At 45.1% G+C, this 65,662-nt stretch overlaps 3 protein-coding genes and 1 long non-coding RNA gene across 31 annotated transcripts in view; 2 read left to right on the top strand and 2 right to left on the bottom strand.

The window, feature by feature from the left end:
• Positions 1–14,355, bottom strand: part of nfasca (neurofascin homolog (chicken) a) — an 80,447-nt gene extending 66,092 nt beyond the window's left edge. For all 23 annotated transcript variants that reach the window (XR_006152435.1, XR_006152434.1, XR_006152436.1 and 20 more), the window contains exon 1: positions 14,118–14,355. The gene's annotated coding sequence lies outside the window, so the exon portion shown is untranslated. The remainder of the gene's footprint in view (positions 1–14,117) is intronic.
• Positions 14,356–23,002: 8,647 nt separating this feature from the next.
• pik3c2b (phosphatidylinositol-4-phosphate 3-kinase, catalytic subunit type 2 beta) lies at positions 23,003–58,845 on the top strand. 6 transcript variants are annotated; one of them, XM_031568160.2, is made up of 33 exons: positions 23,003–23,087; positions 29,079–29,947; positions 30,329–30,429; positions 30,593–30,753; positions 32,075–32,195; positions 34,590–34,701; positions 35,264–35,343; positions 35,527–35,590; positions 35,844–35,990; positions 36,927–36,960; positions 37,918–38,113; positions 40,108–40,230; positions 41,466–41,633; positions 42,320–42,434; positions 45,673–45,815; positions 47,717–47,905; positions 48,215–48,308; positions 48,412–48,506; positions 48,911–49,091; positions 49,520–49,627; positions 49,884–49,976; positions 50,283–50,412; positions 50,718–50,854; positions 51,161–51,330; positions 51,573–51,729; positions 51,841–51,950; positions 52,306–52,507; positions 52,712–52,836; positions 53,353–53,470; positions 54,834–54,921; positions 55,475–55,581; positions 55,740–55,868; positions 56,291–58,845. In XM_031568160.2, the coding sequence occupies exons 2-33, from the start codon at positions 29,186–29,188 to the stop codon at positions 56,480–56,482; spliced, it is 4,752 nt and encodes a 1,583-aa protein (XP_031424020.1). In that variant the 5' UTR covers positions 23,003–23,087; positions 29,079–29,185; the 3' UTR covers positions 56,483–58,845. The 6 variants fall into 6 exon arrangements, with proteins under 6 accessions (XP_031424020.1, XP_031424019.1, XP_031424018.1 ...); XM_031568159.2 differs by lacking the exon at positions 23,003–23,087 and adding an exon at positions 23,118–23,139; XM_031568158.2 differs by lacking the exon at positions 23,003–23,087 and adding an exon at positions 23,487–23,701.
• LOC122132921 lies at positions 32,409–33,122 on the bottom strand. The gene is made up of 2 exons (XR_006152433.1): positions 32,890–33,122; positions 32,409–32,790 (listed from the first exon to the last, which is right to left on the bottom strand). It is a non-coding gene; the product is annotated as an uncharacterized LOC122132921 (long non-coding RNA).
• A 720-nt stretch (positions 58,846–59,565) lies between the features above and the next one.
• On the top strand, positions 59,566–64,329 carry LOC105895911 (protein phosphatase 1 regulatory subunit 15B). Its single transcript, XM_012822604.3, has 2 exons — positions 59,566–62,450; positions 63,126–64,329. The coding sequence occupies exons 1-2, from the start codon at positions 60,549–60,551 to the stop codon at positions 63,312–63,314; spliced, it is 2,091 nt and encodes a 696-aa protein (XP_012678058.2). The 5' UTR covers positions 59,566–60,548; the 3' UTR covers positions 63,315–64,329.
• Positions 64,330–65,662: the final 1,333 nt, after the last annotated feature.

Raw genomic sequence — 65,662 nt, 5'->3', positions numbered from 1 at the left:
GGTTTGTCAGATTGGCTGGAAAAGACTCCAGGTGGCCGCTTCCCGCCATCTTTCTCACGCCTTCGTGTGGACGTCTCAGTTCAGCTTTGCCCCAGGCTAGAACATGTCTCTGTCCCACAGGGAAGGTCATGTTTCTCCCACTGTCATCCATAGTATTCCCCCGTTTACAATACGACCGACAACGCAGCACTTCTTCTGCCATTGCACTTGTAGGCTAATCTATTTGGTTTTTGAGAAGAAAATATGGCATTGCTTTTCTATAGTAGTAGGTGCATAGAATACTTATAACACTTTAGATCAACCCTCTATTTTAAAAGTGAACAACTCTCTTTGTCTCTAAGTCTTCTTCTCCTCTCCCTCCCTCGCTCCCTCCCTCCATCCCTCTCTCTCTCCATCACCAGGAGTCTGGAAACAAACACATTTAACATCCAGGGTTAAACCATACGTCACCTATATTAAACATTCATGACAGTTTGAGAGGGGAGATCCCTGCTCTCTCTGCTCTCTGCTCTCTGCTCTCCTGCGCTGACCTCTGGGGCTTTGTGTTGTGGAGAGGAGGAGGAGGAGGAGGAGGAGGGCAAAGTCAGTCAGATGTACCCTGCAGCTGCCGGACACACCCAAACAGACACAGCAGATCATGTCCTCAGAGCGGTGACTGGACACACCCAAATGGGCTCAGCACATCTTGTCCTCGGAGCAGTGGCTGGACATGCAAAAAAAAACACACTGCAGGTCCCTCTCCACTGCGCTGACTCATCCTTCCCACCTCCGCTCTCTCCTAATTCACGCTACTCAACTCAGTCAGTAGAGGTAGAACTCATTGACACGGCACAAACTGTAACGAACAGCTAGTATGATTTGCCAATATAAAGTGTTACTAGATATGGTGAGATATGCAATGTTATCCTCTGTATATACTCTTATAGGTGAGAGAACAACATAGAGGGGTGGTTCAAATCCATAGCACAGTCAGTCAGGTCACCTCACATCCAACATTTGAGCTCTCCCATAGAACAGGTGTTTAGAGGACAATAGAAGGAAGGAAGATAGCAGGAGACTCTTTCATTTTTAGAGCACAGCTCAAAGTCTGCCAGGTTCATAGCAGAGGGAGGGAGAGAGAGCGGGAGAGGGAGAGGGAGCGGGAGAGGGAGCGGGAGGGAGTCGTGGCAGGGTTCAGATGAGAACATTGCAGGAACACTTTTAGGTATTCCGGGTAATTGAATTGACTGTTCAGGAGCAGCACGATCAAGCTCAGCGAGAAAAGACATCGATATGAAACTAGGCAACGATTCTGCCCAGTAACAACATCAGTGTGATTAGAGTGTGTGTGTGTGTTGTGTGTTTATGTGTGTAAGTGTATTATAAGCCTATTTATTAGAAAATAAAAGTTGTTTGTAGCTAACTGCCAGGTCAAACTGTTCCTTTTCTCTCGTTTAGGACACTGAGTGAGGTTTTCAAATGTGTAGACTCACCCAGTGCACTAAGTCTCATTGATTAATAGCCTGTTTTTCTAGTGACCCAAGCACTAATCTAATGTTCTCTTGCGTCTACATTTTGAGTCAATACCATCAGTTCACACTCTTAGCTTAGCTTTATTTTCTTTCCAAACATGGCTGGACGTTTGTACATCTTACTGCATGCTATTGGGCAATATAATATGGAAGCAAAATGTCCAGTTCATCGCTTGGTTTTGCCTGTTGTCTTGATCTACTTGTACACCTTTCTTCCGAGAAAGAGTCTCCACAAGCCACAAATTTAATTTTCCCAGAAAAGTATAACAACTTTCCTCTGCCTTTGCCTCATCTCCCTTAATTCACTTTATCTATCTATCTCTCTCCCTCCCTCTTTCTCTCTCTCTCTCTCTCTCTCTCTCTCTCTCTCTCTCTCTCTCTCTCTTTCTCTCTCTCTCTCAGATAGAGAGAGAATGGGAGAAAGAGCAGCTGATTCAGACAAATGTAAAGCAGTCTATGATTGTGGTGAAGCCAGCGTTGCTGGGGATACACTGACATTAAGTGACATAATCCCATCTCCAGTCCCCGGTCCAGTCCTGAGGGCTGGATTGTGTCAAGTGACAGATCCTGGGCCTGTGGCATGTTCTGTGACAGAGATCTGGACGACCAGTCGCCAGTCACCACATAAGCCAGTTAGCCTGTCCCCCTTAGGAGTGTTGGCTGGGCCCATACTAGCCCTGTCAGTGGGGTGGGAGAACCTGCAGGGCTGTTATGTCTGTTAAGGATAATAAGTGCATCTTGGCTTCTGCTCCAAATTAAAACAAAGCCCCACCAAAAAAAAGTCTGTGCAGTAGTTTTGACTACAATGACCGCAACGTAAGCCAAACATAATCCACACACATGCACATATGCACATACAAACAGACACACACACTCGCTCTCTCTCTCTCACACACACACACACACACACACACACACACACACACACACACACACACACACACACACACACACACACACACACACACACACACACACACACAAATGCAGACAGACTTCATCTGTCAGTCACGGCCTGAATGGAAGTTGCCGGAGACAGGACGGCGTGAGGGTAAGCGGAAGTCAGATGGCCCCTTGGTCAAGACACGCGGTGTGTGTTAAAGCTCCAGGCTCACGTCTGTCTTGACTGGAGTCTGACTCCACACACACACAGCCCGTGGCCTACTTTACCCCCCTCAGACACCAGAGTGTGGGGTTAACAAAAGCACTTGCCCTGCTTGTCAGTCAAACATGCTGTCACGTACAGGCCTTTCTCCACACAGGACACCCCCTGCCCTCCTCCCGATCTCCTCCTTTTCTTAAGACGTACCCCCAATCAACAGGAGGTGTTGTCGTTTGTCAGTTAATAGCTACTCCCCCCCCCTCGGTCCCCACTCGCAGACTGGCCTGGGCACCCCAGGAGTGCCTTGATCTCCTGCCAGTAAGCACACACTCACACACACACAAACACCGACACAGACACACACACACACACACACACACGGCAACGTCTTCAGGACACAATAGGCAGAGCAGCTGGACAGCACGGCCCTGTGCTTGCGGTTGGCCTGCATGCTTAATTGGGAGCCTCAGACCAGCCATCTGGAGCCCCCCCCCACATCTGCCTCCAATCAATGACCAGAGAAGAGAAAGGACCAGTGGACTATCCAAACTATCCTTCATATCTCAACACCTCCACATTCAATCATATCCAACCTGCTAAAGGTCACTCTTCACAATAATTTGTTTGCGACGGCGAGGATGGCAGGATGAGCCATTATCAAGAGTCATCAATTAATGACGGCGGTCGGTGATGTGAGGGTTACGCCATTGTGGTAATATGACCTTATGGTTGACCCCCCATGGGACCCAGCAGAACACTTGTTCTGCCAGAGAACATTAACGGTAATTTGCGGTGCCACTGTGGGTTTCAGTCATGCTAAAACACTTGTAATGACATGTTGGGCCAATAATGTTTACCCCACCCTTCTGTATAGCCTCTATGGTCCTTCTCAACTATCCTACAGGCCTGCTAACAGACCTCTCTGATAGCCCCTAGATATGCATGAACTTCTGATAACCAGCATTTACATCCATTCATAGTAAGTCAGTACAGTACCACAGTAAAATAACATGAAGTTGTACATAAAAAAAAATAACTGCTCTCCTCATGACTGAGTTCAGGAAGGCTAAGAGGTGCTTTTGCCTAAGAAAGTGATATTTGATATCACTATAATTTGAGAAGAAAAGACAGCGTCATGCCTGGATAGATGGGTTAGCCCTTCTGTCAAAGCATTGTGTATGGTGGTAGATCATTATTTCTTTTTCTTTTCTTTTCTTTTCTGTGTTTCATTAAGACCAAATGGCCATCCAGCTGGTAGGCAGTGAACATGGAGAGACTGGGTAAATGAGCGCAGCGATGTGGGGGAGATATAGCGATAGAGAGGCCTGGATCCAGAAAGAAAAGGACCTTGTAGATGAATCTATTTTTCATACTGCCGGAGGAGTAACAACCCCCCAGCTCATTCATCTCATTCACGTCACAAAAGGATTACTGTTCAGGACCATGGGCCTGGCCTGGCTAGTGTTGGGTTACCGATGCTAATTGCCTTCGAATCAGACAGAACCCGAGGACCTGCCAGTATGCAGAGGTAGGCGGTGAGAGTGGGCTGGTGGGTGAGCTGGAAAAGGGGTAATGAGTGTGGGGTATGTCGGGGAGTGGTGGTGGTGGTGGTGGGAGGGGGTGGCTCGGGGGGGGGGGGGGGGGGGGGGGGGGGCTACAGTGGGGTGGTTGACATGACCTACATGTACCAGCCATGGAGACCTCCAGGGCTGTGTCTATTTTTATCTTATACCAGAACATGTCTGTGAAAATCACTTCAGTCAGGCATCCTCCACGTCAAAATTGGGCTTTTACACACCGTTACAAACCACGTGGTGAGAAAATTCACGCACAGATCCACGACACTGGAAACAGCATTTAAACAAAGGGAGCTTCACCAGAGACATATGCCACCCCCACCCCCAGCACCAGCACCAGCACCAGCACCAGCACCAGCACCAGCTGAAGAGATGTTTATCCCCGAGAACTCCACGACTGACAGGAATGTTGTTTAATTTCTAAACATGTGTGCACACTTAAAGCACATTAGTGTGCTCACCGAAAAATTACCCTGTCTGTTCGCAGAGCAGGGACTCCATTAGTGGGATACATTTAGTGATGAATTTAGTATGACTGAACAAAAGCCACTCTCACAAAGAGCCATCAGAACTCTTATCTTCCTCATGGGGAGGATGCATTCTCTCCTGTCACAACTGTCTACTATAGTGTTTCACTGCAGTCCTGCATATTGTTGTATAGATGTCTGATAGATATAGATCATTTACGTACGCGTTCATTTGTAAGTTGTGTATATCTATATATATATATATATTTAATACATATATATATATATATATATGTGTGTGTGTGTGTGTGTGTGTGTGTGTGTGTGTGTGTGTGTATGTGTGTGTGTGTGTGTGTGTGTGTGTGTGTGTGTGTGTGTGTGTGTGTGTGTGTGTGTGTGTGTGTGTGGGAGTGTGTGTGTGTGTGTGTATTTGCAAAGCTAGAGACATCTCGCTGTTGCTGTGTGGAACTGCAGTGCTGTTGCTATCACAGTGAAAAGAGCAGGTTGAAACTGTGTCCTGGAAACATCAGCTCAGTAGAGCATGCAGATTTTAACCTTTGAGGTTATGACTTTATAAAAGGGATGGCCAATCTCATGTTCAAATCAACGTATTAAGCACCATGTGATCTGTCTATTTGATTAATATTCAAGTAGACAAATGCCTTTAAGCCCAGCCATGCCATTTAAGTGAAAAAACAAAAGGCCACATACAAAGCCTTGCAATTATTCAGAAGGTGGATGGACAGACAACACACTCAGCACTGACTTCCTGACCTTTCTGAAAAGATTGGGCGGTCATTGGTCATTACCGTTCAGGACGAGACTGTCTCCTGAATTAGCCAGTGGCCCGGAACAATGCCCTTATGAAAGCGCTATAAAATGACACAGGCCATGGCCACGCCGTTTAGGGTCTCAATAACAGGGAGCACTTGATGATAGCTTCGGTTTAAAGTACCTGCCATGTCCACCCTACAAAAATGAAGAATGGCAAACACAGGCTGATTCCCTCTGAGCCGTCCAGCAAAGTGTTAGTGTGTTGATGTGTGTGTGTGTGTGTGTGTGTGTGTGTGTGTGTGTTAATGGGCAGGAAAAACAGATTGAATATTCAGAGGGAATCTTCCGGAGTGTGAAGAGCAATGCCGTCTGCATGCCCACACTCTGTGGGTCTCTCTGCATCAGCTGTAATCCACGCCTTTACCCAGCAGACACATTTTCTCACATTTATATTTACACATAGCATTTATTAAAGTGCCCGCTGTGAGCCAAAAATGGCCCCATACTATATATAGAACAAGATGTGAATTTCTCATTAGCCTGCAAAGACACAGCTCAAGTGCTTAAATGCAGTTACTTCCTTAATCCTCAAGCAGAAGAGGCTGCAGTCCGAGCTCATCGCATCGGTGTGTTTAATTTATTCACAACTCTTCATTAGGTTGTGTGCGGAAGGGAAATCTCCACAGGCTGGTTTTATCTGGCTGATTTGCCTTTGTGTGAAAATGTCTCCCTCTGACAGTGAGGAGAAAGTGAGTGAGAGTGAGCGAGTAAGTTTTCCTACACACACACACACACACACACAGAGAGAGACACACACATGGCACAGATGGGAGCCTGGTTAATTTGCCTGGTTTCATCCCTAAAAAGAGAAGGGGAGTTACATGTGGGACAGGAGCTCCGGCGCAAGGCAAGGCAAGGCAAGGCAAGCCTGCGCATCTGTGCCGTCTGCTGGAGATCCTGTGAGATGAGGAAGGCCCCTTGGGGCTGTCAACACATCGCCATGCCAACGCACCTACCCCTTATCCGCCTCATCTGGTGGTTAAGGAAAACCACTGAAAAAAGGAAAAATAACATTCCTGGTCACTCCTTTAACCAGCCGTGCGGATCCCTCCCTCTCCTCTCCTCTCCTCTCCTCTCCTCTCCTCTCCTCTCCTGTCCTCTCCTCCCATCCCATCCCCCTGCTCATTTTTCCTCCTTTTCTTGCCCCACTTTTAGCAGAACAATGGGGACAATCACGTATCCCCCCTGAGGGGTGGCAGAGGGCGAGTTTAAATATCAAAAGCTCACAATGGACACCACGCCGGCGCCCAGGAGAAGGTCCTTTCACCCAGGCCTCCACTGTCCATCTGCTGGCAATGGAGAGAGACTGATGGAGAGGGGGAGACTGAGAGAGAGAGAGAGAGAGAGAGAGAGAGAGAGGGGGAATGAGTGTGTGTGTGTGTGTGTGTGTGTGTGTGTGTGTGTGTGTGTGTGTGTGTGTGTGTGTGTGTGTGTGTATGTGTGTGAGAGAGTAGTGCAGTAGTGCAGTAGTGCTGCAGACAGTGACCATATTTAGTTCCTCTTTCACTTCGTTTATCATGATTCATGCTTGTCAGCTATGTGTCATACACACACTCACACACACACACACTCACTCACACACACACACACACACACACACACACACACACACACACACACACACACACGCACAAACACAGACACACGCACACAAGCACACTCTCACACACACACACACACACACACACACAAACACACACACACGTCCACAGCCCATCATCATTCTTCCTTCTAACTGCTCCGCTTGAAGTCCTGCTAGAAGGAGTACCCATTTGTTTTCATGTTGTCCTTGTGATTCATCCAATGTGAGGGCCAAGAGGCACAACTGATGCCCGTGGGGACAAACACACAGTGATTGCATGGCAGAGTGTGTACTGTGCTGTTGACTCCTGTATGTGGCAGATGCTGAAAGAGCTGCTCATATACGCTTCGGCCAGGGGAGTTAGATGTGCATCTGTGCCTCGCGAACTCACAACTGACCCCAAACATACAGAAGCTCCTAGGTTAATGTTCAGTCGAAACGCAGGCCAGGGGTCAAATCTGTTATATGTTGTCCCTCGTGGCACCAACAAGAGCAGCGCTCCAGATTTTCTTGTATGCAAATACAATGACAATAAGGGCTTTCAACATTTGCCCCTTCCCTTTTTTTGTCACTTTGGAACAATTTTTTTTTATGTAAAAAACATTTTCATTCAACTAACACGAGCAAAGTTGAAATAAGTGCACCATCCCCTGGTCACACTTTATGGTAAGAGCACAGAATTGGATTGTGCCTGAAAGGGTCAATACTTGCTCAGCAGTGCACCACCTGTTAGCCAGATGAATAATCAATTGGGTCACTGCTGCTAGGAGATAGCACTTCGCTCACTTCACTTCCACAAAGCAGAGGCTTCACTCCACCACACACATCTTCCCATCACACCATCACACACTAACACACACACACACACACACACCACACACTGGCTCACAGCTACACACCATGCCACACAAACACCCTGCATCCTGAATCTAGCACACTTGGAATTAATGATAAGATGTCAGTGGGAGACTGTGACACACCTGTGAGCCCCTGACGCGCCTAATCCCATCAGTTCCCATTAACGCTGTGTTATCTGGTCTGCGGCCATTGGCCATTGAGCAGGTTTACACATCATCGGTGGGGTGGAGGTGAGGAGGTGAGGAGGTGTGGGGATGTGAGGTGGAGGGATCGATTCTCACGGGCCGGCATTGCGGCTCCATTACCAACTCCCCCGGGAGCAGACGCCCGCCTCTCCTGTCGCCTTTAATCAACTGTTTCTTTGGGACAGGTGCCTCGACCTTTGACCTACATGCAGGTTCCAGGAAGGATCGTATTTAGCTGGCTGCTACCTGAAGTATGGAGCCCTTCAGGGGCTGGTCTGGGACCTGCTGCTACAAACTTCATCTCCATCCTGACCACTGGCTGCATAGTAAAGAAACTGACAGTAGAACGGTTACCTTATGTGCAGGAACTCTAGGAGAGGGCTGGGGGCTGGGAGAGATGTAATCAACACAGCTCCACCTAGGTAGAGTGACAATGAGGCCTATCAGGTGGATGCAGCACTGCTAATTCTGTCATGCTGGCTAACAGGGTTGGCTATGGGAAAAGCGTAGCAAGCGGGCAGCGGAAGCTATTGATAGTTTCTAATTACTGTAAGAGAAGGACCATTATTTCTGTGATTAGACAGATAGATAGATAGATAGATACAGTACATACATACATACATATCCATATATTCTGTAAAGTATGTTCCATGTAGTGTCTGCATATATTTATCAAATAACATTGTCTGCATTACAAAAAATATCAGCTGTCTTACAGTAGAATATCAGTGCAAAACAATAACCACACAACCTGATCACCTCTAGAATATCACGTCCAAACACCATGGCAACTTTCACACAAACACAGGTGCACAATACAGCTATGGAGACGTTTCAAACCTAATCCCTGGCACAGAAACGTTAAACTGTGTGTCTGTGTGGAAATGACCTTAAGTGTTGACTTTGTTTACCTTGCAGCATTTTGCCGGACTATGTGTCAGCAGCAATCATGTCATGCATTTTGCACCCCACATAGCCTGGTCCTGAGCTTTGTCACGCTATCAGCACAGAAGACCGGACAACATTTTATTTAAGAGGCTGGTGTTACTTTGCTCAAAGCATCTTGGTTTCTATGAACTTCCTTTGCCTATTTTCTGTTCTATCACACAATATTTTTCTTGTCTTTTTGTCCTTCAGAAGAGTTGAAATAACTAAAAGATAAAAATATTGGCACGCAAGTTGGACAGATTTCATATTTTTTCATGTGTACTGGATAAAGTTAACCATGGTGTGGACGTGAGCACAGGGACCCAAATGAAGGCGTCTGTCACTGGATTCCCACTCAGTACTGGCAACAAATCAAAGGGACTAGCCAATTGAAACCTATTAATAATTAACCAGAAGGATTAACAGCAGGGATCATTTCTTCTTCAAATGGCCCTTTTACAAGTAACACATGCTAGCTGAGCTTTAAGACTCATTCAGTTTGGGTTGTAAATTGTGTTGATAGCCTTAGGGCTAAATGGAGTATTCATCTACCACTGACCCTAACTTTGAGCCATAGCCTGAGGATTCAACAGAACCTTCATTGGGAGCAGCTGGTCTTCATCGTAAAAAGAACATACTGATAAATGATGGGTGATTTGTGACATCTATTTCATGGCTGGAGATGTCTTGCCTGCTGTCCTACACAAGGTTTTTATTGTCCAATGAAATTCAAAGATGCAATATCTTTTTCACATGGCAAAGTGTGCTTTGCCTTATATCTATGGTAAACAGGTTACATTCACCAAGTCTAGGATGCTTTCCCTCTACAAACTCAAGAAGGGCACAACTGATTGGAAACTGGTGCCAAATTTAAACATAATATCATTGAAATATCAAAATAACAAAAATGTATGAGTTACTGCAGTCACTGAGTTATCTAGACTGCAGAAGTAAAAATCTACAAGTGTAATATAATATGCCCATATAAACTTCCCATGTGCTAAAGACTCAGATAACAGGTGTCACAGATACTGAACACACATGAACTGAATCAAACACATGCCAATTATCTCTGCGTAAAAGATTCAAAGTCACAAATCAGCTTTAAAAAAAAACAAAGCTGGTTAAAATGTTGAAATGGTTCTGTTGGAAACAGGGTCTGGTCTAATCTCTGGAGGCTGCAGTTATCCCTTATGTGTATGCATGAGCTGATGTGTCCTACATGTGCCCTTCTCAACATAGAGAAAAAAAAAGACAGAGAAAGAGAGGGAGAGAGAGGGAGAGAGAGAGAGAGAGAGATGGAGGGAGAGAGAGAGAGAGGGAGAGGGAGAGAGAAAGAGAGAGAGAGTGATGGAGAGAGAGAGAGAGAGAGAGAGAGAGAGAGAGAGAGTGTGTGATAGAGGGAGAAAGCCCAACAGATGGTTCTCCTTGCCCCTTTCTCTCCCCTGTCCAGTGTGAAGTACTCCTGCAGCCCACAGAATTCAAATCCAAATGAGAGGAATGTAGAGACACAGGACTCAGTGATGAATAAGCCCACAATAAGCCACGCTTATTCACTCTCTGTTAGCCGTAAGCTTTCGTATCTAGAGGTACTGAAGTGTGGGTAATAGGGAATAGAGTGTGTCTAATAACATAAAGTCAGTTTGACCTTTCCCTTCATGAGAAATGTTTGTGCATAACCAAGTATGAAGTGGTCTTTATTAAGCCAGTGTTACAATGTATCAGAATGTTCCTTCGGTGTCCTGAAGGGAATGATTTGAGAGGGTACTTCCAAATTTCCCGGTCTTGTTTTCCTTCTTATTTCTCAGAATTATTTTGCAATTGCTTTTGTTGTGATTGTGTTTTGTGTGTAGTCAGCAATGTGCTGACACAAACCCCCCCCCAAAACCATTTCTCCAGTACACCCTCATCCTGAAACAATAAACCAGGGACAACTATCCCTCCATCTTCCTAGATAACCCACTCCTGTCTCTCAGTCTGCCTTCCAACTCTGCCCCCCTCTGCAAACCAGACAACTCACCCACAGCAAGGGTCAGAGGTGGAGGAGACTGGGAAGGGCTTCAAGGCAGAAGCCCAGTTTTGCTCCTGCATCTTGAAGATGGGTAAGAGCACCCCCACCGGCTCGCTTATTTGGCACCTGTCCAGCAACATGCCCTCCAGATAACCAACTACCCCCCCACCCCCCAACCCCCCACCGTTCATCAACTTCAGCCCCCTTCAGGAGCAAAGCTGTTGTTTCAGGTCTAAAAATAAAGATGCTGTGGAAAAACCTAAAGGCCTCTGGAGCAGAGTGGTGTGCACTGAACTGCACCACAGGTAACCTGAGAAGGGAGAGGAAGGGCAGGGCTGAGATCAGATGAGATGAAGACATGGAAAGACTGCTGGAAGGGATGCATATATGTGGGGAGGGCCGTCTGTGTTTGCTCTCTTCCTGAAAATGTGTCTAATTGAAAATTAGACGAGCTGTACACCTCACACAGTGAACACTATACACTGAACGTGCTGATCGGGCTACGGCACAGTTGAAGTTCAACGCCACACCTGAAAGACTAGTCCTGGAGGCCTGGCTCTCTCAGAGCCCAGCTGGTCAGGGGAGAAGACAGCAGGTGCCACTAATGCTATTTTAATTGAACCTTACTCTATGCATTCACAGGGCCAATATACCACAACACTGTCGTGCCCACACAGCTATGTGCAGCAGTATAATACCACAGATAATTTGCCAAATTGGGGATTACATAATAATCCACCATATGGTTTAAAATATCGGAGCAATAGATTGAAATGGCAAACAAAAAGTAAGGCATTTTCATGCAGCAAGGATATTTTCAGAACCCTGTCTTTCCACTCTTGGTATCCTCAATCATGGATGAAACATTTTTTTTAGAAGTAGACTTTACACGGAGAGGATCAATAAACACATCAAACTACCACAAGGATATGACATTGTTCAAGAAAACTGCAACCCCTTTACATTAAATAAGATCATATAATTTGGTCCAAAAGAACCTTGACAAAAGGGCTTTCTGTCATTTTTACTACTAAGGGGTTCTACATAGTTACTTCAACATCATCAATAGAACAGGCATTCTGCTCCAGGATGCTGCGAAATATCAGCACCTGGTGGTGAATGTAGGAAACTACAGCTAACTGTCAGATGCTCAAACTGCTGTGCTTTCTCTTATGGCAGATATGGATAAAATGCATACCAATGTATATTTATTCATAACTTCAATTATACGTGGGTAGCAGTTTGGGTTGGGTGGTGATGTTTTCTGGTTACTCATAAAGCAAAACAATAGCTGCCATTTTGTTGTTTGATATTAAGGAAATGTTTACAGTACCTGGAGTAACCGCAATCCACCAAATTCTCATCTACACAAATTGTATCTGAATGAAAACAATTGTGTGGACTTATCAGTTACTGATATCTGACACCACTCTTTAAGTTTCAGGTTACTCCACAGCCAGCTGATACTGACCATTAACATAGGCATACACAATCATATCATTTGGGGACCATAGGTGTATAATGGGGGCGCTGACATGTGGGCCTTTAACAAAGTACAGGGTCCTCTTTGCCCCAGACACAGACAAAGTCCACAAAGGCAGCTCGCCATAGGTGATGTGCTGGCCATGGCTGCCTAGCATGTTTAATTCATGATGGAAAAATTATCAAGGCTGCTGCAGGCCTTTAGATTCTCCATGTTCTGGGATCCCCCTGAGCAGCAGACATTTACCATAAATGGAACATTGTCCCGAGACGGTTATACATAAACGTGAATACTGATGAAAGTGACAGAGCAGAACTGGAGTATGATGTCATGGTAACTGTCGTCACTGTTGTTAAATGTCATGGTAATTGTATTCTAACTGTTGTTACGTCCAGAGATTTATGTTTACCTGGGTCTATTTGACCCCTGTAGAGATAATTATGTTCAGATAACAACCTGGTCAGAAGGCATTGAAAGCCATTTTAAATGCTCTTCTTTTGTAAGAGGCTCTATGGGACAAAGTCTGGTACAATTTAGAGAATATAAGGAGTTGTTATGAACCTCAGTGGGTCTAGAGTGGATCTCAGTTTAATCAAAATCAGAAATAACCATTGGTTTAGTCGGTAGACATACCATGCCAAGCAAAAAGTATCTGTTTGATGGAGAAAATGCATGGGCCAAATGGAGATATAGGCTTTTATTGGTCTTTAACACTTGCCTGTCTAATGCTAAAATGTAGAGTTTAACTACGTTAGTGGTAGCCATTGCTATGCCTTTCAGTGTGTAATGCAGATCAAATCAACATCCTGGATCAAACTCAGCAAGGCCTTGTAGCCTACAGCAGCTCATCCTCGGGACAAGAAGTCACGGCATGCGGCTATGCTCACGTCTGTCTTTAGCATGCCACAATTAGTTTGTCATCATTTATCTGTTTGTCGCAATCACAATCCTAGGCTCCACAACTATGTGTGCTTGTTTTGGTTGAGCATCAGGCGGACACGCCTGGGTGGAGACCTGTTAAAGTAGCCCCAATGCTCACAAACATGCTGACGAAATATCAGAAGGTCTCTTACGACAACGGTTACCACGAAACACTTGCCGATAGCACGCCGCGGAGTATCTCCAACCTGCATTTCCACCGGCCCTAAAATCAAGCGGGTTGACAGCTATTTTTCCTCGACCGCTTCCCAATTGTTTAATTGGTTGTTCACTTGTCATAATACAGTTGGGTGTATGTGTAATAACTGAGAGGCAACTTGGGTGTGTTTCTGCAATATAATGGCTGTCTAAGTCATTTGCGCAGAGCAGCAAAATACACCGCATCACCCGGCGATGCGCAGAGGACTCAAGGGCTCGCCAGTGTGAATCAGCTCTCTCGGCTGTGACACGGGATTATGCGAGTTCTTTGCAATCATCCCGTTCCGTTCGAATTGAAGCAACTGCAGCCCATCACCGTTACATCTCGCCATTTAAAACTAAACATGAATCCTAATGCCAGGCAAAACGAAAACAGACGCGAGCAGCATATGCCTACAGAGATAACATAAGATGGCCCAGTAGAATGACATTTTGTACCTTACCTGAGACTCCGCTGGTATGACCGCGAGTGCTTCTGTGTGTTCCTGCGGCTTGTTTTTGCTAACTCAGCAACGTCAACAGCAGTTTGTAGTCGTGATGCGGTACAGCAGGTATTGTCATGCATTCGCTTCTTACGGCCTCTCCTTCGTTCTCTAAAGCTCAGCTGTGCGCGCACCCGGCCCCTGCGCACGCTCCCCTGTCAGACTGATAGAAAGTAGAATGCGCGTGCCCCCGCCCACAACTGGCCAGGTGTTCCGAAGAGAACACGTGCACAGCTGCAGCAACGTGATAACGTAAGGAAACCATTTTACATCATGACGCAGGATTATTCAAGTAGTCAGATAAGTTTAGCCCGTGTCTCTCGAGGTTTTGTCGAATCAAATTTGAAGGAGGACTACACAATACATTGCCGTTTTATATTAATCGGGATTAGGCCCAACTGTTGTGATTTGGTAGACATGAATTGTTGAAATGATAAGTTTCCAGTTACAGCTCGTGTAAAATGAATCGTCATTTCGTTAAAAAAAAATGTGTTTGTTTGCTTTTTGCAGAATAAATTTGAACTCATCAGAGGTGTAATCGTTGAACATTAACGACGTTAGAGATATTAACATCTTATACTAAACAGATTCTGCTAAGCGTGATTGTTAAATAGAAGTTTGAATAGAAATGAGTGCTGCTGGTATTAGATCACTCTAATATGAAAGTCTACCAAAAATGGAAGTAAACAAAACATTGGCAATGGTATCATATCGTATGTTCCAGTATTATGGGCTATATACTACTATAGCTTTTTTTTTGCCATAGTTGGGCAGGTTAATCACAGGGGAGATGTGTCATTCTCAAATATTTTTTTGTTCATTAGAAAAGTGGCCTAATTATGTACATATATAATTTGCACAAACACATGTAAAACCTAGAAATACTGGACATGCAAAGAGAGACAGACAGAGACAGAGAAGGCACAGATTCAAATGTCCATGCTAGTGTTGTAACAATCATGGAGTTGTCTGCGGTGGTATCTGTTCAGGAGCGCATTGCCTATCACAATGTCCCCCTGTCAGCAAACACAGTTCCCCTTTGACAGCAGAAGGGATCTGCATTACCACATTCTCACAATAACCCACTGGCACGGGGACACTGTGACACAGATCCCCAGGAGACAACACAGTTTTCCCCTGATCTCTCTTCCCAGTATGCACAGACCACTCACAAATCTCTTCTAAATCACATTAATCATAGACTAAAGCACAGCGCCCGGCTTATAAGCAATGGTCTCAGACCTCACACAGGTCAAATCTGATACTTGCTGTAAACAGATATTTGTTTGGACTGGACCTTTGATATATCTGTCATAAATGATATTTATCTCTGCTGTCTCCCTCTGTCTTTATATTCCAGTTGAGCTCACAATGCCTGTATGTAACTGATATCTTTCTCCTAGGTTAGGCTGGAAGGAGTATTGACTGACCTGATCAAAGTCAAGATGCTTTTCTTTTGATGTAATTTATCATTCTTCTCTGTAATTTCATTCACAAAAGTTTAATTAGTTTCTCCACTATGTGGTATCTTGTGCTACTAAAGATGTTTGATGTACAGTATGTTTGACTCATTTTCCCAGAATGCATGTAACATGTCAATTCCTGTTGATAGTTGGATGAATGACTGGATGCCCGCATGAGGTCAAGTTTAGCCAGTATTAAGCTACTAGGTAAAGACGACACAAGCTGAAATATTTTCTCATGCTCTATAAAGAACTACAAGCTGTATATCCCTCTTAGTCCACAAGCAGGCAAAAGTGGTATGTTAAGTTTTGTTTGGTTATTATTTTAATAACATTTAAGATTGTTCTTGTGTGTATGAACGTATGATTGATTGCTGTATGTCTTTTATTTCTGTATAGTTCTACGGTGTATTGGTGTCTGTTTGACAGCGCAATAAAGAACATCAGTGTTAAAGAACCTGGACCTTGGATGTGTGACTAAGGGCGGCATATTCTCTGTTTAAATTGCCACCACTACATATACATTTTAAAGTTGTGTGGGTGTGTATGACCTTTGTTAGTGAGAATCATGGAGAAAGAAATCACAGATAGGACAGAGCAACACACTCTCATGGGAACCTATAACTATTGGCATAATAATAATAATAATAATAATAGTTATGGTGTGGGGCTAATCAGAAAGGGTTGAAATTACAGCAATCCATTTAGTAGGCTACATACTGTGTGAATGAAGTTTGAATACCAAGTTTTGCTAGACATACTAGGCATTTCACTGTAGGATGCACAAACATTAGGTCAATGTTCTTTAAATTATGAAAATATCATATATTTCAACTTTTTAACAAAACAAAATGTCAACATTTTGTCCATCAGCCCATATCTGTGGTCTCTGTCTATACTTTTAGTCTGTCTTGTAAGCTTTGTGAAGATTTAATTGGATTCAGAGTAAATTGCTTCAAAGCTTTCACCCACACATTGTGCATACATAGAAGATTAGGAATATTCTTGCCAAGGTATAGTGATAAAAAATATTTTTTGTGGAAGAAATGCTTGTTAGAGGTGTAAACCATTCCCATTTTTATGACACATCAGAGAGAGAAAGAAAGAAAGAAAGAGAGATGAGTCTTTAAAAGAAAGGAATTTGAGATCTTCCACTACCAAGGATTTAAAGCTGCCTTACATGATTATGGTGCCAAGCTTGAGGGGCAGGAGGGTGGGGATTGCCACATGGGGGGCATGATTTGGTGGAGCTTAAATCTCCAAAAGCTTTTCTCCACTGGAGAGCATTGACATTTCATTAATTTGATATCCTGCAGAACAATAAAAGAAGCTTCTAAACTCATTCCTTAATTCCAGGAATGGAGTGTATAAAGACTCCATGCATATGGAAATATCTGGGTGAAATTTAAATCATGAAGGAATCAGACAAAAACGAAAAGAAGAGTAATTATGTTGGATGCAGGCTTCACTCTCTCTGACAGATTGTATTAAAGAGGATTCAAAAACATGGGGCTTAGATTTTCCTTTAGGGATGGTTAAATAGAAGGTGTGTCTTTTCAGCTCTAAGCTGTTTGCCAATACAGCATTAGACTGTTGGTAAACTATGGCTGTATTAACATTTGTCCAGATTCTGAGGTCAAAAGAGCTCATGAGCCCCTATATGGATATAAAGACAATAGTACAGGTGGACATGAGGTATGCTGTCAGTAGCTGTCCAGAAGACGTACACACACCACTCATCTCCAAATTAAAGTCTCTTTTCAAAGAGAGCACCAATCTTCACAGCATTGCTTAAAGCAGCAGTAAAACTAGTGAGGTAGCTACCTAAAAGAGTCCCTCCATGATTTTTGCAATCTTGCATTTTAACAAATTCACGCAAATTCAAAGACTTTCGTGCGATTGCAATTGTGGGTTGCAATTTCCTCTTATTAGTGTAAGATTTCCACAAAAAATGAAATTTCTGCATTATTTGGAATTGCTTTTATTTAACTCAAAATCAACTAAATTTCAACCACATTGTTTTAGAATTCCTGCAGCAAACTCAGTCATTTCTGGCCACAACAAACCCTAACAAGACCCTGGTGGAATCACTACAAGGCATTGGAAAACTTTGCACCAACAGAGACCAGGGGGGTATTCCACATACGTGGTTTAGTGACAAACCTGGATAAGTTAACAAGTGGTAAACCTCATAATAAAAGAACCCCCATTGGTTCATTCTCCTAGCAAAACAATGTCAGAGGGCTCTTCTATTAGGAGGTTTACCACTTACTCTGAGTTAACTTATCCAGGTTTTTCACTAAACCACGTACGTGGAATACCCCCCAGGTTAGTCAAAAACACTAGCTAAAAACACATACACACACACAACATTGCTAGCTAAGTAGCTAATAATAGTGTGACGCAATAGCCTGTAGGCTACTTATTTTGCATTATTTATGTCATCGTGGAGGTAGGCAGTGCAACAACGCAACCATACGACATTGAAAGATAATAAACTTAGATTATGATTTTGCCAGCACTCAGTCATGCCACATGAGCCAGGGAAAGTGCACACACGGCATAGCGAAACAGGCTACAGATAAAACACAGTAGCCTGTGTGACACAGACAATGACAAAAATCATTAGCAGGTAGACTATTACATTACAAGGTACTACAATAATGATGTTTGAATATAAAGAAAATCATTTCAACATTTGAGCTAACTCTGTATCTCATTCTCTTTTTAAAAAGTGTAGGCCTAACTGTTAGTGTGTCTAGCCTTGTACATTTGTATGTGCTATGATTAATGTATTTCTAGTGAGTTTTTGAGGGTTAAGCCATAGCCATAGCATACCTTAAAACTTAGCATTCAGATAGTAGATCATTTTTTGTATTTTGTAATCTGGATAACTTTCCCCCCAGATAGTGGCCATAGTGACAGTGATAGTCATAGTGGCCAAGTATAACTAGTCTGGTGCTCGTTACATCAACAAATAAGGTTAGCCTACAATGTTAGCGGTCTGGCGGTTTGCGTAAACAGGGTGGCCTGGGATGGAGCCAAATTCATGACCTGAATTATTGTTTCAGTCCGCCACTGACAGTGAGTGCACCCGATACTGTCGATTTGCATCATTTGTTTGCTTGTTTTCCTTTATAGAATAGCAGAGGTATGTGATGATAAACAATAAGCTAAACATCAAATGAAAAGGTATTGTCTTCACAATTGCATTACTGTACACTGTAGTGTACACATGAGAAATACATCTCTTGAAGTGGGAGACAAAATCATGAGTGGCACAAGGCTAAGAAGGAGTAGTGTGTACATCTATACTGGATTACAGAATTGTCTCTGTGCCCTTTAACCTCAATATACCATGTCAGTTTTTAGAGATATATAGGTGCATCTAAAAAAATTGAATATCGTGGAAAAGTTCATTTTTTTCCGTAATTTAATTCAAAAAGTGGCACCTTCATATATTTTAGAATCATTACATATAAAGTGCCATGTTTCAAGCCTTTTTTGTTTTAATCTTGATGATTACGGCTTACAGCTCATGGAAATCAAAAATCCAGTATCTCAAAATATTAGAATAAAGACAAATGTCAACTTGAGATGAGCGCTAATCAGCTAATGAACTCAAAATACCTGCAAAGGTTTCCTGAGCCTTCAATGTCTCAGTCTGGTTCAGTAAACACAACCACAATCACGGGGAAGACTGCTGACTTGACAGTTGTCCAGAAGACACTCATTGACACCCTCCATGAGGAGGGTAAGCCACAGAAAGTCATTGCTGAAAGGGCTGGTTGTTCGCAGAGTGTTGTATCAAAGCATATTCATGTAAAGTTGACTGGAAGGGAAACGTGTGGTAGGAAAAGGTGCCCAAGCAAAGGGGATAACCGCAGCCTTGAGAGGATTGTCAGGCAAAGCCTATTCAAGAGCTTCACAAGGAGTGGACTGAGGCTGGAGTCAGTGCATCAAGAGCCACCACACACAGACGTGTCCAGGAAATGGACTACAAGTGTCTTATTCCTATAGTGTCAAGCCACTCCTGAACCAGTGACAACGTCAGAAGCATCTTACCTGAGCGAAGAAGGAAAAGAACTGGAAAGCTGCTCAGTGGAAATTATGCATTTCATTTGGAAATCAAGGTCCCAGATTCTGGAGGAAGAGTGGAGAGGCACAGAATCCAAGTTGCTTGAAGTCCAGTGGGAAGTTTCCACAGTCAGTGATAATTTGGGGTGCCATGTCATCTGTTGGTGTTGGTCCACTGTGTTATATCAAGTCCAGAGTCAATGCCGCTGTCTACCAGGAGATTTTAAAGCACTTCATGCACAAAATACGGCATCAATGTGGCGTGACAGGGAGACAATCAGCCTGTGGCACTGCTGAGGTGTTATGGAAGCCCAGGTTGCTTTGATAGCGGCCTTCAGCTCGGCTGTATTGTTTGGTCTGGTGGATCTCAGTTTCCTACAATACGTCATAAATTCTGTATGGAGTTCAGGTCAGGCCAGTTGGCTGGCCAATCAAACCAGGTACCAGTCGTTTTGGCACTGTGGGCAGGTGCCAAGTCCTGCTGGAAAAGGAAATCAGCATCTCCATAAAGCTTGTAAGTAGGCGGAAGAATCTATGACGTATTGTCTAGAGCAGAGGTCTTCAACCGGGGGTCCGTGACCCCCAGGGGGTCCGTGGAGGTACTGCAGGGGGTCCGCCAAATTATTTCATCTGAAGCATTTTTTCCCTCTTCCAAAAATTTAAAACGTCCAATAGGCTACATAAACATAACGTAAAAATTGCTTTCTATTCGTTAAAAATAATACATAGGCTACCCATTAGTCTTCACGCGATCATTTGATCACCATGGCAACATATGCACTTTTGCTGGTGCCAAAACACCTGGTGCCAAAACACGTTACCTGCTTTAATCGTTTTGTAATTTCTCGGAACAAAAGCTCCACGTCAGACACCACTGATGGCGGTTCAGATGACCTACATTCAGAGGATGCCAACACCCCTTCCACGAACAGCCAAAAGCCAAACGGGAGAACACACATAAATATTCAGAGAATTATCTGAAGTTTGCCTTCACCTACAAAGAGACCGATGGTGACGAATTACCAGTGTAACCACTACGTGGTTTGCCCTCCCGTGCTATCAAAGGAAACTATGAAACCATCAAAGCTGCAACGACACTTAAAGACAACCCATGCTCACTTGAAATAATTTTTAATTACCTGTTTAAAATCTTTTTTTTGGGGGCCAGCAGACATTGATGAGACAATCAGCCAAAGTGTGCGAGCTAACTTTAAAAGCCTCTTATTGTTGCATTACGTGTCGCTCACACCAAACAGCCATACATAATTGCGGAAAGTTTAATATTGCCAGCAGCTATATGTGCAAAACAATGTTTGGGAAGGATGAGTACGTAAAAAAACTGAAAAGCATCCCAATGCTATTGATGAATTGGCAGCTGATGTGAGGGCACTACTAGTCGCAAAACTCCCAAAGGCAGATTATTTTGCACTATAATTAGTTGAATCCACCGATGTGTCAAACGACGCTCAGCTTTTAGCTTTTTTGTGATTTGTCGACCAAAATGAGATGCAGGAGGAATATCTATTCTGTAAGCAGCTCTGGACGTAAAACAAGTTCAGAGATTTTCAAAGTGATAGAACTATTTTTTCCGTGAACATGACATACCCTGGCCAAAATGTGTCGCGATGTGCACAGGCGGTGCAAGAGCCATGTATGACGCACTGCATGCTTCATAGGGAGAATCTTGTTGCCAAAGACATGAGTGATGAATTCTCAAACGTCAGATCTCTCACTAGGTATGAGATATTTCATCCATACTTAAGCTTCTCAAGCTACTCAATTCTTTATCCCTCCCTAATTGAATATAGAGTGATGGCTAACTGTAAGGGAGAAAAAATGTCAATAATAAACAGAATAAATTGAAACGAGTTGTGTGTCACAGATGATTTGCAATTATGTTCAAACAAGTGTAGGGGAGTGTGAGTGTGTGTGTGTGTGTCTGTGTGTGTGTGTGTGTGTGTGTGTGTGTGACTGACACTTAGTTCCAAATAAAATATATGAATATCAGGCCCAAATTTGGGGCGGCGGGGGTGGGGGTCCCTGCTCAGTGTCTCTCTCAGCCAAGGGGTCCTTGGGCTGAAAAAGGTTGAAGACCCCTGGTCTAGAGGAAACTGAGATCCACCAGACCAAACAGTTTGTTTGTTGATTTTCTTGTGTTGCTCTAAGAAATGTATTGAAACAAATTTACATTTATTAATTTGGCAGAAGCTTTTATCCAAAGCAATTTACAAGTGAAGTATAATAATCAAGCTAGGCGACCCAATGAGAGTAAGTGTCACCAAACTAGTTCTAGTCAGCCTTAGGAAGGAAGGAAGGTGATCTCGGAAGAGATGAGTCTTCAAGAGATTCTAGTCCGCTTATAGTTTATGGCAAAATGTGTTAACAGATAGGGCATCACATAACATTTCCTAACTATACATTTCCAATGTATATAAACACTTTCACAATTATTACATAGAGGTCAGGGTTATACACACAGTTAGGTCAGACAGACCTCCCGTATATAATTGCTCTGTATTTAGGTGCTATGGATGGAACATCATGTGCACTCTGAGCCATGGGGCAACAACAATCTATTTTGTGGGTGCACGTCTAAAGATTGTACAATACTGCTCTCTAGTGGTGAAACGTATTAATAACACACTGGGGTGCTCTCTAGTGGAGGCAGGTGTAAACGCAATAGGATGCTTTACACAAACGAGCGAGTCACCATTTGTGGGGGGGACAGCGTACATAGTTTCAGATCTAACTTTCAAATGCTCTGGCCAAGTTTCTATTTCTGCTGATGACAAAGACATCCCCACCTCAAGCGTATAATTAAGGCTAAATGTTGGGGTCACTAGGCCTTTTTCGGATAGCTCGACCGCATAGAAACAAGAAACAAGACGCCGATATCCTAAAATAACAAAAACAAGTAGACCAAATGTCAGAAATGACAAATAGTGGCCTTTCCCTCATCTCGTTTCTTATCTACCTTGGCAAAAAGGCTACAACTGTTACAGGACGGAAAGAGTGTTCATCTGATTTTGTTTTCATGTCTTTCAGGAAAGCCCCTTAAAGAAGAAGCGCTCAGATAATTTTTAGATCAAAGAAAAAAAGATAGCTTATTATGGCACTCCAGACTGTGGCAAACCGCACACACCATGTATTTTTCAAATCTAAGTATGAATTAACTCACTTAACTGTTAAAGTTAAATGCTGTTCCCTAAGACATTAAGTAAAATTGAGCATTTCACGGACAAAATTTGTACTGGGTGTGGGCGTGTTTTTGTGAAAGAGCTGGTTGTGGTTCGGTGGTGGGATTCATGGTCAGAATGGAAGATCCAGAATGACGTAGTCGAGTTAAGCAAATGATGCAGTGGGCCTATACGTCACGAGGTTAGCTGTTATGGTAAGATTGAGAAGCATGCGAACAGTTCTGAGGAGGGGAAAAGTTCCACACAGTACGGATTTTGCTCACCATCATCGGCAATTAACAAGTATCTCGAAAGGCCTCGACATTTATTTTAGCAATCCACGTACAGCCTTGATGATATAGGAAACAGTAGGCTACAGAGAGAGACAACTAGAATGCATACAATAGCGTTGACGTGGTGAGGAATGGAGGCTACAGTGAAAATGGGACAGATAGGCCTATGCTAGAATTTTACTTTAGCGTACAGATCTTGCTCAATAGATCAATAATATCAATATTAGAAATAATACAAATAGCAATAATAACAAACAATAATATAATCTACAACTGTTCTCATTTTTATTGTTTTGCTATTATTATTATTATTATTATTATTATGTGCGGATAGTTGTTTTCGTGTTTGGATTTTAAATGTAGTGGTATACGACAAGATAAACATAAGGGTGTTGTTACAAGAAACGCCCACCAGAGTTCAGGATTCTCGTCGTTATCCTCCATTTGACTGGCCCCCTTTCTGTTTGCTGAGAGAGGGCGATGAGCGATGAACTGCAAGGCTGGAAACCTCGCCAGTTCGGCAACAAAATAACCGGGTAATAGTAGCAAGAAAGCGTGCGTGTCATTGTTTCACCACGTTTTCACGGATTCAACAGAACGTGGACCTAAACCTTTGACAAATGGATGCTTCTTATGCCAGTTAGTAGTTACAACGCTCAGTGACTGGAGTTAATATATTGCGGGAGTCGAAGAAACAATTGGGAATCAATACGTTCAAAACGCGAAATCGGATGTCATGATAGAGTCTCAAACATTTTAGATAAGGTAAGGTACCTTTCCTCGATGATGGAATGGTGTACTTTCATTCTAAAATGTAACATGCACGGATAAAAGAATTATCTGCTTGTGGTGAGTTATTTCTCAAAAAGCTCTTTACGTTAGGTTGCTGCTGCTGCCGCCGCCGCTGCTGCCGGGGCGCAGTCACCCAGCGTTAACGTTAGTTGTCAAACATTCAACCACTGCAGCTGCTTTTGCGCATGCAATTTTTACTTCTCGACAAAATCGAATGGACTATTCATTACTATGCCACTGAATGTGAAATAAACGAGGCAGCAGGTGAGTGGCTAAAACAACCGGTTATGGCGACGTGTAAACATTATGCCGTGTCAAGTTAGGTAGGCTCTGCAGTTGCAGATCACGCATATTAATAGGAAATGCTTAATTTATCATTAGGATGTCATTGAGGTGACATACGGGTCAGTATACTGGGACAGTCGGTTACTAGTCCAGTCGTATTTTACCCAAACATAAACGTAAAGCACACTACTGGTCACTAACGATTGGTTTATGGCAGTAGCCGATAGATGGGACAGCACTTAGCCCACCGTAATACCAGCATGTATTTGTGATAAACTGTCGGTTTACAAGACCTTTTCAGAGGAACTGGCTATTGAAAGGCCATGATAATCTGGTTGTAAAAACAGATACAGATAGGTACGTTTTTTTTTAAGCTAAAATGAGAGGGTTTGTAAAATTGTTGGTGTATTTTGAACCCATAGGCCTATATGTCACGTATAAGCTCAGGCACTTTCTAGAAAGCCAAGGTTTTATGGAGCTTTTGTTGATTCACATGGTGGGCTGTGAAGTATATAATTACTTATAGCAATTCTTTGAGAGGCTTAACATGGGTCAAGTGTAGTCATAGTCCTGTACCTACCTACCCCTACAACTGAACACTGAAAAACTGGTTCTCACATAATATTGTGCTAGTTAGCTGGGTATTCCAGAGCCTTGGTACACTTCTTCTTTCTGTATCAGTGTCCAGATCACTTCCAGAGAGTTATTTTGGTTTAGATCTGAACTACACCTTGCAGACCTGGAGTGCCCTCGAGCATTTTGCTCTGATGCTGAGAACATATCCTGACAAACTGGCTAGGCATGTGGCCTAGGTTGTTGTCGGCAAGCTCTAGAGTGACATGTTTGTTGTTTAAGGATTTCATTTCTAAAAAGGTTTCACTTTGTATTCGCATGAGGACATATGAAATGGGCTAAGACCGGGTACTTTGAGGCATCTCTATCCATTTGATCTGTGTGGTTTGTGTTTTGCAAGTGCACATATAATCTCTTTTCACTCCTCCAACAGTTAAATGTTACATTGGAGTTGGAAGGTCCACCTAGTTATGGAAGGTCCACCTAGTAGTCAGTGCTAAAAAAAAAAATAATGTCCTGGTGGCCAGTGTGCGTTGCCATGGCAAAGAGCCACTCCCTTTCATGCTCATTTTTTTCACAATCTTGTCCGATCTACTCCGTGCTCAGGTCATCTCGGCTCTCAGATTCCTGGGATGCATTCAGAGCGCTTGTCCAGGTGCTTTTGGCAGAATGGTGATTAGCGTGTTGATGGATTTTGGAAGAACTCTCTGACAAACACATTTATGAACCCCATTTGTGCAGTGGATATGTGATCTGATAAAAAATGTGACATCACAGCATGCCACCGCCATGAATTCCTGAAGTGATTGGTAGACGATAATAGATAGTCACCCACAGACACTGAGATGTGCAGCAAACATGGAGTGGGTAGTGTGTTGAACTTGGTCGTGGGAGTGTTATTTCCTAAAGTTTATTTATTTATTTTGTTTGTTTTTTTGCTTACTCAAGTTGTTGCACCTTCCCAGAACTGATATGGCTGTTTCCTGTTAAGCCATTCCTGTTGAAAGGAACAACCACTTATCACTGGCAAATGCGACACTTAGGGAAAACTATGTACTCATGTAACTTTTATTTACCTTCTTCCCGTCTTCTTGAGAAACTGGAAGAAGACTCACTGGAGGTTAGTCACTGTTGGCATTTGGATCCATGTTTGGTTGAGAGCCCATGCAGATTTGGTGTTGTGGGGCTTTAGGGAGCCCATCCAGACGGCAGGAGCAGCATGATAGGGGGGATTTCTGTGGGACCATGTGACTGAAAGCACCAGAGCCCCAGCACCCTGGGGAATCAGCTGGAGCGTGCGTCTGTTACACTCGGAGTGTAGCCTAGTGTGTGTGTGTGTGTGTGTGTGTGTGTGTGTGTGTGTGTCAGTGGGTGGGTCCTGGGGGGAGGGGCAAGACTGTGTGTGTGTGTGTGTGTATATATGACAGCGGCCCTTTTGTCTCTTGGTGGCAGAGCCGTGTGAACGTGTCTGTGTTGGCCCGGGCTTGTGTGACGCTATCGTCCCCCCCGCCCTCCCCCAGCCTCCTTTTGTTCACCCCCCATCACTTTGGAACCTCCCCCTAATGGGATGGGATTAAATCCGAGATTGATTCTGGGGGTCGCTATCTCCCCCTGGCCTCGGGGTAGCCATAGGAACAAAAGCGAGTCTCTGCCTTTCCAAACCTGCCACCCCCTCCAGCAAACCTGCCCCACCCCATTCCAATCCCACCCCTGGGCGTCTGACATCATCAAGTCTCTCTCACTCTCTCTCTCTCAGCGGCACTCCCCAGGCCAGGGTCCCCCGACTGGGCAGAGGAGAGGAGGGACCTGGCCAGACCCCTGGGAACCCGAAAGGGCTCCATCAAAAATCTAGAAATCGACATCCTTGTATCATTTGCAGTCCATCTGTTGACGTCTGAGCTTGCTCTGTTTACCAACATGTCTGGCTCTCAAACTTATCTCTGCCATGGGAGAGGGGTGGATTTACTGCACAGGGTTTTGCTGATGCTGATTTTGTCTTTCAGGCCAACTGCATTTATTACCATTGTCTGGGATCAGTAGATCACCACAGGCTGTATAGTCTTAGCCATGTGTGCTCTGATGTGTAATCTCTGTGTCATAGATGACAACTGACTAGAAGGATCGGGGCTGATTTGACTTGAGTCAGCACATCCTCCTCTTTTTTGTCTTCTCTGTGGGAAATAAGATTACCAACCCATCCCCCAACCCCCCTCTCCCCACTTGCTCCACTCGCCCTCCCCCCAGTCAATGGATGAGAAGCAGCCTTGGGGCCACACCGGCTACAGACACACTTGTGATCATAAATTTCATGATGGAGAAAAGATTGTTGGGGGGCGGAGAACTCCATCTGACTTTTTTTCCGTCTCTCCCCTCAGGCCTTGTATTGCGGGCCCTTTTGGATCTCCACTCTCTCTCCCAATCCTGTCAGGCCCACAACTGGAACTTGCTAAAATGGGGAAAAAAAGACAGAGAAAGCATGGTTACACCTTGATTGCCGCTAGTGTGTAACTAAGTCATTTTAGCCTCATCGTCACAATTTGTATGATCTTGAAAAGTCTGTGTATCACAATCTGTAATTTTATAATGTGATATTACAATCTGTGATATTACAATACAGACACAAACCATTATATCATGGGATCTGAAGCATGTGCGAATGGGATGTGAAAAATGTTGGCTGTAAAAGGGGAGAGTGCTGAGGTAAAAGGCCAAGGAGAGATGATGTCAGATGGGGCCTGAGGGGCTTATCCCTCCCTGCAGTGGGACTCTGAGACTAGGTCACAGGGACACCTGCTGTGTGCAAGTGGCAGCGCAGCTATGAGGGGACGCATAGGCTACAACAGAGCACCACGGGCCACCGTCAGTCGGCCATGATGATGGCAGGTTTTGGCAGCTGCTGAGTTGCATTAGCTGGGACCCTTGAGTGATGCGAGGGAGTATTTCACTTCTGAGAGGTGAGGTATGATGTTTGATGTTTTGGTGTGATTTATGTTAGGCTCAGAGCATAGAGGGCATCTGGGCTGCCAACAAGAGAGGCGAGATTTGACATTGAACCACTGAGAGATCAGGCTTCATGCGTGACCTGAATGAGGAAGGGTACCCCTGTACTTGAAGTGAAGTGATTTACCCTGTGTTAGGTGAAAATTCACCCTAGTTACCTCAGGACTCCGGAGCTGCATATAAGTATATTTATTAGACAAACAACAACAACAATTGCAATCGGGCTCACTCCCAGCACAAGGCTGAAAGTGAAGCAATATTAAACACATCGCACAAGGTTTATATAGACAGAGGTTTAGCGTTCAGCAGGGAAAACCACGTGGTGGATTTCTGACGTCCGAGGCAAGGATGGAAGTTTTGCACAAGATTGGAAGAAGCACAGTTCGACCCTTCTTATCACCTCTGGTCTAAACATGCTCTTGTACATATGTAGACTAAGTGGCACCTGATAATCTAAGTTAAACACACACACACAGAAACACAGAAAAGTCATGTTCCTGCTTTCATAAGCACATGATTTATACAAGGAATATATTTATACAAGGCGCTTGATTCATATATTCTTAAGTCATTAACAGTGCTTGGAAATGATCTCCATCACCCTGAGCAGTGAAGGTTGGTGTCAAATGACTGGCCTTGCAGAAGGATGAACTGGTGAACCTGCAAAAGGTGAAATGCAGCGACGTGCAGAGGGTGTTGGCCGAACAAAGTGCTGATTCGCAGCTAGCCCGTCTCGGGAGTTTAGTCTCGGAGTCACAGCGGAGTTCCCAGTTTAGTCTGAGTCGATACGACACAGCTCTGGCTGTCTGCGTGCAGGGTACTGAACCAGATGTTGAAGCCCCTCCCCCTGACAGCAGGTCATGTGACGCCTCCTTTGTGAAAAAGACGAGGCAGTAGCGCATGTGGTCGCATGTGGACAGCTGAGCTGGTTCATCATCAGTCTGTGTTCGCATCATGCTGAGCTAGGCAAGAAGTAACAACTGCCAGATGAAGAGTCTGTTTGAAGAGGGTTGGCGTTGGTGTCGGCTCCTCCAGTTATCTGTGTGTTATCGATTACCCTTATTTGAAATAGTAGATATTTTATAGTCGCAACTGATTCCTTTTCTAGCTTTGAAGTCGTAGCTCAGCAGGAGTAAATATTAGAGGATGTCAGTGATGAATCTAACATGCAGCCTGACTGCATTAATGTGAGCCATCTGCAGAAACGAAGAGATCGCTCTGTTTGCAGCCTCTAGAGTCTAATCCCTGTGACTCTTTCCACAGCTGTAGCCAGATGCGTCTGCTGTGGAGGCCGTGACCTCCGCTCTGGTGATCCAGCGGCTGCAGTTGCTGCTGCTCTTTCCCGGCGCCCCGTGCAGGAGTGAGGGGGGATGTCTGCTGCGCAGATGCAGAATGACGGGGAGCAGCGATGGGGCGTCCTGGACTCCCTTGGCCTGAGCCCGAAGGAGTTGGTGATGGCCGAGGCCCTGCAGATGGAGTATGACGCTCTGTCGCGCCTCCGGCAGGACAAGTCCCCGACCAGCAAGACCCTGTCTGACGGGGATGAGGGGGGAAGCAAGCCGCCACCGCCGCCCCAGAGGGAGCTACCATTACCCCCACCCAGGCCGCTCCACAGCCCCCCAGGGAGTAGCTTTCAGACAGGAGGTTGGGGGTCGGACCCCATGCTTCAACCCAATGGTAATGGACAGTCTGGCAGCAGCCACGCCCAACCGCCAATGTCCAGCAAGGAGCCTTTATACATCCTGGAAACTGGGCCCAGGAACAAGGGCCACTCTGATGGCCTTCCTCCCCCAGATGAGCCTCCACCAGCCCTGCCCCCACGCAACCCTCTGCCACCCCTGCCAGACCCCCCAAGGCGTCCCCCGCCAACCCCCAGAGACATCAACCTGTTCAGCCCAGAGGTGGATCAGCCCAAGGTGCTGTCTTCAGACACGCTCAACTACGACCACCTCAACGACTCGCTGACCAAGCTCAACGGGGACTGGTCGAGCCCCAGGGGCAGGAGAGGGGTCGGGGAGCAGGCAGGGAAGCCGGTGGCTCGGAGCAAGACCCTCCCGCCTCAGGTACCCCCACGCTCGTACCTGCCTGCTCCCAAGAGTGGCAGGACCAACCGCAGGGTGTCAGCAGACCCGGTAAAGGCTCTTACATTCTTCTATTGTATTATAGACAATAAATTATACATTTGTTGCAACTTGAAGAAATGGAGAATTGGCCTTTTCTTGCTAGATAATCATGTCAGATCTTATTTTGAAGTGATTCATTTAATGTAATACAATAAGTACATACATGGGGGTTGGGCGGGGTAAATGGAAACGAGAGATCATTTTAATTGAAAACTGGAGAGCATCCATCTTTTCGATCCATCCAACGGCCAACTGTACTTTGTTGTTTTTTATGACCCTGTCTATTTCTTATCAGTTGCATTCAGGAGGTACTCTGATGTAACATAGCATGTTTGTAGCCCTTCATAAACTTTCCATAGGGGAGCCTCACTTCTTCTTTCTGACATCCAGGTGTCTCTGGGCTCGCAACTTAACAGCTTTGGGTACGAACTCTTCCAAGTGTCCGAGGAGAGGGATGAGGAAGTGGCTGCCTTCTGCCACATGCTGGATATGTAAGTTCTCGGGTGACCTTGTTTTTTGTGACGTATCATAGTAACGTTAAGTAGCCTACTGTTGTTCTATATGTATCTAATGCGATTTGCCCTTAGTGTGAGATACATACATTACAAATACATACGTCCTTGACAGATTATTTTGTTTGTTATTCTTTTGCAGTTTGCGCTCTGCATACCCTTGCGATGATCTGTCCAAGAATTCGGGGTTTGTGTGGAGTCCCTGTGTGACGCAGGATGAGCAGCAGCAAGTCCTTGGGGTCAGCATCAAAGTCACAGTGGTCAGCAAGCTCTTCAAAGAGCCGCTCACCTTCACCTGCGACGGTGAGCCAGATTCTTTTACTTTTATTTTAGATTTTTTTTTTAACTTTTAGATTTTATTGTACTTTTAGATCTCCATAGGACTGTCAGACTGTGGGCCCTGCCCTTAGTACTAGACAGGTAGCACCTACTCTTGTTACTAAACTTTAATCGGAACAGAAAGTTCTCTGTTAGCACTTCATTTAGTTTGTTCAACCAGTAAGTCGATGCCAATCTATTTTCGGAATGGGCAGGCATGGATACCATGCCATTCCATGCCCAACCTAGCAGGCATGCTGTGCGCTCAAAACTCTGTTAGAGTATTTATTGATTTCCGCTAACCTGTGAAGTGTTGGTCTCTATTTAACTCTCTTTAACTTTCAACACTAAAGCTTACTGATAAGATTGAGAAAGGGGTGCACAGTTTCAAAAGGATGGCGAGTATGAATAAGGCCAAATCATCTAACCTGGTCTCTTAAATGTTGGGGTTATATCAATAGTGAAGGTCCTGCACAATAAAATCAATGGAAACCCAAGACAATAAAGAATGCTTATTGCAGCATGACAGAATTTAGCAAGTTTTATGGTGTTCTGGACTTGGAATACATGTTTCAACTAACACACTGTGCCAGGACTTTGCATCTGTCCTGAATCTTCTTATCCGAGGACTTTACCAGGATTCTTATTTTCCACACACACACACACACACACACGCACACACACACACGCAGGGAGAGAGGGAGAGAGGGAGAGAGAGGTTTCTGGAGCGGATGGGAGAATCCCACCAGTGCCAGACTCTGGCCTCCCCAGTTCCATTAATGGAATTAGACTGAAAAGGCGCCCTGCCAGCCAGCTGCTTTGTGTTCTCAATTAAACCAGCTTTTCATTCATCTGACAGAGAGCAGCCTAGATTCGACACACACACACACACACACACACACACACACACACACACACACAGAAACGCAAAAAGCTGTACTCATCGATGGGCTCATTATAATGTTGGTGGTGAATCTCAAATACATGGCATGTAAACAGGCGTAGAGCACACACACACACACACACACACACACACACACACACACACACACACACACACACACACACACAGTGCCTATTTTAGTTTATAATGTTTCAGAGTTTCCATGTCAGCATAAATAGCCTGGACATTCAGGCATCTTTTAAAATGGCTATATACATGCGGCTGTTCATTACACACTGCAACACACACACACACACACACACACACACACACACACACACACACACACACACACACACACACCAATTACTACCTGTCCAGATTAGCGCTGCTGCTAACTTGAGTCTGTCTCCTTGGCCTAAGGCTCATCCACGGTTGACCTGCTGATCTATCAGACACTCTGCTACACCCACGACGAGCTGGATCTCATCGACGTGGACGACTACCTGCTGAAAATCTGCGGCAAGGCCGAGTTCCTGCGCAAGTAAGCCGCCCGTCTCGCCCGTTCCCCTCTCTCCTCTTTCCCTCTTAAATCGCTGACGCCTGCTGTCAACACTGCCACCCTCACGGCCTCAGGGCTTGACAAACACTCATTATTTCCTTGTTTACTGAGCCGGGCTGATACAGATTGTCAAACCATCGTCACAATAAATAAGGATGATCCACAGTTCCCTGACCACCATATGCCTTTGCTTTCTATTTTTTATTTTTTTTTAAATGTATTTTACTTTTTTTCTCCGTTTCCTCTGGAGTGCATGGAGGGAAAAAAAGTCCCCTCAAATCAAGCAGGGGGATCCCTCCTGTGGTTTGTGGTGAGACTTGCTGCCAGTTGCGTTCGTAAGAGAGTGCTCATTTGTGGCTGTTTAAAACTAGCTGTGCTTATGCATGTGGGCCTGTCTAACCACACTGGGTCGGCCCCAAACAAGACCCCAGTCTCCCATCGCACTCCCAGCTGCCAAATCACTCAGCCTGACTGCTTTCCCACTATGTTCTGTGTCGACAGGCATTTGTCTTCCTGCATCTGAATTGAGCACAATTGTCATTGAATAGTCTCAGCTAAAGCAGCAGGACAGAGGAACCTAGGGCATGGGGGTATATGTGTGTGTGTGTGTGTGTGTGTGTGTGTGTGTGTGTGTGTGTGTGTGTGTGTGTGTGTGTGTGTGTGTGTGTGTGTGAACCTAGAGCATGGGGGTATATGTGCTGTATGAATGTGAACCTAGGGCATTGTTATTTGTGCTGTATGAATGTGTGAGAGTTTGTGAACTTAGAGCATGGTTGTTTGTGCTGTATGAATGTGTGTGAGTTTGTGTGCAGGGGTGGTTCACCCCAAACTGTAAGTTTTGGCATGTGGTTGTATGAGAGAAAGTGTGTGAGTGTGAGTGTGTGTGCTCACATGTTGCAGCTGTGTTGTTTTCTGGCACGGGGCGGCCACAGAGCAGGATATGTGTGTTTTTCTGATAACGGCGCTGTTCAAGTTGCGGGCTGCGAAAAAAGGGAGGGACTTCCTGAACAGAATGAGGTCACTGGTCCAGCAGCTGTCCCTCCCATGGCTGAACCCAGGCCAGCTGGACCCAGTGGCCCTCAGATGCAGTTATGTCGTTGACCTACAACAGCCGCTCGGATGCTTTTTTCATCCGGCGAGGCTTACAGGACAATGAAGCCATACATGCTATCCGTAGTAACACTTCCTGTAGATTGAAATTGCCAGAGCTCTGTTAAGCTTCAGGAGCGAAGCACACAGCCTCTTCACATGAGAGGAGCTTCATGAGCTTCAGCTCTAGATATGGCACTGGCAACAACTTCACACCCTTGAGTGGAGCTTCATGATTGCAGCTCTAGATATGGCACTGGCAACAACTTCACACCCATGAGTGGAGCTTCATGAGCTTCAGCTCTAGATATGGCACTGGCAACAACTTCACACCCATGAGTGGAGCTTCATGAGCTTCAGCTCTAGATATGACACTGGCAACAACTTCACACCCATGAGTGGAGCTTCATGAGCTTCAGCTCTAGATATGGCACTGGCAACAACTTCACACCCATGAGTGGAGCTTCATGAGCTTCAGCTCTAGATATGGCACTGGCAACAACTTCACACCCATGACTGTTCTTTTAAGTAAGTGGAGAGGCAACAAAATGGACACTTTTTAAAACTTTTATTCTCATTAAAGAAACTTTAGCAGCCCAGCCATAGAACGGCACAGTATAACCAAAGCGCAAATTAAAATAAAGGAATAGGAAATTAGGCACTTTCATAACCTTTCTTTTGGTCCGACCACCACTGCTTCCTGCAGAGATGGTGCACAGGTGGATTGGCACTGTGGTGTTATCGTGTTTCATGTTTTCTATTCCATTTCATGTTTTCCATTTAAGATGACCCAAAGTCCCACCATTTGCATGTGTCCTCCTCATCTAATGGTTAACAGCATGTACTCTCCACACATGAATGCTTCGCTTCCCTTCTGTCTGATGCCTGATAAACTATTCAGGGAAATGACTGGCAGGTGACACGGGCATGTTTTCCACTCTCATAAGCCCAATGCCACATGGGCATTTTAAAGAGCAGTGCATTGTTTAGACAATGAGGGGAGGTAGTCCTTGACCTGTGACCTGTGTCAAAGCCACCCACACAGCTGTGCTGTCCTACATACCTGTATTCTAGTGAAGTACCTATGTTGTGTGGTTGTGTGGAGAGGTATGTCGTGTGTTCTAAATTTAGTTGATGTTGCCTCACAGAACATTAAGCACACACGCCATTGCAATGTCTGTTTCAATCATCATTACAGGTGCATGTGTTTTTGAGAAAGTACAGAAAGTGTGTTGGTCGCCCGAGTGTGTTTTGGCTGTAACTCTCCCTCCCCTCATGTCCCAACAGTAAGCAGACCCTGGCGAGTCTTGAGTATATCCAGCAGTGCCTGAAGTACGAATGGGACATCCGCCTCAACCTGAGCAAGAGGGCATCCGTGTGTGTGGAGCTTGCGAGAACGGTGAGTGCTCCCGGAGGGGGGAGGGGGGAGGGGGGAGGGGGGGCCTGTGTCCGTCATCAGTCCTTCATGGGAGGGAACCTGAGAGCTGAGCCATCAGAAACGTTTGGCACATGTGGCCACTCAAAAAGCATGGTGTGCAGCATAAGTCATCAGTTTGGGGTTGTTTTATGAAGATGAAGACCGAATGGTGGTTTTGAAGGTATATGGGAAGCAGGTGGGCATGTGGGATTCATAGGGAACAGCTGTGCGTGCAGGAGATGGCTTGTTAAAAAAGGGTGCTCAATCATATAAAAAAAACATCGTCCACACCTGTTCCCCACTGGACGGGGTCAGCAGGTTGACTGGCAGCAGGAGGAGGAGCTCCCCAGACAGACATGAGTAGTCTGGTCAGCAATGTGGAGTGCAGGTGGGACAGGGTGGAGTTATGATGAGTTTTCAAGAGGGGGAGGGGGGCGGTTTATGGTCCATTCTGCCTAGTCACCAGATGTCTGTGTCAGTTATCCAGATGACCTCATTAATTACCGGAACAAACACTCAAAACCCTGTTTGCTTGATGTCACAGGAGGATGATGACGAGACAACATCCAGCATGAACCATGGCATCCTACTGCAGGAGCGTACCATCAAACAGACTGTCACCAGGTACAACTTACAAGACAGAGGATGGGATAGTGGACCGTCCCATAGCTGTTACCATCTCTGTTTGAAGCACTGTCTTCCCGACCCATCTTAATGCACAGGAAGCTGTAGGCTAAAGTAAAACAGGGGGACATGCTACTGTGGACAGATTCAGATGGCTCAATCGCGATTGCTTTGTTCCCACAGAGAGGCTTTGTCACTGCTGCTGGACACTTTCCATAATGAGGCAGAGTCTTTTATCCTATCAGAGGTAAATATGAAGATAAGGATTATGACCACTGACAAATCAAAATGACCATTGTTAGATGAGCTCATTCAACCCTTTTGGGTAGGAAATCAAAAATATGAGTTGTTTTGTACAGTGTTTTCAGCCCGTTTTCCTTTTCTCCCTCACTCCCTCCCTTCCCTTCCCCTCCCTTCCTTTCTCTCTCTCTCTCTCTCTCTCTCTCTCTCTCTCACTCTGTCTTTTTGACTTTCCATTTCACTCTCTCTCTCTTTCTCAGGTGGAGATACCATTGCACGTGGAGAGGTTGGTGCAGTCAGTGAAGGCACTGTGCAGCTCTTTGGCCTCTGTTGAAACGCCGGATGTGACCTCTGCCCTGAACCAGCTGCCCGCGTGCCCCTGTCGGCTTCAGCCCCGCGTACAGAAGGTTTCTTTATGATGCCACTTTTCCTGCCTCTCCCACCCAACACACAGACACACACCCACACACCCACACACCCACACACCCACACACACACACACACACACACACACACACACACACACACACACGCACACACGCACACACACACACACGCTTTGCCATGATGTGTTTGTCCACTAACGCCTCATGGCTGGGTGGAGTCCCAGTAAAGCTACTGATACACTGGGCAGCATATTGGCGAGTGTTGATGGACACCCTTGCCAGCATTGCTCTCAAAGGCCAACAGTGAAACAGCGGACAACTAACATGAGGATTTGAGACAATGGCAGGCAGCCCACTGATTGTGTGAGAGGTTTCCAGCCAGTGTTTCACCGTTTCACTGTTAGTCAACAACAAGCTGCCCAGTGCATCATCAGCTTTAGGGGCTCCTCCTTTGGTGATTTTTAAAGGAGTTCTTGTCATAATTTAGAGCTTAGTGTTACACGAGGTGGGGATCGTGTCAGGATGGTGTTAGAAGTGAAAGAGTTTCTTAAATAATGACAAACGCCATCCATTGTTTCCACATGGGTTCATTAAACTGACAGCGGGTAATTTATCAGTGAAGCTATCAATGCTGTGTGAATGTCTTGTTTTAATGCATTAATGTTACAGTTCCCCTCATGTCAAAAGCATTTAGCAAATTTGGAGCAACTACGGAGCAGACAATGCGACATTTGTGCCGTTTTTCTATGGGTCCGGTAAACTCCATAACAATATGTTTCTTGACTTCTGCAGTGATGTCACGGAACCCATTAGCAGCCATTTCACTGTTAGACAAAGTTTTTTTCGAAGCTTCACGACTTGCAATTGCTGAGGGAAAATGGATGAGCATGTCAGTATATGATTTATGTTTGCTCTTGTGCTCACTCGCGTATGCTGGTCTGTTTCCTCTTGTTTCAGGATGTGACAGTGCTGGCAAAGAGAGAGAACAGAGGTACTATAACCATCTCCCTTACTGTACTTCCTGAGTGTGGACTGGATGTGTGGGTCCGGGCGTGTTGGGGATATCCGTGACTCTAAATAGAACAAACAAATGGGACAGTGACTCTTTGCCTGTCCAAACAGAGCAAACAAAGCACTTCGGTTATGTTCTTAGTCACTGCGTACTTTATTTACAGATAAACACTTTTGATTATAGATGTTATACTTTGTGATAGCAGGGGATGAAAACACTGCTTATGTGAAGGGCCTCGTGATAATATTGTGTACAGCAGGTCTAATGTTTAGTGGGTTTATTTGGCTGCTTGATGAGGTTAAGTTGCCCGAGGCCATGTCCTGTTTGGTGGACTTTCAAACAGTCTTTGAACACTCTGCCATGTCCCAACATGGACATTTTGAAAGCAGAGGTTTATAGAGACTGGGCTAGCTTCCTGATGCAGTTAGACTTGTTGCCCTTCTCATGGTGTGCCTGCGAGCCAAAGGCAACAATCCCAAATGCAGCAGTGTGCCAGCATGGTCTTTGTGAACATTTGCTTTTAATATCCTTTGTAGTAAAAGCTTTATTCAACAAACACGGTGTGAGCCTTCGACTCTTTCCCTCATGAGTCTGTCAAATCCACTCAGTTCAAGAGCACAATTAAGTACAACCAAATACATGCCATAAAATGTTAACAGGTGTAATGTAAAGTATCAGGCCTGAGTGTGGCTATTTGGTATTATTGATTACGACGAACCTCTCTGGTCAGAGGTATTAAGGCACACACTAGATGTACCAGGTCACCAGTGGTGACATTGTCCCTGAACAACAGAAATCTCACACCGCCAGACAGTGCAGATGATTGACAACACAGATCGCCACAGTCAATAACCCTGTGCATATCCTAGACAGCCACTTTGTGTTGCATCAGTGTGTGTTTCCCACGTGTAATTCTTCATCACTGCTCCCTCACAGAGAAAGTGGTGGAGAAACTAACGTCGGCCATCTTGGATCTGGTGGAGATGTACTGCAGCACTTTCAATGCCAACTTCCACACGGCTCCCCACAGCCACCGGCCTACTGCGCCCATCCAGGAGGCCGGCATGGTGACCAACGTGTTGTCCTTCAGCATCTATGCTGCTCACCGCATTCCCATAACGTGGGCTGCCAGGTACCTACCAAACCAGTTACAGAAGATCAATAGCTAAACTATCCAATGTGTCTTTCTGCAGCAGAACACCTCTCCTATTTAATGTGTCTTTTGGCCTGTAGGCCTCGTAGTTACGGATGACTGGCCAGTCATTAATGTGCTTGTATGATGTAGGTCACTCCATTCCCGTTAGCATGAACTCTTGAGTGGACCAACCAGAAGAGTCTAAGCCCTGGGCTTTGCTGTAGCTGTAGTTCTTTATCAGAGCTTTAAGCTCTACTGTGGCTCCTGCTTTGCTGCAGACAGCCGCTCCTCCCAGCACCGAAGCATTGTGGGAGAAAAAGGAGAGAAACACTGCAGAGATAAAACAATGGAAATGACTCGTTGGCAGTAAAAGTGGAACAACAGGAACAGCTTTCTCTCTTTCTCTTTCTCTCTTTCTCTCTCTCTCTCTCTATCTTTCTCTCTCTCTCTCTCTCACACACACACACACACATGCCATCACACACACTGACCTTAAACGAACACAGACACACACACACACACACTCCCCATTCTGGGCACCAGCTGTCTAAGCTGCATATACCGGTCCTTCCTCCTGCCCTGCTGTATAATCCATCTGGATTACACTGAATTGTGTTAGATGAAGTTTGGCACCTTAAACCCCTCCCATCATCCAGCATCATTTCTTCTTCAAATTGGAGGTTACAAATGACTTTAACATCAGATTCAGTGGGAAACCATTTTTGTCATACATTTATATACGCTCACACTCATGCAAATGTCAACGCATATACAGGTACATGTGAACAGATTATTACTCACAGGCACGTACCATTTCAGACACACTTGTACACACACACACACACGCACGCACGCGCACACACATGCTCATTCTCCCCTCCTCCTTTCTCCTGTGTGGGCCCTGGCCTCTGTCTTTTGTCTGGGCAGAGGCACTGCTGACTCAGAGAGGGCGGGGCCTCTCCCACTCTAGAGAAAGACAGCCCTGGGAACCGCCTGTGACCTTTGACCTGCAGGGAAGTGCGGGCTTGGGGGGCGTGGGTGGCACCTGCCCAGCGGCTGTGTTGTGTTCAAACCGGACGGACGAACGTACGGCCCCTGCGGATGGCGTCAGCCATATGTCTCTGGGGTAGTATTTAGGCCTAGTAAGGCCCACTTTCTTAAAAAGAGTCAGTTCCCATAGGGCCTGTTGCTGCATAAATGAGGTTTAAACTGGGGTTTATAGACACGATCCAGATTGCAAGATAAAAACAATAACTCATGAGAGCAGAGCCCGGATAATGTAAGTAGGATAGTGTAAGGCTGCTTGTTGTTGCACAGCTTCTCTGACCTTATGAAAGGATATAAGGAGAAACAAACGCACTTTGTCACATTTATGTGAATTTCAGTACACGGGTACGCCAATTTGCTCTGCACTGTATTATGCAGTCTCCTCAGGTTGCCCTGATAAGGTTTTTAGTCTGTGTTTTCCTTCCTTGAGTGCCTCTCATTCCGGTTCTTTCTAGATGGAATGTTTTTGCTTCTATATAAACTTGTCTCTGGGGAATTCCTGTCTGTTTTACTCGAGTAACCCAAGGCTCAGCTTGACCACGAAAGGAGAGGGTTGATTGGGTTAATATCTGAATTATGGGAAGTTGGAAGAGGTGGCTTGCAACTCCATTGAAAAAGGCTACCACACCAATGGTCTGAAGCCTTGCAATGGAATCCTTGGGCTTGTCATTTCAACACCAACAGCTGAGCATGCATGCGCTCCTGTTCACTTCCCACGAGAGCCGTTACCACGGTTCTGGGTCTGCCTCCAGCTGCAGTCACGGAGAAGCACTCAGACCAGCAGGCCTCCTCCTGCAGCTCAACTTCACCATTACTCAGACTATAATTTCTTCTATAATTACTGTCTTGTATAGGTCCAAAACTTTTGCCCGCAATGTGTGGGCAACCCACTCATTTTAAAAGTCGCCACAACAATGAACTACTTGTTATTATTCCCCCTGCAGCTATGAGGGCTTCTTCCTGTCCTGCTCGCTCACACATGGCGCTACAGAGCTGTGTGCCCCGCAGCACACCAGCAAGCAGGCTGTCAGCAAGTATCTGTTCCATCTGGTGGTGTGGGACCAGAGGTGAGTTTCATCTGGAGAGTACTTCTTAGGGTAGAATTTGGGATCTTGTTCAAATGAATATGATGGAGAAAAATGAAAAAGTATGAAAGGTTAACACTGGTTTAGTCAAATGTTCCAAGTATTGATCCTTGAGGTACACCAGGACACATTTTCTGCAAATGAAGCAAGTTAGTGACATCACAAAACATATTCTTACAGCATGTAAAGAAAATCACATTTTCTTTGAATAAGAAAGAGAACAGTGATTTATTGATGTGGCATTACATGCATCTTCTATACTATGGTTATTTTATTGTTCACTGGGGCAAAACAAAAAGATTTAGCTACAGATTTTATTCAAATGTTCTTCATTCACAAAGAATGTGTTGTGGCTTTCTTGAAGGGGCTATTTTTGTAACTGGGTTAGATTGTGTTCAATGTTTTCCCACCTAGTAACAAAGTAACAAAGAGGCTACATTGTTTCTATATCGAGTGTAAATAAAGGTACCAGAGGCAGTGTCCTGAGGCTTTCCTCTGGAATCCTCTCCTCAACCCCCTGCAGTTTGAGGCATTGTCTGGGGATATTACGGGGTTTATTGTTGTGTTATTTTAAGTCTGATGTCCTTGTAGATTATTCATACTTAAAAGAGGAGATTGTGTCTCCAGATGTTGCCTTTATTTGAGTAAACTGTAGCATCTTTATTTTCCATAAGGCCTTGTCTGTCAGGCCAGTTTCTTTTTTTTTTCATTTTCCTCCAGGCCAAAATAATACTTAGAGATATCTGACCTCCAAAGACCTTTCCACTGTTTATGTGAGAGCATGCTGAGTAAACAATGGCCTAACAAAATGGCAGCAGGAGTTTGTGTTGGACTTTCTTTGGAAATCCACCCTCCGGCCCTCTAATGTAAACACTGGCTGCATGTTGTGAACTTGAGCAGGTGATAAGCACCCGCAGGGACGGTTATAATGATGAGAGTAGATCAAGGATGAAAGGAAGCTTTCCTGTGTTCTATGCCAGGGAGTCTACCTGAGGTTGGTGTTCCATTAGCTTTACAGTTTAAATGTTACTGAGTTGTCAGTACAGAAGGGTATGTGCCCTTATGACACAGGCTTCCACAGAACAGTCTCTGCATGAAAGGTTTTGGTTTGTATGTGTTTGGTATGCCGTGCAGAAGCACACTCATCTTTCCCACCCCCTCTTTTTGTTTTTCTGCCTGCATCTTTTTTTCTTTTTCCCCCCTCAAATTCAACTCAGGGTTTGTTTCCCGGTTCAAATCAACCAGTTGCCACGGGAGACGCAGCTGACGGTGACCTTGTATGCCAGCCCCCTACCACCCCCTGGAGGAGCAGAGGAAAAGGGCAAGCAACGGCGCAGCATTGAGGCCCTTGGCTGGGTCACCATGCCCCTCTTCAACTTCAGACAGTATGTCCTTTTCCTCTGGAATCTAACCACTTCATTAGGTTCTATGTTATTGTGGCAACAAAAACGTGGCAACGAATGCAGTGTATTCTGGGTTTTTAGATACTGTTGAATGTTTGTATGCACTCAGAGATGGAAGCACATTATCAGTTAGAGTGACCTTGTAATGCTGGCCACTACTGCTGGTTTCATGAAATTGCAACACAAAATACATACAGGTAATTGAATTATATAAAGATGAGGTTGTCCGATTTTGGCCCCGAGTTGCCAGCTTTATGATGCTCCCAAACTCAACTAATGAATGCACCCAAAATGTCTGGTCTTATCACTGGCAATAAAAATGGAGCTTGCATTGCCTTGAAACAGAACACACACTCGTTTCAGCGATTTGGCAGTCGGGTAGAGTGTGACCACAGTCATAGCGTAAGTTGTGACTTAGTTCTGTGTTTTTTGAAGTCAGGTAGTGTGTGACCCTAGTTGTGAACTATGGTTTGCTCAGTTTTTTGGTCACTATGAGTGGAAAATCAGGCTGCAAGTGTGCAATACCTATATTTAAAAAATTTGCTCAGATTCTAAAAGCTTTTTTTCCCGTCATATTGTTTCAAGGTAAAGTAGTCAGAGATAGATGGGCCTTTTATATTTAGAGAGATTTCTCTTGCTCATATCCTGATGTGTCTGTGTGTGAACAGTGTCCTGACTTGTGGGAGGAAGTTGCTTGGTCTGTGGCCTTCAACTCCAGGAAGCACTGGAAATGCTCGCTCCAGTACACCTAACTTCAGCCAGCCAGACAGTGTCATTATACAGGTAAACAACACACACGCACACACACACGCACGCACGCACGCACACACACACACACACACAAAAAGATTCTCTCCCTCTTATTCTGTAACAACGCATAGCGTACTAAACATGCTCATACCCATGCAGTCCCACACTTGACTTGACTTTCCCACGTTCTCTTTCTCTCACACATCGGCAAATGCGTTCACAGACATGTACATGCAGAGACACAGACTCTTTGTCTCACACACACACACACACACACACACACACACACATACACACACACACACACACACACACACACACATTCATTCACTATGTACTTTGAGGTACACTTGTGTATACACCCACTCGCATAAACTCTGACACACATTTGAAGCTGCTCAAAAGAAGGTGGGGTTCACACACTCACTCACTCACTCACTCTCACTTACACACACACTCTCTTCTCTGTCTTTCTCTCTCTCTTTCTCTCTGTCTTTGACTGACACCCGTATACTATACGGACACTGATGCACAGCAGGTGATTTTTTGCTAAAAGGGCCTCACATGAATGATTAATGCCTCTTTTGGGCCGACACGCACTCCACTGATGGATATTTTAAAAGGCTGACTTGATGACTTTTAATGATTTCCTCCTGCCTCGTTCCTCTCCCGTCCCCTCCCCTCCCCTCCTCTCCCCTCCTCTCGTCTCCCCCGTCTCCGTGTCATTTCATCTCTTCGCAGCACAAAGCTTTCATTCTTTGGCAGGATCCCAGTGGTCTTCCAGGGTCTCTTACCTGCTTTTTCTTTAGCGTCGGACTTTCCTTCTCTCGCCTGATGTTCCAAATCATTTGCAGCGGAGCGGCAGTGCAGCTGGCAGTGAGGGAGGGGGGCTGAAAGTAGGTCAGCTGGTTTCCTAGAGGTGGGTGGGGGGGGGGGGCAGAGAGGAAGAGAGGAAGAGGAAGAGAGGAGTAGAGGAACAGAGACTGAGTGACAGCACCCTCTGTGTAACCTTCCCTCAGGAGGTCACACTTCGTATTGTGAATACACACACACACACACACACACACACACACACACATGTATGCACATATACACATCATGCACACTAAGAAGTCTAGACCCATAACATAATTTCACACGTTTGCTCACGCCATTTTACGGAAATGACATGCTCTCTCTCTCTCTCTCTCTCTCTCTCTCTCTCTCTCTCTCTCTCTCACGCCTCCGTTCAATCTGTCTGTTTACCCAGTCTTCCCTGCTAGCATATCTTTAGTCACATATGCATACACATACATACATACACGCACACACACACACACACACACTGCTCCTCAACTGACACACTTAAGCACACACGCACACGCACACACACACACAGCCACATGGATGCCAGCGGGCAGCATGCTTTCTATCCAAAAAGACCTCCAGAATATTCCATCAGTCTGAGCCAGTGTTCATGTGGCTGCTGCTGCCGCTGCTGCTGTTGCTGCAGTCTCTAAAATGTCTATCTGCAGACCAGAAGATCTCTGTCACAGTGCATTAGTCACAAGAGTCCACCACTATGACCATGGTCATTCAGTCATTGGATTTAGGTGTTATTTTTGCATACGTGTAATTTTTGTATGGACATAGGGAGTGAGAGAGATTGTGTGCGTGCGTGCGTGCTTGCGTGCTTGCGTGCGTGCGTGTGTGTGTGTGTGTGTGTGTGTGTGTGTGTGTGTGTGTGTGTGTGTGTGTGTGAGAGAGAGAGAGAGTTTAGTTAGCAGAGCAGCATGCATAGCAGTTTGAGGAAGGTAATGACAGGTAGGAGGAGCACTATGGACGTGTGTGTTAAGCTCGTCAGCATTAAGACATCTGCAGCTCATTACACCACCTCTCCCTCACCTCCCCCACGCCTCCTCCATGCCTGCCCCAGTCCTCCTCTTGTCCGTGTGACCCCATTTCTCACATTCCTCCCTCCTGCTCTTCCCTCGCCAGCTCTCACGTGCGCTTTGGAAACATTTTTCCCCACTATGTGAAAACATGTCCCCGTAGTGTCCTCAGATAATCATCTGTCTTCCATCTCTCTCTCTTTCTTTCTTTCTTTCTTTCTTTCTTTCTTTCTTTCTCTTGCCGACCCTCCTCACCTTTACTGCTCATTTGAGTGATAGGTGAAAATTCACCCTAGTTACCTCAGGACTCCGGAGCTGCATATAAGTATATTTATTAGACAAACAACAATTGTAATTGGGCTCACTCCCAGCACAAGGCTGAAAGTGAAGCAATGATAAACACATCGCACAAGGTTTATACAGACAGAAGTTGAGCGTTCAGCAGGGAAAACCACATGGTGGATTTCTGACGTCCGAGGCAAGGATGGAAGTTTTGCACAAGGTCGGAAGAAGCACAGTTCGACCCTTCTTATCACCTCTGGTCTAAACATGCTCTTGTACATATGCAGACTAAGTGGCACCTAATAATCTAAGTTACACACACGCAGAAACACAGAAAAGCCATGTTCCTGCTTACATAAGTACATGATTCATATAAGGTAATTAATAATACAAGGCACTTGATTATTATATTCTTAAGTCATTAACAGTGCTTGGAAATGATCTCCATCACTGAGTGTGATGACTCATATGATGTGTGCTGTATTATCTGAGGTGGGGACTACATGTGTGCATGAGTCTGTTTACGCTTGCAGAGTCTGTGTCCTTACGGAGGCCTTGTGCATATTCTGTAATGCATATTGTGTGTGTGTGTCTGTGTCTGTGTGTGTGTGTGTGTGTGTGTGCTCACAATACAGTGGATGTTGCAGAGCACATTTCTCTGGTGATTTATTTTCTCTCTCTCACACACGCACGCACGCAAACACACACACACCTCGCTTCCTGGCTGCTCACACAGCTCAACTCCTGGCTGCTCACACAGCTCAACTTCTGGCTGCTCACACACCCAATGAGCTGGATCAGTGACATCGCTCTATAGCCACTCTCAGGTTGATGCTCAACTTTCCACGCGGCCCCTTTATTCCACAGTCTGAGTCAATGTCTCTCTGCGGTGGCCACCCACTGCTTTAACCAGACCTGTGTGTGTGTGTGTGTGTGTGTGTGTGTGTGTGTGTTCACCACCTGCACTTCTACCATTACCAACGCTACCATTACCTTCACTGTAGTTACAGTATACTTTCCAAGACAGAGAGGGGAGATGTTTCAGATTCTGCAAAACAGAATAACAAAAGTACCCCCCCCCCCCCCCTCTCTTTCTATCTTTCTCTCTCTCTGTCCAGGTGGACTTCCCCACCTCCTCGTTTGAGGTGCGCTTCAGCACCCCTCCCCCAGCCGAGTTCAGTCCCCAGTATGAATTCTCCCGGCTGGACCAGCACAGCCAGAAGCAGCTGCGTGACATCCTGCAGAAGAAGTCCCTCTTCTGGTGAGACGCAGAACAGCATGAAAGAGTGTGGAATAGTGATATGTGTTTGTGTTTGTGTCTGCATGTAGTTTCGTGTTTGTGAATGTGTGTGTGTGTGTGTGTGTGTGTGTGTGTGTGTGTGTGTGTTTGTCTGTGTGTAGTTATATAAAATATGGGTATACACGTTTCTTCATGGGCCTGTGAATGTGTATGCACAAATAAAATATGACGGTAAGTTAGACCTTTGTGGCCGGATCAAAGGTCTGCAACGTGTGTGCTGTGTTTATTTTTCTTATCAGTTGCCAGGGAGTGGAGCTTAAGGCTGAAGGCTCCCTTATGACAGCTGAATAACTCTGTGCATGTGTGTGAGTGTGGTGATTTGTGAGTATGAGTGTGTGTGTGTGATGTGAGTGAGTTAGAGAGAGAGAGAGGAAGGAAGATGGAAAAATAAATAAATAGATAAGGCAAGACCACTCATGAGACACCTCTGTCTGTTTCTCACACTGGTTCATTTGTTGCTGGTGTTCAGACAGAGTGTCTGCCTGGACTCCCTCAGTGGCAGGGCGAGCCATCTCTGGTGCCTTGTGGGATATGTATGATATGGGCGTGTTGTGCACTGAAGTCCTGCCCATGTAAGGGCTCTCAGCCAGCCAATCCCTAATGGCTTCCCCAGAGATCAGTTGATCCTGGAGGTGTGGCCCCGGTGCTCAGGGGCAGGAGGACTGCTGGGTTTTTGGGGTGGGGAGGCGCTGGAATGGAAGAGGCGGGGTAGCGTAGAGGGGGTCATATCACAGCAAGACGTTCGGCTGATGGACAGTGTTTTTTTGGTCACGCCTACACAAACACCCAAGGATTGTTGGATTAGGTGTGTGTGTGTGTGTGTGTGTGTGTGTGTGTGTGTGTGTGTGTGTGTGTGTGTGTGTGTGTGACTGTATGTATCCATGTATGGATGTGTGTGTGTGTGACTGTATGTATCCATGTATGGATGTGTCTGTGCGCGTGTGTCTGTACACACGTGCACTTATGAATGTATGCTCTACACTCAAAGGAGAAGCATTCAAGTACTCTCAGACTCAGTTCGTGATTTTCCTGAAAAAACAGATGCAGTCCTTTCACCAGTAAATAAGTTATGAAGCGTTAAGTAAGTAAGTAAGACGCATAATTCATAACGCTGGTCTTCTACCACTGAGAGTCTCCTCAGCAACTCCAAGGTCTTTGAAGTGAACCTTCAAGAAATGGCACATCGTCCCTCTGCTATGGAACAGGTGTGGTCTTCATGTTCCACAAACGCTTAGAGACCCACAGTGGAGGAACAGTGGAATTATTGTTGAAATGTCAAGGACATTGTGTGTGTGTTCCATGTGACTGTTGTGTTTATGCAACAACACGCTGACTCTATGAATAATAATAGGTTATTATTACAGCAGGTCTGCTTTCATCGGCCACAACCCGCTACTCATGGGGCTGCCTTATGATTATACTGAGGGAGTATACTGGGGCAGATGGGTGTGTGTGTGTGTGTGACTAGAGGAGTGTGTGATGAATGAAGTCGTTTGATGAGCTAAGTTGGATGTTTGTTTTGTGTGTGTGTGTCTGTGTGCGTATAAGAGCAGATAAACGAGTTGCATATAGGTTTAAGAGGATGACTGTGTGTGTTTGTGTTTTGTGTGCGTTTAAACATAAGACGGTTTGGGAGCTGAAGTGATTTATGTGCAGCGCACTGTGAAAGGGATAATGTTTAGCTGTGTGTGTTTTGGGTGTGTGTATGAGTGTGTTTGTGTACATTTGTACATGGTGGGATGTTTGGGAGAAAGTAATTAATGTGCTGTGCACTGTGAAATGATGGCTGATCATTTGTATTGTGTGTGTGTGTGTGTGTGTGTGTGTGTGTGTGTGTGTGTGTGTGTGTGTGTGTGTGTCAGGCTGTCTCCGGAGGATAAGCGTCTGCTGTGGGAGAAGCGCTACTTCTGCCATGCGGAGAGCAGCAGGCTACCACTGGTGCTGGCGAGTGCCCCCCGCTGGGAGTGGGCCTGTCTGCCCGACATCTACGCCTTGCTGCGCCACTGGGCCTGCATGAACCACCTGGATGCACTGGGCCTGCTGCACGCCACGTGAGAGCACACACACACACACACACACACACACACACACACACACACACACACACAAATATACACACACACACACACACACACACACACACACACACACACACAAATATGCACACATGCACAAAACCAAAGATTATCACACATACAAAGCCAGTCATGCAGTTTAGGGTGGCCCGCTATATGTAATGTGTAGTTTTTGTTGTGAAAACCTGAAACTTTTGGAAGTGTGTTTTTTATGTCTTAACTTCACAATTACATTACAATTATTATTGGTGTGTGTGTGTGTGTGTGTGTGTGTGTGTGTATTAGGTTCCCTGATCAGGAATGTAGGCGAACTGCTGTCCAGTGGATGGACACAATCTCTGACGCAGAACTACTTGATTTCTTGCCACAGTTAGTTCAGGTACAGTATCTCTTTCTCTCTCTCTCTCTCTCTCTCTCTCTCGTTCCTTCCATCTCCAGATCTATTTTTTCTTTATTTAATCTACTTTCTCTCTGGTGTCCAGGCTCTGAAGTACGAGTGTTACCTGGACAGCCCTCTGGTGCGCTTCCTACTAAGGAGAGCTATAGCAGACATGTACATCGCTCACTACCTTTTCTGGTAAGACACTCACGTACACCCTTTCTCTCTGTTTGCCTCTGTCATATACATACATTCCTACAGACACTCCTACATATCTGCACAGATGCAGATTGCTCTTTAGTTCCTGGAGCTAGTGGAACATTCTGATAAGAACTTTGAGGTGTAACGTTTCCAGCCTCAAATTATCACTACTTCAGCGATTGCAACTCTACAGTTTCCGATCTCCTGTGCATGTTTGCTTACCGCCTTTTTATAAAGACATCAAGAAAATACTGCATGAAATCATAAAGGATTTTTGCCTAACATAATTACCAATAGTAACGACATAACATAATAGTAAAAACACAGCATAACAACTGCATCATTGTTTTTTAATTATATCCAGCACTATCAGTAACTGTTGTGTGTGTTTGTGTGTTTAGGCTTCTGAAGGACGCACTGCAGGACTCGCAGTTCAGCGTGCGCTATCAGCAGCTGCTGGCAGCCGTGCTGTGCTGCGTGGGCCACGGCCTCCGCGAGGAGTTTGACCGGCAGAGCTGGCTGGTGTCCATCCTGGCGCTGGTCGCCCAGCGCGTGCGAGACGCATCGCCCTCCTCACGGCAGGCCAGTGGATGCCCCTTAGAAGCAGAGACACAACACACACACATATTTAGGACTGACACACATGCATCCCCAAGACACAGTGCAAAACGCACACAGACTCAAATACACACCTTGCATCCGAATGTGATGTGGTATGGGATATGAACATATCCAAATTAGTTTTCTGCCATTCATTGGTTTTGTGGCCATTGCCTTGGGATAATAAATACACAAACTATACTTTCAGTTTGATTTGTTTCACACTAGCCCCAGCCCTAGGGTAAAGTGAAGAGGAATGGAATTTTTTGCTAAATACCAGTGAACTGCAATTGAGTCCTTCGGGCACAATCATTCTCTTGGGTGTGCAGGAATTTAACATGGGCTTTGTTGTTTTTGTGTGTGTGTGTGTGTGTGTGTGTGTGTGTGTGTGTGTGTGTGTGTGTGTACAGGCAATCCTCAGAGAAGCACTGGATGAGGTAAAGCAGTTCTTCTCTGTCAGCAGCAGTTGTCGCCTCCCCTTAAACCCTGGCCTCCTGGTGAAGGGCATCAACATCCAGGTTTGTGTGTGTGTTCTCATGCATTGTGTGTGTTCTCAGGAAGAGGTCTTTGCATTCAAAGTCAATTTCTCATATCCAATATTTGAGTTTAATTCAAAGTGTCTGCAAAGCAGTAAACATCTGTTCCCTCTCGTGTGTGTGTGTGTGTGTGTGTGTGTGTGTGTGTGTGTGTGTGTGTGTGTGTGTGTGTGTGTGTGTGTGTGTGTGTGTGTGTGTGTGTGTGTGTGTGTGTGTGTGTGTGTGTGTGCTCTTTCAGTCATGCTCCTTCTTCAACTCAAATGCCGTCCCCCTCAAGCTCTCCTTCCAAAGCATGGACCCACTTGGAGACCATATCAACGTCATCTTCAAGGTGCCTGCCATTGCTTTTGTTAGTGTGTGTGTGTGTGTGTGTGTGTGTGTGTGTGTGTGTGTGTGTGTCAGCTATACACATACAACATTTTCCAAAGGATATTGCAAAACATCCTGCTTTAGGTTGAGCCAAGTGTATCAGAATTGCCACAGGGACTGCAGTGCGAGCAATGCGTGTGTGCTACAAAAGCATGTGGTTATCGCCACGTCAAGCCTGTAGCCACCAGCTCTTCTCTTTGAACGCTTTTTGTTGACTCCAGCACGCGATGATTTGGGTTTCATTAACACACAACTCTCTGTATTTCAGTCGGGTGACGACCTGAGACAGGACATGCTGACCCTGCAGATGATCCGTATCATGAACAAGATCTGGATCCAAGAGGGTCTGGACATGAGGATGGTCATCTTCCACTGTTTCTCCACGGGTCGTGGAAGAGGTAGAAATGGGTTTAGGGAGGGAGAGAGAGAAAAAGAGAGAGAGAGAGAGAAAGAAAGATAGAAATAGAAAGTTAGAGATAGATAATTCAAATAAGTATCCCAGAAATGTGTTCCTGCATGTTTTTTTCTGCTTAACTGGAGCCTTTACAGAGAGTGTCAGGCCCACATGTTTCTAACATCTGTAGTTTTTTGTTTAGATAGTGAACATATGGTGCCTTTTAAGTGTGTGTGTGTGTGTGTGTGTGTGTGTAGGGGGTATTGAGTCCGTAAGGGATGCTGACTCAGCTTTCTGCTTCTCTCTCAGGGATGGTGGAGATGATACCCAACGCAGAGACCCTCCGGAAGATCCAGGGTGAGCATGGCGTCACTGGCTCCTTTAAGGACCGCCCGCTGGCTGACTGGCTACAGAAGCACAACCCTACAGAGGACGAGTATGAAAAGGTAAGTGGTCAAAGGGTGAAATACACACACACACACACTCGCACATACACGCACACACACACGCACATACATGCACATGCACACACACACATATACATGCACACACATACACACACATCATACAAACACATACACACACACACACACAAAACACAGGCTCACACTTCACTTCTCATTTTGTGTACCAGCTGTCTAAGCTGTATTCTACCCCTCCTCCACATCCTCCTGCCTCATCCTCACAGTATAATCCATCTGGGCTGCATTGAGTAATAGCCTGCTGGACTGATCATGTTCATGTGTTTACAGGCGGTTGAGAACTTCATTTACTCGTGCGCAGGCTGCTGCGTGGCCACCTACATCCTGGGCATCTGCGACCGGCACAATGACAACATCATGCTGAAGACCAGCGGCCACATGTTCCACATCGACTTCGGGAAGTTCTTGGGCCACTCCCAAATGTTTGGCAGCATCAAACGGTGAGGGGACTCACCCCACCATGATGTCTTTATATTAAGTTTGTAGAAAACGCTGAAGTGGCAGGACTCAGGATAAAGTACCAACACATTTGCAGAGCACATTTGCACTCTAACAACAGCGGTTTATCTGACTGCTATTGCCTCACAGTCACTGTCAACAGTGTAAGTGAGCTGGGAGATACAACAACTGTTTGAAGGAGCAGTATAATGAAATGAATGTGTGTGGGTTTCCTTTGCCGCAGAGACCGCGTGCCATTCGTCTTCACCTCAGACATGGCCTACGTTATCAACGGTGGAGATAAGCCTTCCAGAAGATTCCACGACTTTGTGGACCTCTGCTGTGAGGCTTACAACCTCATCAGAAAACACTCACACTTGTTCCTCAACCTGCTGGGCCTGGTAAACACTCCCACACTGTCCCCACACTAACACACATTCACTGTATTGAGATATGAGATGAGCAGCCTTCAGCAGGCTAATCTGTTGGAGGTGTTCTCCTCACTACTGTAGATGCTGTCCTGTGGGATTCCGGAGCTGTCTGATCTGGAGGACCTGAAGTATGTCTGCGATGCCCTCCGACCACATGAGTCTGAGGCAGATGCCACCATGTACTTCACCAGGTAAGGCTCTACAACCCCCCCCCCCCCCCAACACTCAATATAGGGCTCCTACATCAGTATGAGCTTGCTTACTAGGTGTTTAGGTCAAGTTAAACAGACACGGATTAATTGATTATAAAATGGACAAACAAGTTACAAGTTCTAAAAATGAAGGTATGCAGAGATGACTGAGGGTTTGGCTGTTCATTCAGAGGTTGAAAAAAATAAGTCCTCCTACGCATTTTCAAATATTATTCTCTTAAAATATGAACATTTTGTACAACCTGTATGTGCTATAAATTTCCTTTTAATACACGTCTACAAAGTCATGTAAATTAGACCTGGGGGGAATACTAAAGTGTCTGTCTCCACACAGGTTGATTGAGTCAAGTCTGGGCAGCGTTGCCACCAAGCTGAACTTCTTCATCCACAACCTGGCCCAGATGAAGTTCGCCTCCTCAGAGGAGCGTCCCGTCCTGTCGTTCGCTCCGCGCGTCTACACCATCAAGATCGACGGCGCCATCCGAAACCTGTTTGTCTGTCAGCACATGAAGACCTACAGCCCCAATAAAGGCTATGTAAGAGTTCCATTCTCTTTGCCTGCTGGGAATAACCTGCTTATCTCTGTACTTTGATGTGGTCTTGTTAAGGGCTGTCACAAGGTACAATTAAACATATGCCCGTTTTGGCATTTGTGTGTGTGTGTGTGTGTGTGTGTGTGTGTGTGTGTGTGTGTGTGTGTGTGTGTGTGTGTGTGTGTGTGTGTGGTCTCTTCCTCACAGACGTATGTGGTGAAGGTGGAGCGGGACGGCCAACAGGGGGCGACGCTAGTGCAAAGGAGCTTTGAGGAGTTCCACGAGCTTCACACCAAACTTCGCCTCATCTTCCCCTCCTCCAAACTGCCCAGGTGATTGGCGCGTGGGCAATGAAGAAACCTCTCCTTTGTTTATGTTTGTCATTTCTGCCCCAGACCATAGATCACAGTGTGGATCAGTGGACTATAGAAAATCATTAGAGCTCTTGAGGTTAATCCTCATTTTGCTTTGCAGATAGGATGGTTGATGACTCATGAAACACATAACTCGGCACAGAAGTGCAGAGGTCAGCAATGACATGGAGTCAGTATTATGGAAAAGTCTTTCACAAAGAGGAGAATAGGAAATGTAATTAAGTAGCACAGTGATGTTGTGAGGTTGTCTTATCCAATTCAGCCTTATATTACTTTAACGTTTGTAACATTACAGATTGTGACCAATCATGACAGATTCTGAAGACAAGATAATTATCTTTTCTGCAAAACCATCTATATTTTGCTATTCTGGAAATTCCTTACAGCATCTTTCTTTAATTGACAGTATTGCAGTGTATTTGTAATGATATTTGTCATGAACATACTGCTGCATTTCTGTGGCTCCAATCCCAGCTTCCCCAGCCGATTTGTGATTGGTCGATCTCGTGGCGAGGCCATGGCGGACCGGAGGAAGGACGAGCTGAATGGCTATGTGTGGCACCTGATCCACGCCTCGCAAGAGGTTGCACAGGTAGGCCGCTGCATCTACAGTCCACCGCCACTCATAATAATCTGAGGTTTAAGGTTAATATGGGCCACAGGAATGAAGTGCCAGGTTGGTGTGTTAAAAAGCTGAGTTGGGATACAAACCTGTTTTCCTGTCAGATACTTTTGTGCGCCTTGAATGAGTGTCATTACCAAGATGCTGTACAAACACGGACGCCTATAACCTCAGAAAGGATGCCTTCGTGTATAGGGGAAGGGGAACCCATTCACATGTATGAGTTTTTGTTCTCCAATTTTTTTTTTGTGTGCAAATCTTGTATTCACATTGGAAATGAAACCGTGGCGGTGCAGATGTGCAGATCGACCTCCAAAAAAACCCAGAACATTCAGTTCCTTATCCAAGCTCTTGCTCGATCCACGCGCAGGACCACAACACTGACAGAACATATCTTAATAGATACCCTGTAGGTTTTTTTTTTACAGTACAGCAAACACTAGTGATTCCACAACCACAGACTATATTTATAACTTTTCACGTGACTGCAGTAAAACAGATGAATGTGATCTGGCACGTGTAATGGCTGAGCTTTGGCACTGGGGCTGCTCTGCACTTTAGCTATAACTGATAGCAAAGGGAGGGTCTGTCTGCGTGTGGGTGGATGCCTGCTATCTACTTGTAGTTTCAGTTTGACTGAGTTGGCTGTTGGAATTTAGCCAGTGTTTCTGGGAAGAGGACATGTGTTGATCATAGACAGTGTTCTGGGACATATCAAGGCTGGCTTACGCTGTACTTACTGCTGGAAATGGTCAGGCTGTGCAAACATTCACTGCAACTGCACTTAACCAATAACAATCATTATTTACTACAGGTTAACCATAACCTACAATTGCTATGTTGTTATGCTAACATAGGTGCTGTTAGTTTTTTTTTTTAATTTCAAGTGAATAGTAAGAGCAGGAAGACTGTTTTCATGCATTAGTACAGAAATTGTCCAAAGTTGTAATTCTGAAAAAGGTTTTAAAAGCTTTCTGCTGGTTGAATTGGAAACATTTTTTAAATCCAATTGCAACTCCTGGCTTCTCAGATCCTGCATCATCCCCTAGTGTCAACGATACAAACTACATGAAGGGGAATCTTGAAAACCTCCCACTCAGTTTATTATCAGTTTGTGAAACTGTAGACTTTCTGTTAAGACCTTAAAACCATAAATGTTTTATATATATATAAACTTTGATGTATACTGTAGCGTTGGTTGCAATGTAAAACATGTGACATGGGAAAGAGATTTACTTCTGTAATGAACACCTCACACGTGTCCTTACAAATGCAAATAGCCTGCCTGTTTCTGTGAGGTCACGCGTGTCTTCGTCTCTCCTTGTCTCTGCAGTGTGATCTAGTCTACACTTTCTTTCATCCCCTCCAACGAGATGAGCGGCCAGGAACAGTGGTGAACACACTCCATACAAAACCAGGAGGTATATAAAGACCGTGTGTGTGTGTGTGTGTGTACATGTCTTTATGACCTCTTTATGTGGAGCCGTGGGTACAAGGGGCAGCCGTTTCCGCCTGGCACGCTGTCAGACAGAATAGCTGATGGTGAGGGAGCAGAGTCCACACTGAGGTGCCATTCACCCTGATCTGCCTCATTTTAGCTTCTTATCTCCCCCTGCCCTTCCTTCCACATAAAGAGGTCACATGCCCATAAGCAGTCTATGATTAAGCACTTTAGATGCTGTTAGTCATATATGACTTCATCATAGTTCCATGTAGTCCTATTTTAAAGTGAGGGCTGGTTAATGATTGATTCCCTAGCAGGGCTGCTTAGCTGCTGATGTGGATAGATGTGTCCTGCGGGACTGTGAATAAGTGAAAAAGTTCCATCCGTGTTCCCTCATATTCCCTTTAGTTAAGTTCATCTATCTTGGTAAAAATGTTACACACACACTTTTATCCCCACTTTTAAATATATGGTCACACAACTCACAGGAAAAAAAATCCCCATAGGTTCACAACCTCTTCTTTTTCCAGACTTCTCATGGAATCCTGTCCCTGGGAAAGTGTCAGGGGAAGTGAAGCTCTCCATTACCTTCAAGAGTGACAAACTCTTCATAATGGTGATGCACATCCGTGCCCTGGTAAGTGTCACCAAAAGGGGCTGGGATGATGATGGTGATGGTTTTGGTGCAAGTCCAGACCAATATTACTTGACCTTGATCATTAACCACATGAAGCATGTATGGAGATCACAAAAGACTTCATTAAGCTTGGCTGCCCTCTGCCCTTTTCTCCACAGCAACCACTGCAGGAGGGCACAGACCCCGACCCCTATGTCAAACTCTACCTCCTCCCCGACCCCCAGAAAACCAGCAAGAGGAAGACCAAGGTTGCCCACCGCACATGCAACCCTACATATAATGAGATGGTGAGGAAAACCATGCTGGTGATATTATTTCATGATTATTACTTTTCATGATATCATGTCCTATTCTATCATAACTCAAATGCAGACTTGCAAGGAACGAATATCACATATCCTGACAGTCATTGACCCAAAATAAATTCTCACAAGGATTTTAATCTGACCTATTTCACCGTGAAGGGTTTAATTTTGCAATAATAACTGGCTGTCTAGACAGTTTTATTACCCTTTAAGCATTGCCTTACCAAGTTCTGCTACAGTCTATTAGAACTCTGGCGGGATAGCACATAGCAGCAGTCATGTGTACAGTTCTGTGATCCGTGATCTACTGCTCAATATCTGACCTCCACAGACTTCACTTGCCACACTGGATCTGAGTCAGTTGCACAAACCCCTGTGAGATAATTTTTTCTCCCTCCCCACAGTTGGTGTATAGTGGGATCCCGCGGGGTGACCTGCACCAGAGGGTGATCCACCTGCGTGTGCTGAGTGAGGGGGCCTTCTGGGAGAGTACGCTCCTGGGGGAGGCCTTCATCCCACTCAAGAGCCTGGAGCCTGGACAGCACTGGGTCAACTGGCACCAGCTGGGCACTGGGGGCTCCGACACCAGCCGCTGAGCCCCAGAAATGAGGCAGCAACTGGCACAGGGGTCAGAACTTGTGTGCGTGCGTGTGTGTGACTGGTGAGATTGGAGTTGGATGAAGGGAAGATCATCGAAGGTGTGTGTGTGTGTGTGTGTGTGTGTGTGTGTGTGTGTGTGTGTGTGTGTGTGTGTGTGTGTGTGTGTGTGTGTGTGTGTGTGTGTGTGTGTGTGTGTGTGTGTGTGTGTGTGTGTGTGTGTGTGTGTGCATGCGCACTGGGTTAAGTGTGTGAAGTTTGCTCCTGTGTTACTGGTGAGCTGAAGAAGAAGCCCATGGCTCAGTGGTGGATCATTTTCCCTCCTAGGGGGGGGCATCGTGTCGCGTTGTCTTCGGACTCTTTGTGCACGTGGGGAGAGACGCTGGACGCTCTAACGGCCAGTCATCACCAGATACTGTAAATGGTGTGACACACTGCAGAGGGGGACACAGGGACACAGGGACATGATTTAAAGACTGGGAGAGACTCCAAAGGGGGATCTGATCACTGAAGGCAGAGCCGGAAGGGAAACCTTTTCTGCCTTTGCACCTGCAGTGACGCCTGAGAACTTTGAGGAGGAACAGTCGCTTGCGATGCTCAAAGGTGGCTGAAAACAAGAGTCCGCTGTAAAGTCTGCTTGTTGCTTAGTGCTTATGAATTTGTGCGGTCCTGCTCTACTGTGTTGAGAAATTAAAAGGTAAATTTTAAGTTATGTAATTTTTTAATAAATCGTTTATGATTTTCTTTTGCTCAGTTGTGTTGAGCTGGGTTTTGTTGTAGCCTATGGTATATATTATAATAATATTATAATCATTTTTCTGTTCTGCAGATCACCTAGATCTGGGAGAGGGAGTGATTGCTTTTGTACTGTAAAATTGGGCACATTTTGTGGCTTTAGTCAACTCGTCTTGTTTGTAAACTGCACCTAACTGTAGGCATCCATTTTTTTACCATTAAATTGACTGGTTGTTACCAATTGTCACCAGTAATTACTTTTTCAGTATACTGGAAAAAAGACCTTTACTTCATGGTCTTAACATAATCAGTAGTGAACCGTGTTGTTGCTATTTTGATTATAGAGGATCATCTTTGTTATCAAATGGCCACATTACAAGGTTGAAAAGGAAATCAAAGTCAGAAACATTTCCATCCTGCTATTAAATTAGGAGCTTCTAAATCGCTATTACAACAGTGGATTTATTGTATTCTATGTCAAATTCTAATTGCATGCAGTAAAACCTGCCATCAGATAGATACTATGCCACTGGCTTGTACTTGTTAAGCAGTTTCAACTTTTTCCTTAAATGTGTTGTTTTGATTATCAAAACATGCATTTGTCTTTATTTATTTTGATTATTAATGTTGCTTTTAACCTTGCTTTCAGTTAACATATTCTTCAAAATTCGGATTTAGAGCAGAGATTGTAGACATTATCTTGCTGTGTGTGTTTCTGTTTGTCTGTCTATCTGTGAGCTTGTTGTGTGACTGTATCTTTGGCTTAAAGGCCGTTTCTCTGACTGCTCAAGGCACAAGGCACAAGGCACACTATGTCAGCGAAGCCCTATCCCATGATGCATTTATTCACTAAGGGACACTGAGGTGAAAGAAAAATGATTTGCATTTGTTAGTTTTGTTTTCAGTTCACATCATTTTTATCATTTAACATCACCATAAAATCCAAAGGCTAACACTGGCAATTCATAGACATCATTTGGCTTCAGTTACCTATTCCATATTTGTTAGAATAGGGTAAAGTGTGTATGTTGGTGTGAGAATCAAGTAGTTGCATCCATTAGCTTACTCTAGCTCCCTACTGCCAAACCAAACAAAGCAGTTCCATCAAGCTAATACATAAGTGGCTTACAGCTTCCTGAGCAGCTATGGCTTCCACGATTGTTTTGCATACAGTGAACATGTTTCTTTCCGTCAGGAAGTGTGTTACTGGGTGATCAAGTGACAGGTTTCATGACCTGTCATGCTTGAAGACAGGGTGTGTTATGTGGTTTCTTTTCCCTTGCTGTGTGCAGCAACAAGCTCTTTGTAGACCTGAATGTGTGTTGAGTTGTGGAGGGTGAATGAAGAAGACTCTTGGTTAAAAGGGAAGAGGGTTGCAGTCCCGACAGGTTGAGTAGCCTGGGCACGTGATTGAGCGGAGAAGGGGCACAAGAATGTACTTTAGACATGGGTGGATTTTAGAGTGTCATAATTAGTGACGAATAACCATTTCCATGTGATAAATGAAAGTTCTTCCTAGTAAATCCCTACTTTTAGATTTTAAATCAGGACTTTTCCATTTTTAATTTCACCGTGTTTTTGTAATATTATTTGCACTAAATAATTAAAAAATACACTTGAATGAAAACTTGTGTTGTGGTGACAATTTTGTATCATGAGAAACTTAAAAGCACATTATGCTGGTTTCAGACAAAAACGCCTTCACTGTTGCTTTGAATGTTCCGTTATTTTTGTCCAAGAACAACACCTTGCACTGTAGTTCTAATTTCGAACCCTTCATCAGTCCAACAATCATATTCTAAAGGACTTGCTACAAAAAAACATGGCAGGTGTCTACATTGCATTTCTGTTCATTCTTATACAAATAGATTATGGGATCTCTGATACACAGTGCCACTTAAATATTCCAAAATATGTACAGATACAGCACATAAATATACAGAGTTGTAGCTGAAATACACCTTTGGCCCCAGTGTTTTCAAAGCAAAGTGAGACCCATGGACGTTGGGGTGGGGGTGTCCTAAGTCTGCTGACACCCAGGCTGTAATTTCAGAAGGGGTACACGTGGGAAATATGTAGCTTGTTTCGCAAGTGAAATATGATCTAAGCAACCCCCTGTCATAGCCAGGATGTGGGACAACTTATTTGTTCAAAATGTAGTAGCCTACTGACTTGAAAAGCTGTACCTGTACAGAGTTAAATGTTGTTAAAGCAACTGGACCATGCAATACATTTCTTTGCAGTGTCAGTTCATTTCTTTAAAAAGGTTTGCATTAGGTATATTACATAACATAGCCTACACACACGTATTTGCCACGTGCCCTGTACATGCCAGTCGACGGTCCCTAAGTATTGAGGAAAGGAGTTTAGAGACGGTCCCTTAATATTTCTGATGAAATCTCTCCCCCCGGTCGGCGGCTCAACTGTATAGCTCTACGGACAACCTCAGAAGAAAGGAAGCAGTGAATGTTAACAAGCTACTTTAAAAATATATATCTGAGACGTTAATAATACGTCGCAGTGGATTTAGAATTTGATGACTGCTAGTCTAGTTAGTTAACGTTAATTCCTCATAGTGACAGCGAAACCAACGTCACAGCCGTCGAAAGGTTTTCCGGCTAACGCGGGGAATCGTTTTTTTAAAAATGGCTAATTTTTCAGTGTTTCTCGTGGAATCTTGCTGTAAATCGACGGCCGCTTCATCATTTCTTTTGGCATCTACTACTGGAAAGTTCACAGCCCGAAAGAAGTCTGTAAATCTTCAGCAAAATGCTATCAGTCTGAATCCCGCGGCCGCGGACAATATGGACGCCGATGTGCACTGTGGTTTTACATGGAGAGCTAACGTCAACCGGTGTGGTGTAGGAGAACACTAAGGAGAAGATGGATCTTTCATTTTCTGAGAAATAGAGGATGCATCACAAGTCACATTTGGACAGTGTTTAATCGTATCATTTATTGTTAATTTGCACCAAATATACTCGGAAGTATCTACGAAATTCGACTAACGTCAGCTAGTTCACGTTAGCTTATAGGAATAAGTTAGCTAACGTGCCAGCAAGAGCTAGCTCCGTTATTTGATAAAGTGCCCTAGGTAGCTAACGATAGTGTGGTTGCAGTCGTGGTTCCATTTAAAGTAACGTAATTTATGTCTTTTGACGAACAATCGTATTCTAGCCTGGCTATAGCTAATTTGGTAGCTACCGTATCTTTTTGCACGACCTGACTTAGCCAAGAGTCCATATGGCACGTTCTAGTGCTTGATTGATTTACTTAAGCCACGCATTTAGCTTGAAACAAGACATCATTACTTTGTCTTTTATTTTTGCTATGTTAAATATGAATTCGGAGCGACATTACTCAAGGGGGAAAACTACCTCCTCCCTCGCCGACGGCGGGGTCACGGCAGTCCGACATGAAAGTACCGAGAGGTCGTGGATGGACCTGCTGTCTTTTGTGTCGCGGCCTGCCTGGTCACTTATGCAGAGATACTTGCCAGTCAACTCGCTGTCTGCAGCCCAGCCACACAGTCAACTGTGGGACACAGAAAGCTTCGAGCAGCAACTGGGGTTTGGACATAAACTAACGCAACTGGAAGACACACTATCAAATCGGCAACCTCAGCTCCTCCACTGCGAACATTCAGACAACGGGTTCCATCCATCAGTCGGGGTTAGAGGAATGACTTGGTTGACAGCAGATAGCCTCTCTGAGATAGGCATTCAAAATATTGCTGATAATAGGATGCCCCAAGTCACAAGTGGATACCTGTCATCAGCAAGGAACTTTCTCAGTCAGTTTTTTATGCTGAACGTTGTCTCAACTCAGGAAGTGAAGCGCTCTCAGAGTAGTTTGCTGGGCTGCGGAGCTGCCATTGACGGCGCCAACAGCTGTGTGGCAGTTTTGTCCTGGAGCAAAGAAACCGCCGTGGTGGCGGGCACCAGTATTTCTAGCCCTCACAGCGGCAGCCTTTGTCATGTAGCTGAGCAAACCACAATGGCTACTGTTGCCAAGCCAACCGGCCTATTTGTACATTGCGATGATAGGAGCTCAAAGCACAGCGAAAGCGCTGGACACTGCTGTCACAAAACAGCATCAGACAATGGCAGCCTTCACATGCTCAGGCCAGTGTCGTTGTCAAGTGAGCAGCTTCTACGTGACCAGGCAAATACTGTTAGCCTTCTTGGGGACATTAGTGTTGACTGTGCCAGTCGTGAGGTGGTTCTTCTGACCCCAGAACAGGATAATGGCTATTCAAGTTTGGAAGAGGAGCTCTCGATTTCCAGGCTTCCAAGTATGAGGAATGCTGGAGAGGAGCAGTTAGTGACAGACTCTGAGGCAGGCGAGGAGGCACAACACAGTCCTATAGAGCAGCAGCCAGACCAGGAGAGTGGCACTCCGGTCCCTCAGCCAGAGGAGGCATGTGCGGAAGCTGAGCAGCAGGAGTGTGACCACGCTGGGTCAGAGCAGGTAGAGGTGTCGGAAGCACAAGAGCAGAGAGAGGTGCCAGAGTTGTCTACGGTGTCCCCGTGTAGCAACAAGGCCATTGCCTACATCATGGGCAGCCCCTGCAGTGATGACAGCTCGTCAGGGGAAGACTCGGATGAGGACAGTGATGACGACGATGGCTTCAACAGTGAGGGCTCGTCTTGTTTGTCTGACTCGGATAGCAGTGAAGGCAGTGAGGAAGATGACGACAACGACGACCAGTCGGACGTTGAAGAATTTGATGCAGAGACGGAACGGCTGTGGAATTCCCTTTGCCAAAATCGAGACCCTTACAACCCAAGCAACTTCACCGCCTCCATCAGCACGACCCCAAGGACTGCTCAGCCTCCTCTGGAGACCCCTTCTGCTTCACTCCTGTCCACCTCTCCTCTGTCCACATCTCCACTCTCCACCTCTCCCCTGTCCACTTCTCCACTCTCCACCTCTCCCCTGTCCACTTCTCCTCTCTCCGGTCTAGACGGCTCCTCTGAAAGTGGGGAGGAGGCGGATGAGATTGAGAGCCTGAGGCTGTGGAACTCCTTCAGCTGCTCCTCAGACCCCTACAGCCCCTTTAACTTTCAGGCCACCCTCAGGACCCATTCACCCCCCACAAGGAGCTCAGGGAAGGCCTGCTCAGTGCCGCGCTACCAGAAGGAGCAGGCAGAAGAGCGCCAGGACAGCGGCTTCGGTGACGAGACGCCTGCACCATCCACAAGCTCTCTTCCCCGCCGTAAGCTTAGAAAGGTGAGGGAGAAACTCTGCACTGGCACACACACACACATTACTTTCTTACTACTTGTGACCTGCCATGTGTCCAGACCCTAAAAACATCAGACATGCTTGTTCAGATGCTGGTCAGACTACAATCCCCCAGATTGACAGTGTATTTTGCACTCGGTTGTAACTGCTATTTCCAGAGATAAATAATAAATTAAAAGGTGCAGCATATACCAGTTATACTTCTTTAAATGATAATCCAAAGGTAATTATATTAGCTTCAGAGGATCTGCAGATAATGATGGTGTGGTGACTATATGTAAGAGGGTGGGGATGTACAGACAACTATGCAGTCTGCTGGGTGTGACTACTTGCTGTTTGTATGATGTAAACCTGAGCAATAGTGGCTCTACTGGCCATGACCAAATACAGCTCAGTCTACTCTCTGTAAAGGGTAAAGCGTGGGCTGGGTGGAGGGTGAGTCACATCATTGGCTTTTTTTAGGTTGCCTTCCTGTGGTCACACAATCACCCCTAATCCAACCAAGTCCATTTTAAATTTAAACAGCACACAAATGAACAGCAAACCCATAGAGACGTTCTCTGGATTGCATACGTATTGGGAAATACGGCTCCTCTATTGAATGGGCGTTCTAATAACGTTATGTATATTAGTGGATTAAGACCTACGTTGTGGTTGCAGGTACGGTTCTGTGAAGAGGTGGAGGAATTCTACACCAGCGGCGACGAGGACCGGCACGGGCCGTGGGAGGAGTACGCCCGGGACCGCTGTCGCTTCCAGCGGCGTGTCCTGGAGGTGGAGGAGAGCATCTCCTTCTGTCTGGCCCCTTCCTACCGCCGCCAGGTTCTACACAGGCTGCAGCTCAGCTGAGCGGGGCCCCCTCTGGACTCTTTAAGTGTGGACAGACATGGACTGACGTTAATGTTAATGTATTAACCCCTGAACGCAGTGGTATAATTCAGGGTGTTTGAGTGGCAGTGGTAAAGGTGTAAAGGGCTGTAGAGGCACAGCTCAGGGCAGCTCCTCTGTTGGCTCCAGTGCAGATGTGTTTTTCCTTTCAGTGTCTTTGCTGAAACCCCCACCGCCCACAGCAGCCTTACTACACAGCAGGGTATGAAACGGCTCATTGCAGCATCACTTTAGTCTGGGGTATCAATCATATCAATTAAATAATTTGTGGTCAAATGAAGGTAAGAAATCAGATTTGCCAAGGTCTAATTATTCACCATCTCCATAGAAAAAAAGCACTTAAGCATAATTGATTTGTGTAAAGTACATGTATTGTGAATTTTAAAACGCTCCAAGGCATCTCCTCATTTTTATTGACTCCCTCACACTTATATTGAAAAAAAAAAAGCCAAAGAGAACACTCTGGCAGAGTTGAAGTGTTAGGGTAAACAACATCAATTTGGACCACTCAGCAGTATTTACAAGTCTGTTCTTTTGAAGCAGCATGTCTGTATTTAACTGTGTAGAAGAGTGTAGGCTCATGGGTAAAAGAAGGGAGCACTGTTGCATGATCCCCTCTCCACCTCGGCACCATTGGAGTAAGTAATTTTCTGTGGAATCCACTGTGAGGTAGTGAACCAGTGTTGGGGGCGGGTCGGGGCGTGGTGCATGGGTTTGGACGCTTGTGGGGAAATCTTATAATATGCTTGATGTTTAAAGCATATAGTAACCTTGATTTTTTTTTTTTCAGTCAGAACAACTAATATAATTAAAACAATTGTTTTATTTTTGTAAAGTACAAATTACATATATTTATGTAAATATACAAACATATATCCACATATAGGAGTATTGTGCTGCATTTGTGTGGGGTTTTGTGACTAATGAGATTGGTCCTTGAGTGATTTGCTTCAATACAAATAAATTATGAATGGAATATTTCTGGTCTCATTTAGGTGGCGGTCAGTAATTAAGCTTTGCTGTCTCTACTGGGGAGGGCTGGTCTCTTTGTTTTCAGGGCAGAATGTACATCATTAGGAACTGATCATTCCCACTCTTCCCGTCTACCATGCTAGTCACTTTAGCATGTGTTGGTTGTGAAATGGTTTTGTTATGCTGACTTAATATGTTGCTGGCTCAGGGGGGAAACAAAAGGATCATCTTAATTAGTAAGTATCAAGGTTCAGGGTAATGTCCATGACCTAACCCTTGTTATTTTGTGTTTGAGTCTCGATTCCAAAGAACCGAAGGGTGAAGTGAGGGTGTGTACTTCATGCTGACCAATGCTGTTGCTTTTAGAATTCTCCGGTACGGCCTGACCATATTCCAGAGAAATGAATCTGATCCTGGCGACCCAACGTGATGACTATACCTCATAAAATATGTTCACACTCATTAATATTGCAAAACTTTTCAGTGTTCCAAGTGCCTACATGGAACATTCATCCAATATTTATGTCAGCGGTGTAGAATAGCATGGTTAAAAAAAGTGCTCTTCTATGAATTGTCAAAATACTGATGTGGCTTCCTAGTTTTGTAAATAAACAAGTTGCCTCTGATTCACAATACGCAAGGAGGAAGTTGGATGATGATGGAAGGTTAAACTGACCTCTCACCTCGGCAAAATTCAAGTTCCAAAGCTAGCAGACACATTGCTCTGACCGTACTGTAGATCTACCATTAAATTAAAACGTACCTAAGACTGAGCAAGTGAATTTCCATATAGATTAAGTGCCTTGAGTGCTTCCAGAATTAGCTACAGAGGAAAGGCACTGACATAATTTACCCTAGTCAGATGACAGTCACTCAAATGTATAATCATTGTTGGAATATGACTCCTGTCATTCACAGGTCTTGGCCAGTATACCAAGGTGTAGAAAGCTGTGTGGTTGCTGCCCACATAATACAGGGTTTGCAGGGGCTATCTTGTTACTCTTTCAGGAAGCACGGGGCGGTTTCTCCTGAGGATGGAACAAGACACTTGAAGGAGAGGTATTGGAACAGGACCTCGAAGCTTGCTTACTTACTAGCACCACCTTGGTTGCTTCCTTCATCAGATCATTTACAGTTTTTCTCAATTGCTGAAACACTAAAACCCATTGGCTGAACAAAGTTCTCAGTTGCCTGAACTCATGTAGCTAATTGTGGAGTCTGTTGTCAATACCTTAAACTATTTCACATGGTAAAACACAATTTGCAGATCTCACTTAGACTTTTCAGCAAAACTCTAAACACATTCTCAGTCTCAAAACACATTCTGCACTCTAATG

The sequence above is a fragment of the Clupea harengus genome, chromosome 5 (assembly GCF_900700415.2).
Source record: "Clupea harengus chromosome 5, Ch_v2.0.2, whole genome shotgun sequence".
Classification (NCBI taxonomy): Eukaryota; Metazoa; Chordata; class Actinopteri; order Clupeiformes; family Clupeidae; genus Clupea; species Clupea harengus.
Note: the sequence above shows the minus strand (reverse complement) of the source record. Positions and strands in the feature narration are given on the sequence as shown.

Bases quoted from the DNA above. Each gene is read 5' to 3' on its own strand.
- LOC105895911 (XM_012822604.3), top strand. From the start codon at position 60,549: ATGTTAAATATGAATTCGGAGCGACATTACTCAAGGGGGAAAACTACC. The intron at 62,451-63,125 runs GTGAGGGAGAAA...TTGTGGTTGCAG, and splicing joins CCCGCCGTAAGCTTAGAAAG to GTACGGTTCTGTGAAGAGGT.
- pik3c2b (XM_031568160.2), top strand. From the start codon at position 29,186: ATGTCTGCTGCGCAGATGCAGAATGACGGGGAGCAGCGATGGGGCGTC. The intron at 30,754-32,074 runs GTGAGCCAGATT...CCTTGGCCTAAG, and splicing joins GCTCACCTTCACCTGCGACG to GCTCATCCACGGTTGACCTG. The intron at 38,114-40,107 runs GTACCTACCAAA...TTCCCCCTGCAG, and splicing joins CCCATAACGTGGGCTGCCAG to CTATGAGGGCTTCTTCCTGT.